Below are 72,089 nucleotides of genomic sequence, written 5' to 3'. Positions count from 1 at the left end.
TCGAACAATGATGCTGCTCAGTAGCCACAAGCGGATGTATGTAACATTACTGACCCCATCGTGCCATCGCATACATAGAGTTTTTATCTGGCAGAAAGGCAAGATACATTACAGACTTCCGTACTCTGTTTAGAATTATCACTAACAGCTCTTGATATTTTAGTAACGGTTCTGACGTACTAATATAACTTTTTCTTAAATTCCGCAGCATAATAATTAAATCAAACGTAATTCTTTACAAAGAATATGACGATTGGCTTTCTCGCCGGTTGGAGCTCTAGTGTCGTTCCAACTTACAAACGGTAACAATTTTCATACCACTGAATGTCTCGAATGTGTATACTAGAAGATAGTTAAGATAATTCTCATTTATTGTTCTGTCTCAGTCGTACACTTTTTCAGTTCGATTACATCTACTCCGATATGCTGTACTGAGTAGACAAGACGGGTTGCAGATGTAATTACTTAGATCTGAAGATGATCTACATCTACAAAAAAATGCCTCTGAGCACTATGGGACTTAACATCTCAGGTCATTAGTCCCCTAGAACTTAGAACTACTTAAACCTAACTAACCTAATGACATCACACACATCCATGCCCGAGGCAGGATTCGAACCTGCGACCGCAGCGGTCACACAGTTCCAGACTGAAGCGCCTAGAACCGCTCGGCCACCACACATCTACATCTACATTTATACTCCGCAAGCCACCCAACGGTGTGTGGCGGAGGGCACTTTACGTGCCACTGTCATTACCTCCCTTTGTTGTTCCACTCGCGTAAGGTTCGCGGGAAGAACGACTGCCGGAAAGCCTCCGTGCGCCCTTGAATCTCTCTAATTTTACATTCGTGATCTCCTCTGGAGGTATAAGTAGGGGGAAGCAATATATTCGATACCTCATCCAGAAACGCACCCTCTCGAAACCTGGACAGCAAGCTACACCGCGATGCAGAGCGCCTCTCTTGAAGAGTCTGTCACTTGAGTTTGCTTAACATCTCCGTAACGCTATCACGTTTACAAAATAACCCTGTGACGAAACGCGCCGCTCTTCTTTGGATATTCTCTATCTCCTCTGTCAACGCGGCCTGGTACGGATCCCACACTGATGAGCAATACTCAAGTACAGGCCGAACGAGTGTTTTGTGAGCCACCTCCTTTGTTGATGGACTACATTTTCTAAGGACTCTCCCAATGAATCTCAACCTGGCACCCGCCTTACCAACAATTACTTTCATATGATCATTCCACTTCAAATCGTTCCGTACGCATACTCCCCGATGTTTTACAGAAGTAACTGCTACCAGTGTTTGTTCCGCTATGGAACAAACACTTGGCTTTGGCGGAGGTGAATCATTTGGGAAGGTTTCTGACGTGATTATGGCCAGAGTGATCGAAACATATATTCGAATTAAAATAGTGTGCAACTGAGATGGAACAATAAATGAGAATTATGTTAAATATCTACTCGTTTACAGTTGCTGAATTCTCTCAAGATATTATGCCGACTACAGTGTGCATGCCAAAGCTATAAAGTAATGGCCGCGAGTCTTCGCACATGGTTTTAGTCGTGTTTCAAGAGCATAAACATCAATAGAAGACTCATTCCCCCCCCCCCCTTTTTTTTTAACTATCTGCGCTAATTTTACAGTTAGCTGACTGTGAGACTAATGTCCAATTCGTGTGCAGGACACAAGTCGGTAGGCCTTTGATCTGCCATCCGCGGAAGCTGCTAAATAATCCACGGCACGAGGCGCGCTAATAGGTCCTCAAGCGTCGGCGCTGGCCGCTTTGAGGTGAGCCCGCCACTGCGGGGGAGGACAACTTTATGGTAATGGAACGAGCAACAAGTTAGGGGGAGCGCGGGCGCGCGGGGTAGGCGGTGACGTCAGACATCTGCCACGCACTGCGGCCGTCTGCTTGGGAAAAACACAAAGTTGGCTCTGCGTGCGTACGCCACACTTGACGCTGGGGAAGTAATCCGCTCCTGGTACCAATTACACGCCACGGGCACCTCGCAGGAGAACACGCAGGCCGGCGTACTTCTACTCGTACACTGTGATGAAAAAACTTATGGGATGGCGATATGCATGTGTACAGATGGCGGTAGTATCCTGTACACAAAGTATGAAGGGACAGTGTGTGAAGGGGCAGGGCTTTGGCGGAGCTGTCATTTGTAGGAGGTGAATCATATGGAAAGGTTTCTGACGTGATTATGGTCACACGACGGGAATTAGCAGACTCTGAATGTGAAATGATTGATGAAGCTAGACGCTTGGAAAATTTCGGAAGTCGTTGGGGGATTCAATATTCAGAAATCCACAGTGTCAATAGTGTGCCGGGAATACTAAATTTTACCTCTCATCAAGAACAATGCAGTGCCCGAAGGCGTTCACTTAACGACCGAGAGCAGCGGCGTTTGTGTAGACTTGTCAGCTGCATTTTATGTATATGGGCTACGGCAGTAGATTGGTGTTAATGGGATATGGCAGTAGACGACCGACGCGAGTGCCTCTGCTAATAGCACGACATAGCCTGCAGCGTCTCTCCTGGTCTCGTGACCATATATACGGTTGGACTCTAGACTGCTGGAAAACCGTGGCCTGGTCGAATGAGTCCCGATTTCAGTTGGCAAGAACTGATGGTAGGGTTCGAGTGTGGCGCACACCCCACGAAGCCATGGACCCTTGTTGTCAACAAGGCATTAAGCAAGTTGGTGGTGCCTCCATAATGGTGTGGGCTGTGTCCTGCGATCCCGCTGAACCGACCATTGACTGGAAAATTTGTTCAGCTATTTTGAGACCATTTGCAGCCAAACAACGACGGAAATTTTATGGCTGACAATGTGTCATGTCACTGGGCCACAACTGTTCGTGATTGGTTTGAAGAACATTCTGGACAATTCGAGCGAATGATTTGGCCACCCAGATCACCCGACATGGATCCCGACGTCCATTTCTGGGAGATAATGGGGAGGTCACTTCTTGCACAAAACTCTGCACCGGCAACACTTACGGAATTATGGACGGCTATAGAGGCAGCATGGCTCAGTATTTTTGCGGGGGTATTCCAACGACTCGCTGAGTCCATACCACGTGAAGCTGCCACACTACGCCGGGCAAAAGGAGGTCCGACACGATATTTGGAGGTATCTCATGAGTTTTGTCACCTTAGTGTAAAGGCCTTACAGAGGAACTAAAGAAAAGCAATCCCTTTTTTTCACAACACGCATGTATAGCGATTACATGTAACGTACGAGTATTACGATAATGTTTTTAACGGAGGCGTTGCAACACCTCTGCTATTTGAATGTTCCGATATTGCCGTTGAAATTGCGGAATGCAAAGTGTGCCGAGCGCTTCATTTTACTGTAAAATTATCTCAGGTTGTTATTCCAATAGGATGCTGCTTAATTTCTATCGTTTCAAATGCAGTAAATTATTTGCGTTGTACTGCTGCACCACTCACATCATTTACCTTGCCTTCATTTAACACGTTCCGACTCGTTTCGGAGCATGTTTTGTTTATTAGTTCAAAAAATGGTGCAAATGGCTCTGAGCACTATGGGACTTAGCATCTGTGGTCATCAGTCCCCTAGAACTTAGAACTACTTAAACCTAACTAACCTAAGGACAACACACAACACCCAGCCATCACGAGGCAGAGAAAATCCCTGACCCCGCCGGGAATCGAACCCGGGAACCCGGGCTTGGGAAGCGAGAACGCTACCGCACGACCACGAGATGCGGGCTGTTTATTAGTAGATATATTTTTGCCACTTTTGTGACATAAAAAGTTAATAAATTAATCTAAAGCTCACCACATAGTTAGTTTTGCTGAACTAAGTTCATTGCAATGTTGGTGTCACATTTTTGGGGAAAATGGGTTCAAAAATGGTTCAAATGGCGCTGAGCACTATGGGACTTAACATCTCAGGTCATCAGTCCCCTAGAACTTAGAACTACTTAAACCTAACTAACCTAAGGACATCACACACATCCATGCCCGGACTGAAGCGCCTAGAATCGTTCGGCCACAGCGGCCGGAGGGAAAATGGGGAGAGGTGTGGTGGTTGAGGAGGGGGAGAAAATGATGTCCACTGGCGTTTACTGCTGCTGTTGTTTTTGTTGGTGTTGTGACTTAGGGCTCAATTCCTGTAGAGTTACACAACAGCAGTGTTATATACACATGAGTATATTTTAAAGCAAATTACTATTTTAAAGTAAGTTAAGTAGTTGCGAATTAAGGATAGGTCCACATTGTTGCAGGTAATCGAATTATTGTTTTGTTTCATCGCCCAAACATGTTGCACCACAGTTGTGGCATCTTCAGTGGACTTGTTTTATCTTCCTGAAGTGCGTACATACAGACATAATTCGCCATACCTAAACTTAACAAAACCTTTACCGATATCCACAGTTTCAGCTGAACTACACAAATACGCATTTGGTACATATAATCAAACTTGTCAGAGCTAAGGACCAGCACCATACTGCAGTGGTAACGCCATAAACCGGCATATGCCACGAATTTTACCAGAACATGCATTTCAAAGCTTGGATGATGTACAAGAAATTCAATGTAGACGATCTTCTAATGCCTCTCATGTTTGCAGATGACATGGTGTCTTAATTTAGGCCTGTGGCTGATTTCCGTTGGCAGCCACAGGGCACGAACAATGTCACATAAAAGATAAATTGCCCACAGAATTTAAATGACGAAATAATCTGAGGTATCGTATTCGTTAACCTAAAAAGAACTCGTGTGTACGTACTTCAGGAGGATAATAAAAAACCACTGAGCATGCCACAACAGTGATAAAACATATATTGTATGAGTGATTAAAAAAAACAAATATCTGTAACTTACAAAGAGGTAGACCCGTCCTTAACTCACTATTATTTTCCTGTAAACACGGGAACTAAGCTCAAAACTCCAATATATGCGGTCTGAGGCGCCTTGTCATGGTGCATGCGGCTCCCCCCTTCGGAGGTTCGAGTTCTCCCTCGGGCATGGGTGTGTGTGTTGTCCATAGCGTAAGTTAGCGTAAATGGCTCAAATGGCTCTGAGCACTATGGGACTTAACTTCTGAGGTCATCAGCCCCCTAGAACTTAGAACTAACCTAAGGACATCACACACATCCATGTCCGAAGCGGGATTCGAACCTGCGACCGTAGCGGTCGCGCGGATCCAGACTGAAGCCCCTAGAACCCCTCGTCCACCACGGCCGGCTAAGTTCGCGTAAGTTAGTTTAAGTTATATTAAGTAGTGCGTAGGCTCAGCTGTTTGGTTCCATAAGACGTTGCCACAAATTTCCAGTTTTTTCCAATATATGTAATCAAATTATATTGCAGTACGTTCCCTTCCTTAATAAACATTTTACTGGTAGGTATCATGATGACAAAATGTCAAAAGTCACTCTTTCCAAAAAAATTTATTTATTTAGAGCATATCGGGTTCATTTGAAGTTGTCTGCATCTGGGAACAGAATATACTGGAATAGTGTGGTATAATATTACAAGCGTCGCTGCTTGACTCTTGTAATAACTAAAATGTCATGCACAAAAAAATAAATTTACGTTTCAATCACTTTAATTATGTGTAGTGAAACTATATAAAAAAATCTTATGGACCACACAGCTGGGGAATGTTCCTACCATTTGCATGACGTTAGAGACACAAATGTCGCTATCTGAGAATGAGCGCAGTTACCCGAAGATGTTTTATTTGATAATTTCTGTTGGAGCTTTACTTCATTGAGATTTACGAGGGACACAATGACTAAGAATGTATGCTAAAACTATTGCTGGAAGATGGAGTACAACATTGATCATTTAACTCCAAAATATTCTCTTTATCCGCAGTTGTCAGTATGACATTGTTTACACCTATTCAAACTACTGATCGCCTTGCGTCTTGTAACTTCCATTTATTTCGTAATGTCGGCCTAATGAACATCTGTGTCTATATATTCTCACCTTCCAGTCCCTTGCACTTGGGAAAAAAACCCTTAGCTGCCGGTCCTATGAGATGTACAGCAAATTCCACTATACTAGTAGAGGTCTCACATAGTAAGTCTGAATCCGAGTGCAGCAAACAATTTTCACGGGTGTTCGTGTGACGTACTCTCCTGAGGCATTGTGACAAATACACGTAAGATGTGGATGACTGACGACACATTGCGCAGTGCAGTATTGTATTTGTGCTGTTGTGGATGATTATGAAAATGAAAGGAAAATATGAAACCAGGGGTCATACACGACTCTCGAAGGAGAGAAGGGAGCGTCGACGTCATGGTAACATGGAGAACTACCAATCATCAAAATCAGGATAACTGAATTAGGATCTTAATTCCACTTCTGCCAAAAGCAAGTCAGTAGAAACTCGAAATTTTGTAAAGTTGTGCCGTCAGCATTGTCATGAGGTGTCTGAGTGCTATGCCAGAAGCCGCGTGTGCTGTAAACTGGACATCTTGCCAATCAGGTGCTCTGTGGGTATGCAGATTAGACTAATGCTGAACCTATCACCACAGATCAAACAAAATGTTAGATTACCCCCATGGAGCTAGTAGACTACTTTAAAAATCAACTAATGACCTGATTTTTATCAGTTGATTTTTCAAGTTATATTATTTTTAATATTTATTCAAACAGTCTGTAAAAATTATAAGAATTACTCATGACACATAAACTTCGTGGTTATAAAACAATTTTAGGATAAATTTACACAGTAAAAATATAACAATGATAAGAAAACGAATGGCTTTAACGGTTGCCACCAGCATGATGCTGGACAATTATGGTTGTGGTGATGCCAAGACACATAAAGGACCTGAATCATACTTTCGACTGTGGTTGTAAAACTGGGAAATTAAAAAAAAAAAGGTATGAAGTCTAATAGAGCATACAATAGTTGAATGAATAAATGAAGATCAGAAAGAAACATCTCTAGCCGGGGGAGCTCCAATGAGTTAACTCGATAGCGCAACAAACATGACTGGTTACGAGAAAATCTCCTTTGAAGCAAAAATTAGATTGCAGAAAAACTTCCATACCAGTACGTGTAGCGAGAGATTAAAAAATAGGAGCCAGGAACGAATTACTCTTCCCTCAATATATCGCGATTTCAGAAGTCAAGAGTGAGCGCGACAAATGTGACGTTACCGTGACGGCTATTGATGCAGTCGCCGACAAGTCGGGCTGCACCGAACTGCTATATGTTGCTGGGATGAGGCGATGTGATGTGATTGTGAATCGCAGATCTCATCGTCCTCGTGATTCCTTGTCGCGGATGCGCGGAAGTTCACAGTGAAACTTCGAAGACTTTACAGAGGGTCGAAGTCAAGAAAAATACGAGCGCAGAGTCCAGACTAGCATCACTGAGTAGAAGTTCGAACCCCATACGACTACGAATGCCTCTCCCAGCTTTTGGTAGCCTTCCTTCCGCACAATCTTTCCCAACCAATCCCAGAGAGGTCTGAAGTGCTCTTCCAACCAGGAATCTGGAGGTTTCTTTTCATAGCTCGCGCCGTAAAGTTAAATTTATCCTCCAATGAGATGCGTGTATATGGAAACGGGAGATGAGTGTCGCCCCATTCCAAAGTCCAGACTTGTTTACCGGAAATTCTAGAAATTTTGTTGCTATATATTTTGCTTCAGGAAACGTGGCTGCAGACCATACACAGCAGCGTAACGGCAAGTAGACAGCTAAGCACTCCACCCGAAGTTTGCTAACAAGGCAGAGTTCACACCCCTTCAGCCAGTGGTTTCCCGTTCCGCTCTTGGGGACGCCAGTATTCCGTTCGGCGTTCATTGTCTGCGAAAGCTGAGGCAGGAAGGTAATCCCTGCAAAGGTTCGTCCGACTGTCCATGCGGCCAACTAGTGTGAGATCCTGCACTCTAAATGCCTGGCAGCTCTTCTAGAACGTGTAAAAGTTCCTCCTGTCACCCCTTCCCCCCTTCCCCCCTTCCCCCCCCCCCCCCTCCACCTGCGAAATGGTTAAGACCAGATGCATTTAATGGGAAAAACTACAAGATTGAAATGTGGTATGGGTGCGTTACCTATAGTGCTACACGTTACCGCTAGCATTTAAACAACACGCAGTACAGGTGAGAAGTCGACAAATAAAACTGAATCGGGAAGTAATGAAGCAAAAGTGTTTCGTATGCAAGTTCAGTATGCAAATAGTTTAAAATGTGAGGAGAAAGGCCTGAAACAGGCTGCCGCCTCACGCTGGCATCGATGTGTGCCTCTTACATAGTGGTTATCATTCTTCTCCCGGTGATGATGATTTACGAAAGCTTGTGGCGCTGCTCAGATATGACGCATCTTGAACATCGAAAACATTTTTTTACAAGAATACCATCGGGAAAAACTTCAGTACTCTGAATCACTGTCCATGAAAACAGCATTTATCCGGTGCTCCTCGTATTATATCTGGCAGTACCACGTCCTGTTTTTAATTCTCTCTTTCGGTTTTCGCTGGTAACATTTTACGGCGTATCACACACGCAGCAGGCTCTAAAAAGCGGAGCATTGTTTAGCGGAAAACGGGCACGGGCGAATTTCGGAGGTGAGAGGGCCTAAACTTAGACGCTTGCGCTGCAATTATAATGAAACGAGAATAGCTCAAACGCAAACGGAGCAGGGATTTTGTTTGGATCGTTGCGCATAAGCTAATACTTGGGGAAGAGTGGCAAGTCTTTTATTTCTAGTAAACTTTCAGTTCCTGCTGTGATGTGTGTGGTGTGTTTATTATTTTTTTATTTAATTAATATTACCTGTGTTACATGCATTACGTAAATTTCTACGCGTGTAAGTGTCGCGCTTGCATGGGCGTCCGCAAAAATTTTACCAAGAGGAGCCGAGATTCTAAAATTGCCACTTTTGACGTAACTGATACGGTAAGTCTGCAGACGTGTCGTACCTCAGGAACTAAATATAATAAAAACTTTTTGTGTCTAAAACGACTCATATCCGTTTGGTATTTTAAGGTAAATTACTTTGATACATAAAATAACCATACATCAACTGTATATAAAACGTGTATCGTTTTACGTTATTAATATGAATATGGATGACATCCCTTTGATTTAACAATCTGAAATTACTCCCTCATGTGATTAAACACACGGTATCCAGCTAACTGCAGAATAAATCTAGAAAATATTGACAGAAACCGTTTAGCCATATTCCCATTTGTTAGGCTGAAACCGATCTTTAATAGTTTAAGAGAGAAAAACAAGTCACAACGATTGAGAAATAACCAACTGAAGATACTTCCCGAAGAGGTGACACAGAGAATAAACTTTAAAAAAGAGTTATCCAAATTCAATGCCTGTATAGCATTTTGTTCGCTTACAGAACTTCACATATGATCACTTAACTGCATTTATTGGCTTATTTTCGCTTCTCCTACTGCCATGTTTCAAAATGTCATTGGCAGGTTAGGCCCCTTTTTATAACTCGATATGGTCATTACGAGGATGTTCCAGACAAAATATGTATTGGGGTCGCTCATTCGGCAGTGTTCTGTATATATTCGCATCCTCCTTGACAGCAGCCAAAACTCCGCAGTACCAAGGAATCGATGTATGGCCAACATTGCTAGGAAGTCGTGAGTAATGGATAAAAGTCCTGCATCCAGATTCCAGTGCCCCTTCTTGCCACTCCTCGCAGACGCCTATGTGTACAAGTGTATTTTCTGTTGTTTGGACCCTATGCACAGAAATATTGATACCTGCGTAGAATCAGAGGAATGGACAGTTGAAGAACAGTGAGTAGAGAGAGAGAGAGAGAGGTGAATAGTTTCAGAATTTCTGGATATCAAATATGTGAAAATTAGGATCTGAACAACTGAAAAACTAACAGTTAGTGAAAAAGATGTGTAAATTGTAAGCAGTTTGGGTTATTGTGAGACTGCAATAAAGTGCCTTAATTAAATATTTTAATCTGGCCCTGTGCACCCGATACAAGCAAATCGTTACCCACCAAAACAACGATAAAAGAATTCATCTAACTGCGAAATTAGACAAGGGTCCCAATTAACTTAGTTTACTACAAGTAAAATCAAAAGAAGTGGTTTAGCAACAGTTGACCATAATAAGCTGATGCCTTTGCAAATGTGGAAAAGAGATCGGGAATATGGTTCACATGAACGCATATCTGCATAGAACCAGTGCTGTTTTTCTGGGGGAACGCTGGGGGATGCGTACCCCTAAACCTTTTCGTCGACAAAGTAATTTCTTTACGATGTTGAAAACTTGGAAGAGTGCCAAATATTTATTTCACGGACGTAAATTTTTTATTTCATTTTTTCGTGTTGGTAATTGCAATACGAACGATACCAGTGCAGTTTTTGTTGGGAAAAGCGATGTCACTGACTGTTTCAAGCAGTGCTGTTTTTCTAGGGGAACGCTGGGGGATGCGTACCCCTAAACTTTTTCGTCACTCGAGAGTTACAGCAACATGCAGAGCTACTTGAAATTGAAATTCTGAAAATAGGCAGAATCTTGGGCACCAGATGGGTAGCATCGAGCTTCAGAAGTGTGTCAGCAGTGTGGGAAAACCTTTAAGGCTTTGGTTGCTCACTTCACAGCTGCAAAAGATGATCAAAGCGGGGAATCAACTGACAGAGGTATGTACGGTGGTTTATAGAACTACATTACCAAGGTTGACTTCATTCTCGACTTGACTCTAGTGTGTGATGTCCTTCAAGAATTTTCAGAATTAAGTCTTGAGCTACAGTCAAGAGACATCACACTGTATTCTGCCCAACAGAAAGTCAGAAATCAGCTGTTGGTGTTTGAAGAAAGACAACTGAGCTGTGGTCCTCATTACTGTGAAGCTCTCAAAGCAGTCCAAGAGCTGAACTTCAGAGGAATTCCACTGGAAAAGGGGGCAACTATCAGACATCTTGAGCCCAGCATATTTTACGATTGTCTGAAACAGCGGATGGAGAATCGTCTTCTACAGACAGAGGATAGTGCTACCTCTGAATGTGCGAAAGTTTTGGACTCGTCAAATTGGCCTGAGAATCCTGGAATAACATATGGTGAAACAAATATCAAAACTTTATGTTGTCGTTTTGCTCTTCCAGAGAGAGAAATATGTAGAGGATTTCGGGAGTATTTGATGGAGAAGAAAATTCCAGCATCCCTCCTTCCTCTTCAGAATGCACTGAAATGTGTTCCTATATCAATGAATGAATGTGAACGTGGGTTTTCCCAAATGAATCTGATCGTCTCGCCAACGAGAGCTTCATTTCATCTTTCCACAGTCAGCAATCTGATGTTCATAAAGTTGGTTGGTCCTCCACTGATGTTGTTCCAGCCCATGGACTATGTACGCTCTTGGTTCATGAAAGGCAGACATCTTGCTACTGATAGCAAGATTAAAGTAAGAAGGCGTGAAGACTACAGCAGCCATGAACTAAAGTCAGTTTGGAAACTGTTGTAATGCTATTAATGTAAGTTACACCGTAGTTTTATAGTTAAATGCATTTTCAGCTGTATTAAAAATTGGGCCAGTTGAAGCATGGGATACACCCATCATCTATGCCATTTCGGGAGCCTAACAAGGATACAAAAGATTTTTGTAGTGTAGTTTCTATTGTTGTTGATGATAGGTGTGGATGGTTTTTGTTGTATTGTGTCTTTTAGTGGTGTTTTATAGGTTAAAATATGTGTTCGGTAATATTTCCTTGGGTTGTTTTGTATGTCGGAGGGTTGATTGGACTCACCTGATTCATTTGAGGTGTATTATAGGTCAATTGAAGTGTACGATACCATTTTCTTTTATTGTTCAGGGGTTGATGGGAATCGCATGCTTCATTTGAGGTGATGTAAACTGAAGTGTTGGATACCACATTCTCTTGTATGTTTGGGTGTTTCTCGGTATCACCGGCTTCATTTGAGCTTAAAGTCAACTGAAGACTCCGATACCGTTTTTTTTTCGACATGTTGATGACGTCATGGCTAAAAGCAGACGGGTGGTATCCTATGCTTCAGTTATAATTAATTTTCACTGCATGTCGGAGTACCCTCAAACTTTTCTTTTTTAGAAAAAAAACACTGTTTAGAACACTTACATTTGCAGAAGTCGTATTGTGATTGCCAAAGGCTAGCGCATAGACATAGAAAATGCTACGGGAGGATATGCATGTGTATCTGTTAACTGAGTTGGAAGCATGTTGAACATCTGACTGAGAACAAGTCTTCAGAATAAAGACTAATTACTAAACATCGTTACAGATGACTCGACTTTCCTTACAGTTCGCCTGGCTGTTGCGGCGGGACCTCACCATACTCACAATCTGCAGATGGCGTCTGAAGTGACTGCAAGATCAGTCATGGGGTCTGCGCCAGCTACTAGCGTTTAAGTTCAGCTCAGCCGGATAAGCCTGTTATCGCAGACGAGCCTGGAGAAGTCTTCCACAAGTGAAGTCCGCCCATGGAGAACCCTACCAGAGAACTAACTTTCCGCAATGCGCTTCCGACAAGGAAAACACTATTCTCTTCATTTTTCTGTGTCGCGTAGTTTTGATTGACTGAATGATAAAATGCGTGTCTGCGATAAGAAGTTGTTTTACAAAATACTGGCCTCCAAGATAGGGGCTGTACATAATATCAAGGACATTTTTCTAGTATTTGAATGTCATGAACGCTTAAGCTCTTTTCAAGTTACTTTCTCGCAGTCAGATTTTGCAACACATTTTGGCAGTCGAATTTTTATGGTGAAGGTACGAATTCGTACGTTGATAGCACTGTTCTAAACAGTACTGTATGGCAATAAATCATGGATTGTGGGAAAACGAGAAAGATATATTTGAGATGCGGTACTTCAGATATAAATGGCTCTGAGCACTATGGGACTCAACTTCAAAGGTCATTAGTCCCCTAGAACTTAGAACTACTTAAACCAGACTAACCTAAGGGCATCACACACATCCATGCCCGAGGCAGGATTCGAACCTGCGACCGTAGCGGTCGCGCGGTTCTAGACTGCAGCGCCTAGAACCGCTCGGCCACTTCGGCCGGCCACTTCAGATAAATGCTGAAAATTAGGTGGACTGATAGGCCAAGGAAAGACGAGCTTCTCCGTAGATTGGGCGAGAAAGGAGTAAATGGAAAATGCTAACGAAAAGAAGGGACAGGATCATGGGCGTACCCAGCGAGGGGCAGGGAAGATATTCGCAGTTTTTCACTAGTTCAATGTTTTATTTAATAAGAAATGCTGCATGTTTTTTCGGATTGTACAAGTGCATTCTTGTATTTCAAATGTTTATTAAATGCAGTTTTTCACTGGTGTACTGTTTTATTTAATAAGAAGTGGTGTATGTTGTCTCCAGTCCTTGTTTCCTGCCGGCCGAAGTGGCCGTGCGGTTAAAGGCGCTTCAGTCTGGAACCGCAAGACCGCTACGTTCGCAGGTTCGAATCCTGCCTCGGGCGTGGATGTTTTTGATGTCCTTAGGTTAGTTAGGTTTAACTAGTTCTAAGTTCTAGGGGACTAATGACCTCAGCAGTTGAGTCCCATAGTGCTCAGAGCCATTTGAACCATTTGCCTTGTTTCCTGAGACTAGTATGACCTGCCACCCCCCCCCCCCTTCCCCTAGTAGTCTTGGGTACGCCCTTGGACAGGATGGTAGGATATCTGTTGAAAAATTAGGGAACTGCAGACGGTAAAAACTGTAGAGGAAGACAACAGAGATTGGAGTACACCCAGCAAAGAATGGAGGACGTAGGTTGCAAATGCTACTCTATGATGAAAAGGCAGTCCGCCCCTGGTAGCTGAGTGGTCAGCTCGACGGAATGTCATACGTAACGCCCCGGGTTCGAGTCTTGGCTGGATGGGAGATTTTCTCCGCTCAGGTCTGGGTGTTGTGTTGCCCTTATCACCATCCTTTCATCCCCATCGACACGCAAGTCGCCGAAGTGGCGTCAGCTCGAAAGACGTGCACCAGACGAACGGTCTACTCGACGTGAGGCCTTAGCCACACGGCATTACATTATTTTTATGAGAAGGTTGGCACGGGAAAGGAATTTGTGGCAAGCCACATGAAACCAGCCAGAATACTGACGAAAATAAATGTTCTCTCGTCCACAGTCAAGTGCTAGTTCAAACTATTTTCGCAGTGGCTTCTTATTTAGGTGTACAAGCAATACAACATAGGAAGTTCTGACCTAAATACTAAAGTATTGGCAATCACTGGTGCTGAATCATTTTTCATTTATCGGCGAAGTTTAATTTATTCTAATTTGATTTGACCATTTCTTTCCGGTTTTGCGTAAGTTATGGGACAGTTTGGAAAAAATGGTCGTATAACAAAGTGTGGAGTATAGGATATGTGATTCCAAGTCATTAAAATTGTGGAGAATTCAAATGTTTCAAATGACTCTAAGCACTATGGTACTTAACATCAGAGGTCAACAGTCCCCTAGACTTAGAATTACTTAAATCTAACTAACCTAAGGACATCATACACATCCATGCCCGAGGCAGGATTCGAACCTGCGCCCGCATCTCGTGGTCGTGCGGTAGCGTTCTCGCTTCCCACGCCCGGGTTCCCGGGTTCGATTCCCGGCGGGGTCAGGGATTTTCTCTGCCTCGTGATGGCTGGGTGTTGTGTGCTGTCCTTAGGTTAGTTAGGTTTAAGTAGTTCTAAGTTCTAGGGGACTTATGACCACAGCAGTTGAGTCCCATAGTGCTCAGAGCCATTTGAACCATTTTTTTGATTCGAACCTGCGACCGTAGCAGCAGCGCGGTTCCGGACTGCAGCGCCTAGAACCGCTCGGCCACATCGGCCGGCTTGTAGAGAATCTTCAAGCAATTTATAAGGAGAGACGATATGATGTGTGAGCTATAAATGACGAAAGAACGTGATTTTTACTGAATTATGGAGAGGAGTGATGGAGTACTTGACAACATCTAATTGCTTTACGTGTATTTTCTGTCTAATGAAGGATGACAACCAAACCGTTATTTATCGGGCATTGCGATCATATATGAGTGAAAAGCGCCGATTATGAGTAAATTTAAAATGTTATTCGTATGTGGACATTACTTCGCACAATGCTTCTATTTTACGTGTGCTTCCCACAAAAGCGGTCTGACAGAAGCCAGTTCGTCGCCCAAGTGCGTCAACTTTCGTGCTTTGTATATTCGCTTAAATTCAGGAAAGGCGCCACACCATCTAATCAAAACGAAGGCAGAGGTACAATATCAACCAGAGTCATAGCTCACGGAGAGGGCAGACTTCTTTGGATGTATCTTTGGGCACTGAAAAACATTGACATAAAAAAATGAACAAAATAAACAGATTCACATGTACATAACAATAACGAGCAAAGAGATTGAAGATTTCCTCCTCATATTTAATAAAACAATTCAGTGCTGAATAATCCTGCGATGCGAAAGTTCTTGAACAGTTGTTATATTTGTATTGTGCATTGAAACCGGGGCCTAGAAACGACGGACAGGCATCGTTCCGCCGGAAGCCTCAGTGGTTCATAACCCTACAACAGGGCACAGCAGTCCACCCGCTGGTCCGCAGCTCGTGGTCGTGCGGTAGCGTTCTCGCTTCCGACGCCCGGGTTCCCGGGTTCGATTCCCGGGGGGTCAGGGATTTTCTCTGCCTCGTGATGACTGGGTGTTGTGTGATGTCCTTAGGTTAGTTAGGTTTAAGTAGTCCTAAGTTCTAGGGGACTGATGACTATAGATGTTAAGTCCCATAGTGCTCAGAGCCATTTGAACCATTTAGTCCACCCGCCCCACCGCCGCCCCACACCGAACCCAGGGTTATTGCGCGGTTCGGCCCTCAGTGGACTCCCCCTCCTTCCCCCCTGGAACGTCTCATACCAGACGAGTGGTATCCTAAATGTTTGCGTGGTAGAGTAATTATGATGTACGCGTACGTGGAGACAGTGTTTGCACAGAAATCGCCGACATAGTGTAACTGAGGTGGAATTTGGGGAACCAGCCCTCATTCGGCGAGGTGGATGGAAAGCCGCCTTAAAAACCATCCACAGCCTGGCTGGCGCACAGGACCTCGACATTAATCCGCCGGGCGGATTCATGCCGAGGACCGGCACCTTCCGGCTGGGAAAGCAGCTCGTTAGACCGCGCAGGCTGTTGTTATATTTACATAGTAGTGCTATTTTCTTTTTATAACAGTATACACTGCGGTGACAAAATTAATGGAATATCTCACAATATTCTGTTATCGTGTCACCCAAACACGTCAACTGGCCTGCTTTGTACATTCGCTTAAAATCAAGAAAGGCGCCACACCATCTAAGCAAAATCAGGGAAGGCAGATGTACCAGCATCATCCACTCTCTTTCAAATTCTGAAGGGAACGAAAGGCTATTTACAATTTGTACAGAAACCAGATGGCAGTTATAAGAGTCGAGGGTCATGAAAAGGAAGCAGTGGTTGGGAAGGGTTGTAGCGTACCCCAGATATTATTCAATCTGTATATTGAGCAAGCAGTATAGGAAACGAAAGAAAAATTCGGAGTAGGAATTAAAATCCATGGAGAAGAAATAAAAACTTTGAGGTTCGCCGATGACATTGTAATTCTGTCAGAGACAGCAAAGGACCTGCAAGAGCAGCTGAACGGAATGGACAGTATCTTGAAAGGAGGATATAAGATGAATAACAACAAAAGCAAAACGAGGATAATGGAATGTAGTCGAATTAAGTCGGGTGATGCTGAGGGAATTAGAATAGGAAATGAGACACTTAAAGTAGCAAAGGAGTTTTGCTATTTGGGTAGCAAAATAACTGATGATGGTTGAAGTAGAGAGTATATAAAATGTAGACTGGCAATGGCAAGGAAAGCGTTTCTGAAGAAGAGAAATTTGTTAACATCGAGTATAGATTTAAGTGTCAGGAAGTCGTTTCTGAAAGTGTTTGTATGGAGTGTAGCCATGTATGGAAGTGAAACATGGACGATAAATAGTTTGGACAAGAAGAGAATAGAAGCTTTCAAAATGTGGTGCTACAGAAGAATACTGAAGATTAGATGGGTAGATCACATAACTAATGAGGAGGTATTGAACAGAATTGAGGTGAAGAGAAATTTGTGGCACAACTTGACTAGATGAAGGGATCGTTTGGTAGGATATATTCTGAGGCATCAAAGGATCATCAATTTAGTATTGGAGGGCTTCGTGGAGGGTAAAAATCATAAAGGGAGACCAAGAGTTGAAAACACTAAACAGATTCACAATGATGTAGGTTGCAGTAGGTACTAGGACATGAAGCAGCTTGCACAGGATAGAGTAGCATGGAGAGCTGCATCAAACCAGTCTCTGGACTGAAGACCACTACAACAACAACACTGCGGTGACAAAAGTAGTAGAATGTCTCACAATATCATGTCGGACCTCCTTTTGCCTGGCGTAGTGCAACAACTGGACGTGGCATGGACTCAATAAGCCGGTGGCAGTCTCCTGCAGAAATACTGAGCCATGCTGCCTCTATAGCTGTCCATAACTTCGAAAGTGATGCCGCGGCAGGATCTTGTGGATGAACTGATGTCTCGATTGTGTCCCACAGATGTTCAATGGGATTCATGTCGGGCGATCTGGAGAGCAAATAATTCGCTCGTATTGTCCAGAATTTTCCTCAAACCAATTGCGAATAATTGTGGCCTGGTGACACGGCGCTTTGTCGTCCGTAAAAGTTCCATCGCTGTTTGGGGACATGAAGTCCATGAATGGCTGCAGATGGTTTCCATGTAGCCGAAATTAACCACTTCCAGTCAATGATCGGTTCAGTTTGACGAGAGGATCCCGTACATTCCGTGTATACACAGACCACATCAATATGGAGACACCACCAGATTGCACAGTGCCTTCTTGACAACTCGATTCCGTGGCTTCGTGGGGCCGGCACCACAGTGTAACCCTACCGTCAGCTCTTACCATCTGAAATCGGGACTCAACTGACCAGGCCACGGTTTTCCAGTCGTTTGTTGTCCAACCGAAATGATCACGACCTCAGGCGATGTGGTGGTGTTAGCAAAGGCTATCGCGTCATTCTTCTGCTGCCATAGCCCATTAACGCCAAATTTCAACGAACTGTCCTAACGGATACGTTAGTCGTACGACCCACGTTGATTTCTGCCGTTATTTCACGCAGCGCTGCTTGTCTGTCAGCACTGACAACTATAAGCAAACGCCGCTGCTGTCGGTCCTTAAGTGAAGGCCGTCGGCCACTGCGTTTTCATTGGTGAGAGTAAGGCCTGAAAATTCCGTATTTTCGGCACACTCTTGACACTTTGGATTTCGGAATATTGAATTACATAACGGTTTCCGAAACGGAATGTCCCATGCTTCTAGCTCCAAATACCATTCCGCGTTCAAAGTCTGACAAAAACTGCCTGTGTTCCTATTATAAATAGGTCGACGGAACGTGCCTGTATTCCTATCGTTAGCAGCACGCTAGTAACAAAATTTTGATGCTAGGAATAAATTCATTTATAGCGTGTAGAATACCAATTCTACTAACAGAACTGTTCAGAATTATGAAACAAAGGTATAAGTATCGATGTTGTGTACTGGAATGTTTGGATACGCGTTCTGAATGTAATTTTGCTACCGAAGTAAAGTTGAGTAGCGAACAACATTTGTTAGGAAATGAAAAGAAGGAAAGTAAAAAGAACATTTGAACATGTACTGCCTCTAGAGGTATGCAGGAATCAGGGAAATATTATTTTAATATTTGTGTGATTGCTGGCAGTTATATTCCCCTGCCTTCTCCGCATGCTCTCTGGGAGATAAAACAAAGATTTCCAGGAACGAGCTGGGCGCAGCTGCTCTAAGATAAACACATATTACTCTTTCGCGTGAATCTTAAGCCATGTGTTTTTCCACGCGTAACATGAATAAACGGTGAGTAGCGAATCTGTGATGCGGAAATAAATAGGACTAGAACTTGCGATTGTCCGACAGTGCGGATTCCTTGACAGTGTGAATTTGTCGGATCTGACACAAAGTACACAGAACGACATAGGATAAGGAAGGAAAAAAGTAATCTTTCCGTTGTAAATACTGTACCTTTCTGCTACTTCTGGTTCCAATTAATAGACTTGAGGACATTTTCGTTATCGATATTTGGTCTCAATGGGTGGTAAAGTCGTTTCTTACAGTTTTTGGTCACCTGAGTGTGCATTAAGTACCTCCGTAGATTCTCATGGGGTGAAAACAAGTTACCTGATCCGCTGGATGCATGCATATCCGAAGGAACATAGCGCTGTACTTCTTAATCACACAGGTACCGCTATTTCGTATTTATTCTTGAAATTCAGGCCGTCGATTCTCATTAAATGTGTTCTTCCTGGAAGAGGTGCAGGTTGTGACACAAGAACGACGACATTTGTTTCCGTATGGTTGTGATTCGTGCACGGATAGCCGAAGGGCTGAGGAAACCATTCGCGTAAAGCGCGAAATCAGAGTTCAAGTCTCGCTCCGGCACAAATTTTCACTGTCGTCTTTGTAATATGCAGCCGAAGGTGGTTCATATTCGCACCTGCGAATATATTTCCCGTAAACATAATTGCACGTTTTAACACATAGAGAACATTAACCCGCCCAAACACTCGTCACTCTCGCCCACTTGATTCGCTCACACATCTTACAAACCGCTATAGTTGGGAGGTAGATCATCCTAAACCACTTCCAGCAGAAAGCTACGAAGGGAACAATCAGAAACTTCCACATTATTACTTAGCGGAATGCTGAGCACAGTGATTCAAAGTTTTGTAAATTGTTAAGTCCATATTTTCGAAAAGCACCCGTTCCATAAACGTTGTGACAACACTCCTTGAGTTCCCAACAGCAGTATAGCTGTATTCCCGCGTCGTAGCACGGACGGAAATGTTTTTTAACGACTGAATGGACTGAATCGAATCAAGGAATTTATGGCTTACAATGATTATTATAAAAATGGATCACTGAAATACACTGATTATTTACGTGCACAATTTCGATTTCATCACGCTCTCGAATGGGCTGCTGCGTTGTCACGTATGAACTACTCTTCTCTTTGGAGTTGGAGCTTGCTCATTATAATAAATCACTATGAAATGGCTGAAGGCCCTGTCAAGATGTTTTCATATGAGTCTCATGGGCAAAGTAAATACTGAAACTTCCTGGCAGATTAAAACAGTGTGCCGGACCGAGACTCGAACTCGGGACCTTTGCCTTTCGCGGGCAAGTGCTCTATCAACTGAGCTACCCAAGCACGACCCACGCCCCGTCCTCACAGCCTTACTTCTGCCAGTATCTCGTCTCCTACCTTCCAAACTTTACAGAAGCTCTCCTGCGAACCTTGCAGAACTAGCACTCCTGAAAGAAAGGATATTGCGGAGACATGGCTTAGCCACGGCTAATCACTATGAATCACGGCTAAGTGATTTTGGGGACAACATGGACAGAAAAACGAAAAGAACACATATGGAGACGATGAAGAACTCTGGGAAAATAGGGAACAAGAAAGAAATTAGAGGAATTGAAGTTCTTACGTGACCCTAGTTGGTCAAAACGAGGACGATAATAATAATAATAAAAAGAAAAAGTGCTTAAGTTATTGTGAGAAATACTCTTTCAATTACTTTCAAGATTTAGTACAGTCAAATGCCGCAGAGGCAATGTTCAGTCTGATGAAATCTTCGGATTTCGGTCAAGTATCATCTTCATCTTGAAACGACGAGTTTCCTGCTCTTGCGAAGACGACGTGTGGGAAACTCGATGAAACATTCCTTCAGGACTATATTGCCGCTAGCCGATATCCCGACAAGACTTCTTCAGTGGAATTTACCAAGAAAGCCTGCACTCTGTTAATTTTTATTCTATGATCTCTTTGAATAGGCTATTACTGAATATTCGATCGAAATTGTCACATCTTGAGGAAACTGTTATTCAATAATAATAATAATAAAAATAAGAAGAAAAAGAAGAAGGAGAAGAAGAAGAGTAGTAACGTAAGAACAGCAGCCGTCGATAAATAGTGAAGCCATCCTGACATATTTTATTCTGAGGTAAAAGTTGTGAACCTATCATCAGCTGAAGGCGCATGTCCATGCCCATGATCGTGTTCGTGCTCTGTGAGTTTCAGGTCAGGGGTTCGATCAGGCTACGCATGGTCTGTAATGCCGTCCGCTCAAGGATTTCGCGCGTAGGGAGAGGCTATACTGTGGTGGTCTGCTTACGAAAAGAACACGGCAAGGCAAGTGCCATCCCCCGATCTCCCAGGAACTTATCTTTGCGGAAGAAGAGCCAAAAATCAGCGAACACGCGTCTCGACTTACCGGTAGATGCTCAATGTTTCTGCAAAAACGACGGTCAAATTTTTCGAGGTATTTTGCAAGTACTTTATGTGTCTCTTATTGCGTGATATTCTCAGACGAAATGGTGGCTTAGTGGATAGTGCTGCAGTTTCTCATTTTGTGCCCCGTGTTCCAACCACAATTACCCACCCATGTCCGTTGGAGGTTACTACACGAATGTTTCTTACCAAATTTATGGGATACAATGGTGTTATATTAATTGTAAAATTACCACTGAATTTCACAATAAGCGTCACACATTTATTATATAATATATGTGTATGGTACGTTGAGGGGGGCCACTGTCTTTTTAAAATCTCATATTCCGATGTTTCATTCCCATATCAATTCTTATATTAAGTCTTATATTTTATTCGGACCTTTATTCTTCAGGAAGAATTGGTGCGTTCTCTTGGATGGTACCGGTCATAGTAAGATTCGAAAGACAAATATTCCGAACATCGGCCGGCCTTTGTGGCCGAGCGGTTCTAGGCGCTTCAGTCTGGAACCGCGCGACCGCTACGGTCGCAGGTTCGAATCCTGCCTCGGGCACGGATGTGTGTGATGTCCTTAGGTTAGTTAGGTTTAAGTAATTCTAAGTTCTAGGGGACTGATGACCTCAGATGTTAAGTCCCATAGTGCTCAGAGCCATTTGAACATTCCGAACACCTCCAGCATCACGCGGAGGCAGGTTTGCCACAATGACATTTCTTCGCGTGAATCTCACTTTGGAAAGAAATTTCGTTAACATTGATGAAGATTTCGCGCGGTGGCAGTAATTTCGCGGCAAGCCATGCGTAACGGAGTACCTTTTTCCCGAAAACTGGCGCTTACATTTGATTATTAATCGGGATGCACTACAGGAATTTCTCCGAAAACAGATTCAAATAGTATGAGATTCTCACTCCGCAGTGGAATGTGCGCTGGTATCCTTTCTGTCAGGATTGAAGCTATGGGGAGAGGTGGGTGAGTCCTGCTTGGTTAGCTCAGTTGGTAGAGTACTTGGCCGCGAAAGGCAGAGGTTCGGAACGCGAGTCTCGATTCAGCACACGGTTTTAATCTGCCAAGAAGTTTCAGTTTCAATTAATTTTCACATCTTTTAAACAATTCACTCATATGTCAAAGTTAGTAGGCGAATAAGTACAACATTATATCAGTATACACAGGTGAACATTGGTGCAGTGATCTGCTACAGACAAGGGTACATGAACAAGAAAACAAAAATAGAAGTACTGATCGGGTCTGGAACACGGGGCGCAAATTTAAGAACCGCGACGCAAAACAAAGTACCATCATTTATTCTGAGGATATCGTGCGGCAAAAGACACATAAAGTGCCTGGAAAATACCTCTAAAACTTCGACCGTCTTTTTTTTTTCAGAAACACTCGAGTTTCTACGGATAAGCTGAGACACGTGTTTGCTTACTTTGATCTCTCTTCCACTGAGCAAAGTTTCTGGGAAATCCGTTTTTTCCACTTGCCATGTTCTCTTCATTACGTTCACCGTCGAGTAGTTCACAATATTTAGTTCATCTTAAAGATGGTCGTGAGCGTTAAGTTGAGATAATCCGTGATGGCACTAAATGATCTTTCCACAGCCTTCGTTAGGAAATTTTTATGCTCATTTTAAATACTGTACTCAAATATTTCTTGAATCATTTTACACTATTGCTAGACATTAGATATCAAACTGATACCGTGCAGCACGTTCAACTCCGCTCTATAGTTTTTTGTTGCTCAACTACACACAGAGAAGAACAGTTCGTGAATTTGTTCAAGACCGACCGTTCAATATATCACTAGTCTTCGCTCCAGTCGTAGTTGATCCACTGTTCCAGCACCGCGCATGCCGGCTATTGTGGTTTACGGAAAGCAGGCGATCGGTTGTGGTTTGCGGCGAACTCTGTAATTTTATCTACAAAAACGGTTTTGAACGAGAAGTACGTTAGCGAGCTATAGTGTGGCGTATAAATTGCTGCGTGCGCTGCAAAAGCAAGCGAGGCAGGTTAAGCACAGTAACTTCATGTTTGTGGAAGTGAATATCGTTTATTTCTGTTGCTGCAACAGTATTTTGCTGACTAGCTAATTCGCTTAGAGGAAACGAAGCCAGTGCGTCGAGGATAAACATCAAAACATCGTTAACTGTTTAATCAGCTGAATAACGCTGATTCATAAATATAGTTACCCAGCCGGCGTAACAAGAAAAGCCACGCGGAATAGCATTCTCGCGAGCGAAACGAGTTTTTGAGTTACGGCTTTTCGCCGGATTCTACTTCGCTCAGTAAAACAGTTTGTTTGCATTGTTGCGCTTATCCGGAATGTCACCACCATTCGCAGCTAGCTTTTCTTTCCAATGTTGGCCTCGTTATCTGAAATAAAAAAGGAGACATTCCGATAATGCTAGGCATGGGTGTGGGGGAAACATCCACAGGCGCAATAGCATTCAGCTCACACACACCGCATGGCTGGGGGCTTTGCAGTCGGACGCGTCGCAATGCGGCTGCGTATGCAGACGCGAAAAGAGCAACCACACGCATTTTCTCCCCAGGGTGTAATCTTCAAATTTCCCACAGCTGAGGACCGGGTCTGCAATTAGGGAGCACCTCACGTCCTGAATTTCGGCAGCAAAAAGCAAGCGCAATATAACTGTAAGAGGGGATACGCGAGAGAAAAATTTAAATTCCTTTATTGTTAAAATATTTCATTAACTTGCGTTATCCGACTCATGATTTATTCAAAATTTATACAGTAGTAATCATTCAGAAATAGGTTTCTAATTTTACTTACTTTCACAAGTATAGGACCTTTAGGACGTCCCTTGCGTCAACCACACAACTTCCATTTTACCAAATATTCCTACACAACTCATGGCGGTATATACATCTACGTGATTACTCTGCTATTCACAATTAAGTGCTTGACAGTGGGTTCAATGAACCACCAGCGATAGATCATTTCATGTTATAATATCCTCAGAAAAATAGAGTAATTAGGAATGAAAAGGAAGAAAAAGAAAGTAGGACAGTATGTGATTTAGGAGAGAGACAATGAGAAACAAACAGTGAACGACTGCAGTTAGTGGGGTATGAAGATCACCATAATGTAAAGATACCGCTGTCTTGCGAAGTAAACCACTAGACTAATTCTGACAGACCGGAAATGGGTACTTAGATTAGATTAGATTTACTTTCATTCCAATTGATCCGTAGTGAGGAGGTCCTCCAGGATGTGGAACATGTCAGAAAAACAACAATACATGACAAATATTTAAACTAAAACAAATAAGCTAATGTACCATTCCACAGGTCCCAAGTGGAATGATCGTCATTTTTTAATGAACACTAAGAGTCATTTTACAAATACTATTGCACTGAATTTAAAATAAAAAAGTTTTATATTTATTTATAAGGTAAGAAACATGTAATACAACTACTGTAATACTTATTTACAATGAACACATTACTGCACTGAAATGGTGCAGAAGTTAGATTATACTTACACACACACACACACACACACACACACACACACACACACACAAATTTTCAGTGAACACATTACTGCACTGAAATTGTGCAGAAGTTATGTTGTACTTATATACAAATCAGTTGGTTTTCCTCAGAAATTCATCAATGGAGTAGAAGGAGTTGGCCACCAATAAATCCTTTAGGCTTCTCTTAAACTGAATTTCATTGGTTGTTAAGCTTTTTATGGCTGCTGGCAAGTTATTGAAAATGTGTGTTCCTGAATAATGCACACCTTTTTGTACAAGACTAAGTGACTTTAAATCCTTGTGAAGATTATTCTTATTTCTAGTATTGATTCCATGAATTGAGCTGTTGGTTTGAAAAAGTGATATATTTTTAATGACAAATTTCATTAAGGAATAAATATATTGGGAAGCTGTAGTTAGTATCCCTAGTTCCCTAAACAGGCTTCTGCAGGATGTTCTTGAGTTCACACCACATATAATTCTTACTGCACGTTTTTGTGCCCGGAAAACTTTAGCTTGGCTTGATGAATTACCCCAGAAAATAATCCCATATGTCATTATGGTATCCGATGTTACAAGGTAAAATTTTCCAAAGTCGAGTTGTCAAAAAGCACAAGAGCATGGCATGCACATATGTGTTAGGGAGGATCGATAGCTAAACTAAGAACCATCACCTGGAAGCCATATCTGTTGGGACGCAATTCGTATGACTTTTGGACAATCTTTCTGAAAGTATCTGAGAAATTAAATTCCTTCCATACTAAAGAAAGCCAGTGGTTTATCCTCTGCCACCATAGGCATATCTCGGACGTTTTTCGCAGCTCACTCTCGTTAGTCCCCCTTACATATAACTTTTCCCTGCTGCTTGTCGGCAGACTTTACTCTCTTCATATTCTGTTCTTTCCTAATACCCACTGTCACTGTCATTTCCGTATTCTCCTCTTTCTTTATCCCTTCCGCTTTTGACAGTACTAAACATAGCTCAAAATGTGCTAAGCTATCGATATCATACTAAATGCCCCTTACTATTATCATATTGTGAATATCATTGTTTATTATAATATTATGAATGTTTTGTAATATCATTGATATGTGTTGTTCCTGGTCAGATGTAATAGAGGTCCCTAAGGCCCTGATCAAGTCAGGCTAAATAAGCAATAAATAATACCGGGTGGTTATAGTTAAACTTTCCCAATTTCACACTTTGTAACGTGAAAACTAACTACCGTACGAGGACCAAACTTGACACTACTAATGACAAGGACATGGGGAACGAAAACAATACAGAATCAATTCAATCGACTAGTAATGTGCTGCTACGGTATATCTGCACAGCAGAACGAAGCAAGTCCGTAGGTATTGCTGGTTCAAATGGCTCTGAGCACTATGGGACTTAACATCTGAGGTAATCAGTCCCCAAGAACTTAGAACTACTTAACCCTAACTAATCTAAAGACATCACACACATCCATGCCCGAGGCAGGATTCGAACCTGCGACCGGCCGGCTGTCCGTAGGTATGCTGACAATCTCTCTTGATATTCTGCGCTGCAGATCAGCACGTGTGTGAATGTTTCCCTGGTAAACCCTGTCCTTCACGTAGCCCCACAACCAGAAATCACAGGGAGTGAGATCAGGTGATCACGCCGGCCAAGCATTTGGAAACGATCGACTGATAACTCGATCACTTACAAATGATTTTCGAAGATGCAGGTGATGTGCAGTCGGAGCCCCATCTTGCGTGAAAACTACTGAGTTCAGTGCGTCTCTCTCCTGTAGGGCGGGTATAACATGCTGGCGAAGCACATCGCAGTAACGTTGGCCAGTCACACTGCACGTGTTTGGGCTTTGAGCCCCAACCTGTTCAAAAAAGAAAAGGCCAATGATGAACATAGCCGTGAAGCAACACCATACGGTGACACGTTCACCGTACATAGGACCTTTATGGACAGTGATTGGAGGTGAAGATCCACACATTCAGTAATTATTTGTGTTCACCGCACCCGTCAGAGAAAAATGAGCTTTGTCTGACCATAGAATGGTCCAGGGCCAGCCATCGTCAACTTAATCCTTGCGAGAAAGTGGAGAGCGAAGTCAACACGTCGTTGTGCGTCGTGTGGTGGAAACTGCTGTGCCATATGGATCTTGTACGGATACTATTTGAGAAGCACCTTCCGTACAGTGGACCACGGGATGTTCAACTGTCGTGACACAGCTCGCGCACTGCCTGACGATCGGGAGTTACGCGCAACGTTTTCTGCCATGGCAGCAGCAATTTCATCCACCACCTGTGGTGCAACTGGTCGTCGGCCTCTTCCCGGGGAGAGGCCCAGTTCTCCAGTTGATTTGAACTTCTTCATCATGCTCCATACAGCAGGTGGAGAAAGAGGGCCCTTCCGTAATCCTTTCAGCCGACAATATTCCCGAAGTGCAGCTGCAGCGTTACTGTTGTTTTGATAAAAGAACTTCACCAATAATCCCCTGTTCCTTTTGTCCAAGCTCATGTTGACACGTCAACAAGCGCACTGCGACTGGTGCAGTATGTGAAACTACGAATCACGATGACTGATCACGGCACCTGGTGGCCATAGTTGGAACTGGACAGTGGCGCTTTGACACTTGGAAATCATGCACCCCATACTTTGGACATTAAAGCTACCAAGTTAAACAGGGAAAGTTTCATTATAACCACCCGGTAAATAACTCGTGTGACGTAATTACTAATGAGACGATGGAGCAAACATCCTTCAGACTATTTAGAGAGAGGGCTTGTTATTGTCACCGACTCACTTTTCAGACTGTTTCAGCTGGCTTAGGATGACTCCTCGGTCTCGTGACGAGTCACTAACAGAGTCCAGTCGGCGCTCCACCTCACCGTACTCTACACCAGTACCACCTAATGTCCCAAACCTTTCCTCAGTATCAATAGGAAGGAAGAGAGGAAATCTGGCATAGAACGACGCATCGACGTGACTGGCGCGTGTGTAAAGCACCGCCTACGAGAGGGGGAGGTGTGCCAGTCGCGGATTACCGACGAGGGACGGTGCGCCGGCCAGCCTACATGTGGTTTTTAAGCGATTTCTCACATACTTCTGATACCTAAGTCCCGCCTCAGTTACACGATTCACAAATATTTAGAAAAGTTTCGCTCACTTTCCCGTGGATAACACTACACGCAGACAGTCGGTGTGCACATATTCCGAAACGGGGTGACGACACGAAGCGATCCAGCTTCCCCTTAAATTAACCGTGCCACATCCATTAATACCATGGCGACGCTCCGCCGATGTGGGATAAAGGCACGAGAAAAAGAAGAACTTCCCATCGACGTGAAGCTCTTCAGAGCCAAAGCAGTAGTATTGTACAACGACGGCGAAGAAATCGTGCACTGACCTATTTTAAGGAATCGTAGCTCCATTATTCTGAAGAGATTTAAAAACCCGCTGGAGACACAATCTGAAATGTTGGGCGAGGGTTTGAAACACGCTGCTCCGAATAACAGTTGAGTGACGTAACTACCGCAATACCTAGCTCGGTAGCGCCGTGATGAGTTGGGTTTCGACTTCTATTCTCTTTTAGTTTATGTAGCCATACACAAGAACACAGCCACATTACGACACACTGGAATTGATGAGATCCGCAAGACGTATTTGCATACTGCTCCGAAACACGAAGACAACTTACTTTAGCATTTCTAAACGTTCCACAGAAGTCCGGCTAAAATGGGCGACAAGGTTAAACCGAAATAAAAAATTTAAACCAGTTCAGAACACATTTTAAAAAGGGTATGACTAAGTTGGTGTAGAAGACATATTTCGATGTGTCGAGACGAATGGAATATTCGGTATTTCTATCGACTGAAATAATTCCCACTGGCATGTGCTGCGAACGATGGGATCAAATGTGCTTCATACCATACATAATGTTTCACATAAAGTGTTATTCTCTGTAACTAACAAACTAGTAAGTGAAAGGCATGTAAATTTAGAGAGAAATTAATAAAGTTTTCTCGGGCTCCCAGCCTTATCAAATGGTTCAAATACCACGAGATCTCGACCTAGTTTTCCTCGGCCATTGTCAAGTGGCAAATGAAAGCTGTTTCGCCATGGCCTCGCCATTACGTACTATATATAGCCGCGCTGCTGGCTGTGACGTTACTCATGCCATCTTTCCCGCCAAATATGGTAATTTTTTCGTCCCGCGTCTGTTAGGCCTGTTTCAACCTCGAGATGGGCGGGTCCCAGGCTGTAAAAATCGCCCACCTCACTGAAGGTGTTTTCAGAAATTTTTATAACACCTAGATCGTCCTTCACAGGCATCTTGAGCTGTCGAATTTTTGCTGGAGGCCTGAACATTAATGAAATGCTGTGTCTCTTTAGGGGTAGAAACGAAAAAAACGCAATGTCTCCACAGAAATAGCCTGTACTACCTGCGGGTGATACCTGGCCATTTTACCAGAAGACGTTCCGCAGGTGGGTTAGTTCTAACGGCAGATTTTCGACGTCTGAGACGACTTTGGCACGAGGAACGAGGGTGTTCAGAACGCCACGTTTTTGTGCCGGATGGTTGTGGCCGAGAGCGTGCAGATAACGATTCGTGTGTGAAGTTTTCCGGCAGGCACTGCCACTGAAGTTTCCACTGGTTTTCCGGAGAACGAGGCGTTAAGGAGGGACAATGCACCGTTTGTCTCTAATTCGATCGTAAACCAAATGTGGACGTGTATGCCGTTCAGCTGTTCTTAAGAATTCGCCCATCTTCTCAAGTCCATGGGTCCAGATGATAAAAGTGGCGTCGACGTGAAATACGAAGCCTATGAGCCGTGTGAAGAAAGATCCAGCGGTTAGAACGCATGGAGTGTTTAAAGCACCATGTCAGTGTGGCTGCTACCACGTCTGCCAAACACACGCACTGTGGAGCAACCCCGGACACTACGCGACACTGAAAACTCTGCCGTAGCAGAACACGCTTCAGAAAAACGACACCGTATTCTGTTAGACGAAACTTCGACGTTATGAGGACGAAGGGATTTGGGATAGCGTTACAAAAGAAGCCATAGAAATAAAAATATCTTAAAACGTCAATAACGACTGCGGTTTGCAACCAAGCATAGACCGGGTCCCGGCCATCGCGATGTCGAAGTGGGCGCGACGGACGCGGGGCGAAAACATTACCACATTTGGCGAGGAAGAGAGCACCAATGACGTCACAGCCAGCAGCGCGGTTATGTAATCGCGAGACCACGGCGACACAGCAGTCATTAACCACTTGACAGTCGCCGGTGGTCGAAAGCCCGTGGGATTTGAACCACCTGACGCGGATGAAAACCTGAGACTACTTTATTAATTCATATCGTCGCGAGACTGTGCATTCATACAAACTTAAGAAACATTACTTTTTTTGTGAGCAGCGAATGTAAATTACTTAGTGATTTTCAAGAGAGTCACGAAAAGTGTTATACTTTTTTGAACAGAACACTAAAAAATGTCAAATGTGTGTGAAATCTTCTGGGACTTAACTGTTAAGGTCATCAGTCCCTAAGCTTACACACTATTTAACCTAAATTTTCCTAAGGACAAACACACACACCCATGCCCGAGGGAGGACTCGAACTTCCGCCGGGACCAGCCACACGGTCCATGACTGCAGCGTCCCAGACCGCTCGGCTAATCCCGCGCGGCAACAGAACGCTATTTTTTAGTATGTAACTAATGTATTTAAAACAATTGTGTACAACTGAATTTAGATTCAACTTCCATCAATTTTAGTTAGAGAGCTAAAAAAACAAGTTCCGGGGGTGGATGCCACATGCTGTACATAGGGATAATTGACTGGTATCAGGTGGCGGGGCGGAGAGTGAGTTCAAACGAGTTCTCGTTTTACTGAATGTGCCTTCTAATCGACCTGAGCACGAGATGTGAATTATTGGTGTCAACGGAGCGACAAGCTTCCTTGAGGCGCTGTTCGAAGTCGTGAGTTCGGTGACATAGCCACGATTCTGTAGATATCCCCAAAAAGAGAGATGGGTCTGTACTAAGTGGTGCGGCCGTACGTGCAAGTCGTGAGGATCACGGCATCCTAAACATCTTTAAGAGAAACAGCGATCCGAGGAGCCTTATCGCTTCGTGACAGCAGCAAATAAATACCGCATCAGTCCAAAGAGTTTCGAAAAGCAGAGCTAAGTTAAGATGGAGGCGTCAGAGGTTCAGGTGTTCCACATTTTCCCCCCTCACTCAAGTACAACACACAGCACACAGCCATGTGGATCTGTCAGAAAAGATTCTCTTTGCGATGTTGTTCAAGTCACGCGTCAGACTGGCTTGAATGTCGCTTTTGCCGTCAAAACGTTGACCCTTCAGGCGAATTTCAGCACTTTGTCGTTTTTTGCTTGGTTCATATCGATTACACCGAGTCTCCAGGTTTTGCGTTTCAGTCCAGTCGCAGCAGGAGATCCACGCGTCGTTGTCTTTGTTAAGATATGCAGGACATACTTTATACACTTTTCTCTTCTTGAAAGCATTCTGGAGAAGGTCTTGAAGATGTGATAGAGAGATGTTCAGGTCGTTGCCCCATTGTTGTTTGTGACTTAACAACGCTGACATAAGTCCTCCTACTTAACAATACTTAACCTGTTCACAACTGACTGGTCGAGTGCACATCTTTTGTTTAGAATTGTTCAGGCTGCCACCGTAGTCACAGCGTTGACATCGGCTACGCGCCAGCGGTAAAGTATATCGCCCGCAAGTAGTTTAGAAGGGGGCACTGAATTGTGCATTGAGGACAATTGGCACTTGTCTGAACACTTCACTTAAATGAAGATTCCACCGCCAGAACATCCAAGTGAACGCAACCAGTTATGTGCAACTTGCTGGATCCACTCTTCAAACACTGAAAATTTCTAGCGTCGTAACTAACGATGAGATCTTCAGACGGAGCGAACTTGGATATGACTACGGTTGAAAGGAACTCGAACGCGCCCTTTCCAAAGGAATATTCCCCGCATACGTCTGTAGACTGGCAATGGCAAGGAAAGCGTTCCTGGAGAAGAGAAATTTGTTAACATCGAGTATAGATTTATGTGTCAGGAAGTCTTTTCTGAAAGTATTTGTATGGAGTGTAGCCATGTATGGAAGTGAAACGTGGACGATAAATAGTTTAGACAAGAAGAGAGTAGAAGCTTTTGAAATGTGGTGCTAGAGAAGGATGCTGAATATTAGATGAGTAGATCACATAACTAATGAGGAGGTACTGAATAGAATTGCGGAGAACTGACATTTGTGGCACAACTTGACTAGAAGAAGGGATAGATTGGTAGGACATATTCTGAGGCATCAAGGGATCATCAATTTAGTATTGGAGGGCAGCGCGGAGGGTAAAAATCGTAGAGGGAGACCAAGAGATGAATACACTAGACAGATTCAGAAGGATGTAGGTTGCAGTAGGTACTGGGAGATGAAGAAGGTTGCACAGGATAGAGTAGCATGGAGAGCTGCATCAAACCAGTCTCTGGACTGAAGACCACAACACACACAACGTCTTAATTGAATGGCTCTGAGCACTATGGGACTTAGCTGCTGTGGTCATCCGTCCCCTAGAACTTAGAACTTCTTAAAGCTAACTAACCTAAGGATACTACACAGATCCATGCCCGAGGCAGGATTGGAACCTGCGACCATAGCGGTCGCGCGGTTCCAGATTGTAGCGCCAGAACCGCTCGGCCACTCCGGCCGGCCCAACGTTTTAATTGACTTACCGGTACAGCAACAGAAATATTTATGGGAATAAATTTTATTTCTAAATCTGGATGGCCGGACGAGTATTTAAACCCAGCTTCCGTACAACGCGAATACAATTTGTTCGCTACTCTCACACCTCGCTGGGACTTAACCAAATGTAACTGCTTTTGAAACATCCCTGCAGATTAAAACTGTGTGGTGTATCGGGACCTGAAAGCTGGGACCTCAGCAAGCGCTGTACCGACTGAGCTACCCAAATGGCTCTGAGCACTATGGGACTTAACTTCTGAGATCATCAGTCCCCTAGACGTAGAACTACTTAAACCTAACTAACCTAAGGACATCACACACATCCAAGCCCGAGGCAGGATTCGAACCTGCGACCGTAGCAGCCACATGGTTCCGGACTGAAACTGAGCTACCCAAGCACAACTCATGACCCGCCCTCAAGTCTTTCTTCCACCAGTATCTCATTTCTTGGTTTGCACACTTCACAGAAGGTCTCTCGCATACCTTGCAGCACTAGCAGTCCGGGAAGAAAGGAATATGAGGAACTGGCGGAAGTGAAGCTGTGAGGGCGGCTCGTGAGTCGTGCCTGGGTAGACCAGTCAGTAGAACGCTCAGCCGTGTCAAGCAAGAGACCGAGTTAAGGGCGAAGGTTCCAGTCTCGAATCCCTGTCTGGCACAGTTTTAATCTGCGAGAAAGTTTCAAATCAACGCACACTCCGCTGCAGAGTGAAAGTTCATTGAGGTAATTGCTTTTATTGGCGAAATGAAGCATGTCAGGCATTCTTGGTAAGAAATACGATAAGCCCAGAAAAGAGTCGACTGGTATGCCATTGTTTACGGGAATACCAGAGTAAGCAGTGGGAAGACAGCAGGTGGGGCGCCGCCCTCTGCCTCCGGCGGCGGCGCGTCTGATGTCAGGCGCGCAGAGGGGCCCGCGCCGCCGCCGCCGCCCACACTGTGCAGCGCCGGCCGTGACCCACCGCCACCGCCACAAGGTCGCCGGGTCAGCCAGGCGGCTCCTGCGCCCGCCCGCCGGCCGGCAACTGGGTCAGCGCGCGCCGCGCTCACACCTCCTACTCTACTGGCCTTCCGTCGACCCGTCTCAGGCGACTTCAGTTCGAGTCTTAGCTCAAAAACGGGCTCTTCGTGCTGCTCGCGAAGTTTGTTCAATGCAGACAGCAGCAGCGGAGCTGATTTTAATGCCGTTGATGCCTCCCTCAGGTGCATCTAAATTGCTAAAAAAAAGTTTACAGTTCAAATCATCGACCAGCCATAAGTATGGTTTAAAAAAAAGTTTCTTTAAATGAAATCATTTTACGTTTCGGATTTCTTAAAAATAGATCTTGCTTTTTTGCTGGCACTTTGTTTTGCACTCGTTTTTTGTTTTGTGCACTATCATCATTTTATTGAGGCCTTACTCCCGCTGCAATGCGAGGTCGGCCTTGTTACTATTGATTTGGCAGTGTTAGTTGCAGAGGGTGGCCAGATGCCTTTCCTGCCGCCACCCCGAACTGTGCACTACGTGGACCTAGTTGCGGGCTACGCGCACCCCTTTCGTGCTTGATGGCTTTCTTGAGGGCGATGGCATATTCCAGCAGGATAACTGCCCTTATCACAAGGGCAGAATTGTGCCAGCGTGGTTTGAGGAGCATGCTAGTCAACTCGGATTTATATCTCGGCCACGAAATTCGCATGACCTGAAACTGATAGTACACAGCCGGGATGCTATCGAGCACCAGCTACACTCCAACAAACAATCCGTTATTAATTTAAGGGAACTGCGTGAGTTGTGCTCAGTCATCTGGTGCCATATACCTCCAGAAACGTACCAAAGACTTGCCGAATCTCTACTACGCAGAAACACCGCTGTATTGTGTTACAAATGTGGACCTACACGCTGTATTAAGTAGGAAGCTATAATGTTACGGCTGATGAGCTCCTCGCATGGTGAGTGTCTGTCTGCGTGACACTAAATCGTCCCACTCATACATGTGCCAACATCTTATGGCACACGGGTGAGCGGTTCTAGGCGCTTCAGTCTGGAACCACGCGACCGCTACGGTCGCAGGTTCGAATCCTGCCTCGGGCATGGATGTGTGTGATGTTCTTAGGTTAGTTAGGTTTAAGTTGTTCTAAGTTCTACGGGACTGATGACCTCAGATGTTAAGTCTCATAGTGCTCAGAGCCAATTGAACCATTCGAGCAATTTTGTATTTATCGGCCGATACCGGGTCTGCGACTTACAAATAGAACGTCTCCCCAGTACGGGAATAACATTAATCGGTTCTACGAGTAGAGGTAAGATACATGGATGAGGATATATGGAGGCTTGCGTCTGGCATTCAGTCGTGGTCGGATAGGCGAAGCCATTAAAGTGACCACTGGCGTAAATCTAATTTCGAGTCCTGGTCCAGCACAGATTTTCAATGTCGTCATTCCATAACATAACTGGAGGTGGTTCATATTCGCAACTGCGAATACTTTTCGTGTCTTCCGTACCAGCTGTAGTCGCCGCAGTACCTGTCCGAAGGAACATTGCATCGTAATTCTTCACAACACAGACACTGCAATTTCGTGTAGCCAGAACTGGTCATTAATGGTATTAAAATTACTATCTTGATGGAACATCACAACAAAGAAGTGGACCTTCATCTAAGTTTACAGTGGAATCCGTATTTCCTCGGACGGCTCCTGCGAAAAGGACAAGGCCTCTTTAGCTACCCATCTTTGCCCTATTCGTATTTGACTTCCTCCACTAGTAACCTCGTAGGTGACGCAACACGGAAACTTAATCATACTCTGGATTGCAGTGACAGATTGAAGTGCAATTCTTTATGAAACTATCATAGCGGGCTCTTTCACGGCTGAACCTCAACAAGGCCACATAATGGCGTCGGAATGCATCGTTTATTCATGATGTGCTCTGTAGAATATTCACAAAATGCTCTACCTAGTTTTAAAGACCGGACAACGTCATCTCCGAGTTCACCCAGATTTATAGTATAAGCAGGGCTTGGCCAGAAATGAAACTGACTGAAATGAGAGCTGCAGATGGCGAAATGTTAATAAAAAATGGCATTTCTGGTTCGGGTCGGGCGAGGCATGAGCTATTTATGTTGGCGTAGTTTTCAGGTAGCGCCTGGCGCAGTGGAAAGAGTAGAGAAGTCCTAGGGTCGAGTCCCGATGCGGTAACATATTGTTTATTTCTAAAGTTTACAAACCTTAACTGAAAATAATTGGAAATAATACTGCATATATTGTAAATTTCCAAGGAAGGGCGGCGTCCGCGCGGAGTCTGTAAATAATGTTACAAGAAGAGGTTTTAATTAAATCGTGCAGGATTTCATATTCCCTTAGTTCATTCTGACTTTCAGCAGCGTCAGGAGTGGTTTGCTGAGAGACTGTGTGATGAGAGAGAACCTTTTATGAATGTAACTAAACAAAGTTTATTTTTCTATAGAAACTTTAAAACAACAATGTATTTTAAAAATTCGGCTTTTATAACGTGTGCCAGATGCTGCTTGCTCTGTTTGTACGATGAAAAAAACCCGCAAGTGCTGTAAATCATCAACTGGAACAAAATAAAAGGATCTAATGTTATACAAGAAGTTCTCGTGTGGGCCTTACATCCCTTTCCTGGAAATTTATTTGCAGCGCCCTCGAGGATGCTGCGAGCAGAATCCGCTCTTGGAAAATTATTTTTTTTCCTAAATTTTCCTTTACCTTTTGTTTTTCAATCTTTTTGTGAAAATATTAATAAATACAATACAGCCAGAGTTATTTCGGCTTATTTGCTATGTAAATGGTGTTGAAATAGAGAATAAAAAAGTATCGACCCCACGACCCTCAGATAACCATTTTGTACTCTTTCCTTTGCGCCAGCCACTGTAAGCGAGCTACGCTATCATAAACGACACATGCCTCACCCGACCCCCGCCAAAAGTGCAATTTTTTTCTAAGCGCTTGGCATCTGGAGCTCTCATTGATGTCACTATTATCCGCAGCTCGTGGTCGTGTGGTAGCGTTCTCGCTTCCCACGCGCGGGTTCCCGGGTTCGATTCCCGGCGGGGTCAGGGATTTTCTCTGCCTCGTGATGACTGGGTGTTGTGTGCTGTCCTTAGGTTAGTTATGTTTAAGTAGTTCTAAGTTCTAGGGGACTGATGACCATAGATGTTAAGTCCCATAGTGCTCAGAGCCATTTGAACCATTTTTTATGTCACCATCATTTTTGACAAAGTTCTGCGTACACCAAACAATTTGGACCAGATCGGTGACGACGAGTAGACGCTGTCCCCTCGTAAGCCTTCGCCTTCACTGATTTCTCTCTGAGCTAGAATTCCGACTCTAATGGCCTCGAGGTCAACATGACGAACGACCTGTAACAGCCTCGTAGCTCCACGGTAAGTAGGGATAGGGTGTCCGCCTGCGACAGCAGTTGCAGCGTGAAGGGGAGGCGTGGCCGGGTTGTCCGAGCAGGCAGTGCGATCACCCGCTGCGGTGTCGCTACAAAGCAAGCGGCCGCCGCAAGAACCTACGGTCGCTGACCGCACGCCTCCGAGCGGCGCCACGACTTACCGGCCGAATGCCTCGCTAGCGCCTCTCAGCGGGCGGCGCCAGCCAGCACGGTGGTCGAGTCATCCAGATGCAGGTTTTCCGTTTTTATTTCCTACCCTACCCGAGCTTGTGCTCCGTTTCTAATGACGTCGCCGATGCGATACTTAGGCTCTATAATAAGCGGAGCGGAAACCTGGATTGACTTCCCAACAAGACCGTAAATAATATGTCATTTATTTCCCTCAGTTACGAAAGTAAAGCTAAATACACACATCAAAAATTTTTTTGCAACACCTCGGTTTCGAGAGTTCCGGATTAGGGATCAACATAAACATCATTTCCGCAAGTTTTGTGGGTCATGAAAATCACACATTGCATGTTGTACCACCGTACAGTGAGACCTTCAGAGATGGTGGTCCAGATTGCTGTACACATCAGTACCTCTAATATCCAGTAGCACGTCCTCTTGCATTGATGCATACCTGTATTCGTCGTGGCATCTATCCAGAAGTACATAAAGGCACTGTTGGTCCAGATTGCCCCACTCCTCAATGGCCATTCGGCGTAGATCCCTCAGAGTGGTTGGTGGGTCACGTCGTCCATAAACAGCCCTTTTCAATCTATCCCAGGCATTTTCGATAGGGTTCATGTCTGGAGAATATGCTGGCCATGGGAGTTATGTGACAGGCGTAAGATCGAAAAGACCCTTGCCCTAAAAAAGAAAAGAATAGACCTACAGTGTAAGTAACAGGAATATCTCGAGAGTAAGTGTGCTTTTATAAATAACGGAATCTATGACGCCCATTCGAAGTGAACATCATTCATCTTACAAAGAAGCGTGGGAAACATCTGTGAGGAATTCTGGGAATGGCAATACACCTCCAGAGCCTTTCTCTGGGGAAATTAAGATGAGAGATATGGCTGGCCACTTCGTGTTTCCTGTTAAAGATTATTCTCCACGAGTCGAGCTCTGCTCAGTCAAAGGTTTCCGATTTGTAGGATGAATTCACCTGTCTTTACGTCAGTATAAGGATGCCATCTGCCTGTTTGTGGGCACGTAGATGAACGTGGAGCTCAAATCCACAAGAAAATGTCTGAAGGCATTCCACCAAGAAGATTTCATGATAGGTTTCGGCTTTTCGTCAACGCAGATGATGCTTTCTGTCACCTTAGAAGCTAATCAGTGACTCAGCCAAGAAGATGGCGCTTTTCCATTGATGTTCAGAAAGAACACGACTCACGACCGGCCCTCGCGTCCCTTTATCCACAAGCAACTTTTCTTCTACTTTCCAAACTGAGTACAGGTCGTGAGTCGTGTTTGGAAAACATAGTCACTTCGTTCTTGTTTGTGGATTTGCTCATCACGGACCACACTACTTTTCGTAGCGCGGAATTGGACCTTCCATTGATATATCCTCTGAGGATGTTCTTGGAACTGTCTGTGCTAGTTATTTATGACTTCTGTGTTGTTATCGGACATGACAGGTGTTTCGTTACGTACAACACTTGACTCCAACTGAAATTTCTTTTTACTCCTATTTGCGTTTCCTGCACTAGGTTACTCTTCGTGGAAATCCTATTGTCATAATGTGTCATACCTCGCAGGAACTGTCCAGGGATCTGTCGCTCTATATAATGAAAGATTAGGCAGCTGCTTACTGCTACTGTGTGTTTCTGTAATCACTGATTACTGCAGTAGAGCTCATGTACTATGAACGACGTAATCGTGACCACCTCAGATGTCTCAGTGCCAACAGTAAATAGCCTGTACACTTGTGACACAACCAGTGAGGCTATTCAGCTGTTTATCCCGCTTGGTTACGAGGTCCTCTGATATGTACAAAGGTACGTTCGTGGGCTTCTACATACAAGCACGTCTTAGCTGATAAATATTACACTTTGAATCGTAAACAGCCTATACACTTGTGACATAACCATTGAGGCTATACACCTGTTTATCCTGCTTGCTTAGCAGGTTTCGGCAGATCCTCTTATAAGAACAATGACAAAATCGAGGGCTTCTACATACAACGGCATCAGATCCAGTTATTTGTATTACACTGATGAGCTCTTGTACCACCAGATGTGATCACTTATGGGCGATTTGTTAAGCACCAACTGAAGTTGTTATAATTGAGTCATTCAAAGCATTATTCCGTGGTACTAACTGCCGTTGACATGCAAACCTTAGCTAATTCATTCCTTCGAGTTCACAGCAGCAAACGGCGGTAATTGGAACTCTCCTTACAGACTTATGACGTTCTTAGCTGCAGCACCACGTGCTCAAGTGCGTTTCACCTTTTTCTGATAAATGAAGCCTTGACAATGTTCGACCAAGTTATTTTAGCTGTTTTCATACACTCTCAGACCACCAGTCGCCGTTTGCTGCCAGCTATATACAGTTAATTTAAGCAGATTGCAACACCAATTGCTTACTTGTAGCATTTGTGTTCTTCACTAGTTTACAGGGTGCAGATATTTTTATATATGGTACATTAGTATGTACGCACATCAGTGTGTTTTTTCTCTGCGTCGAGTAGTCTTATGATAAACACGTCACAAACTGTACGACCTGATGTTTTCTGCACGGCCATAACTGCACTACTAAGTAGACTACGCTTGTGAGTATCGACTAACCGTTCTGGGCCCACACTTCCACTATTCAGTACCTGGCCTGCTGCGGAGGGGAAAATAAGCATGAATGGCTTGCTCTTGCGACATGGACATTCTGACCAACCGAGAAACATACGACTTGTAACAGCTATAATTATTAGTCGGAAAATGACGTAGATACTGATTAATGTTATTCAGTACACCGTCCTCAGTTACCAACACGAAAAATCTGCAATTACACCCATTACACCCTGTACAATTACTTGGCTGTTGTATTAATTGCTTATGTTTTCCAGTCTCACTCCTGTTTCGCCTAATTCGTGAGATCCAAGGTATGAGATGTTCAGGACGAGCCACCTTGATTGCCAGCGAGATGGGACTCAGCTGCTGCCAAGGGCAGGCGGCATTCCTGCTGCGGCTGCTGCGTCCCTGAGCGCTGACCCAACTCCCAACTCTCAAGGTCTCCGGGTAGTCTGCCCCGCAGGCGCCAGGGGAAGCCCTGTGCGTTAGACCGCGCGGTGTTTCCTCTCCGTTCCCCTCCAGTAACAGGTACATCACAGGAACGATCGCGCCAAAGGAGCAGCAACTGGCGAAATTGTTGAACGGTTGTGCTAACGAAACGCTTCTCATACTACGCTCACCTCTGCCACAGCACTTTGAGTAACGAGGTACACTGCTGGCCATTCAACTGCAACAACATGGAGGACGCCAAGCTGACGTTAAGTGTACCGCTTTCTTGGATATGCGAATTATTAGGACTGCAACAAAGCGCACAAAGTATGTAAAGGAAAGATTACGTAGCTAGTATCTCATTCAGAAATCGCATATTTACGTGTGTGTGTGTGTGTGTGTGTGTAAGTGTAGAATGTGTTACGTCCACTAACACGTAGCAGAATGCGACAGCGACTAATACGGCCTATCGACCCTGTGGTTTATGGTCCCGCGATGTTGATGTCTCTTGAAGTTGTTTTCTTAAGGAGAGGAGTATTAGGTAACGCAGTCTGCTCGTTGAGAATGTGTTCAGGAAAGATACTTTCGGCACGCCACTATAAATAAAGTTCCTTGCCTTATATACAGATAAAGTTGTTAGTATTAAAATATTGTGTGTCTTTGCTTAATCAATAAATTTTATGCCACTAATACACTGAAGCGCCAACGAATCTAGTATAGGCATGCGTGTTCAAATACAGCGACGTTTTAACAGGCAGAATACGGCCTGCGGTCGGAAACGCCTAAAGAGTACAAAGGTGTTTAGTGAAGTTGTTAGATCGGCTACTGCTGTTACAATGGCAAGTTATCAAGATTTAACTGAGTTTGAACATGGTGTTATACACTGAAGAGCCGAAGAAACTGGTATGTCTGTCTAATATCGTGTAGGGCACCCGCGAGCACGCAGAAGTGCTCGACTGAAGTAGTGTTGGAGGGAACTGGCACCATGAATCCTGCAGGGCTGTCCGTAAATCAGAAAGAGTACGAGGAGGTCGAGGTCTCTTCTGAACAGCATATTGTAAGGCATCCCAGATATGCTCAATCATGTTCATGTCTCAGGAGTCTGGTGGCCAGCGGTAGTGTTTAAACTCAGAAGAGTGTTTCTAGAGTCATTCTGTAGCAATTCTGGACATGTGAGGTGTCACATTGTCCTGCTGGAATTGCCCAAGTCCGTCTGAACGCATAATGGACATGAATGGATGCGGGTGATCAGACAGGATGCTTAGGATGTGTGTCACCTATCAGAGTCGTATCTAGGCGTATCAGGAGTCCCATATCACTCCAAACGCTTACGCCCCACACGATTTCAGAGCCTCCAACAGCTTGAGCAGTCCCTTGCTGACATGCAGGTTCCATGGATTCATGAGGTTTTCTCCATACCTATATACGTCCCTCCGTTCGATACAATTTGAAACGAGACTCATCAGACAAGGCAACATGTTCCAGTCATCAACAGTGCAATGTCGGTGTTGACGGGCCCAGGTGTGGCGTAAAGCTTTGTGTCGTGCAATCATCAAGGGTACACGAGTGAGTCCTGGGTTCAAAAGCCAATACCGATGATGGTTTGCACGCTGACACTTGTTGATGACCCAGAATTAAAATCTGCAGCAATTTGCGGAAGGGTTACACTTTTGTGACGTTGAACGATTCTTTTCAGTCGTCGTTGGTCTCGTTCTTGCAGCATCTTTTTCCGGCCGCAGCGATGTGGAGATTTGATGTTTACCCGATTCCTGATATTCACGGTACACTCGTAAAATGGTCGTACGGCAAAATGCCAAGTTCATCGTTACCACGGAGATGCTGTGTCCCATCGCTATTGCGCCGACTATAACACCACGTTCAAACTCACTTAGATCTTGATAACCTGCCATTGCAGCAGCAGTAACCTATCAAACAATTGCGCCAGACACTTGTTTTCTTATATAGGCACTGTCGACGACAGCATCGTATTCTGCCTGTTTACATTTCTCTGTATTCAAATACGCATGTCCTTACCAGTTTCTTTTGCGCTTCAGTGTAGTCGGAACACGAGCGATGGGACACAACATCTCCGCGGATTTTCTCGTAGGACCATTTTACGAATCTACCTTGAATATCAGGAATCTGGTAAAACATCAAATCTCTGACATCGGAAAAAGATCCTGCAAGACTAGGAACAGCGACGACTGAACAGAATCGTTGAACGTGACAGAAGTGCAACACTTCCGCAAATTGCTGCAGATTCCAGTGCTGGGCCACCGACAAGTCCCAGCGTGCGAACCATTCAACGAAATATCGTCGATATGGGTTTTCGGAGCCGAAGGCCAACTCGTCTACCCTTGATGACTGAAACGACGTAAAGCATTACGCCCCGTCTTGGCCCGTCAACGCCGACATTGGACTGTTGATGTCGCCAGTCGGACGAGACTCATTGTATATTGTATCAAGCGGATGGGCGTGTACGGTATTGAGACAACCTCATGAATCCATGGTCCCTGCATGTTAGCAGGGGACTGTCCAAGCTGCTGGAGGCTGTGAAATTGTGTTGGGCGTGTGCAGTTGGAGTGATGTGGGACGCCTGATACGTCTAGATACGACTCTGACAGGTGATACATACATAAGCATCCGGTCTGTTCACCTGCATCCACTGATGTCCATTGTGCATTCCGACGGACTTGGGCAATTTCAGCAGGACAATGTGACACCTCACATGTCCAGAAATGCTACAGAGGTACTGCAGAAACAGTCTTCTGAGTTTAAACCACCAAACTCCCCAGACATGGACATTTTAAGCTTATCTGGGATGTTCATAACAGATCCCCACCCCCTCGTACTCTTACGGATTTATGGGTAGCCTTGCAGAATTCATGGTGTCAGTTCCCTCCAGCACTATTTCAGACATTACTCGAGTTCATGCCACGTCATGTTGCGGGACTTCTACGTGCTCGCGGGGGCCCTACACGATATTAGGCGGGTGTACCTGTTTCATTGGCTCTGCAGTGTATATATGGTACGGTAACATCAATACGACCACGGCCTGTGTTCGACGTCAGCGTACAATAGCGACTCACAGACGGCAGGTCTTAGCGCTAACATTGGAGGGTATAAGAAGCGTGTTGGGAGGGCCGCGTAAAACAGTGCAGGCGTCGTAATGCGCAGACGGAGTGATTTATCCGTCGTCCAGAAGGGAATGATTATTAGCTTCCGGGCCAAGGATAGAAGTATTTCCGAAACGGCTAAGTTTGTAAACTATTGGCGTGCTGCGGTGCATGGCAAATTGATGCTGTCCAAAACCAGCAACAATGGTGCACCACGGGGCCGTAGAAGACGAGAGTGAACGACTGCTGCGGAGATGTGTACGAACGAATAGAAAAATTTAACTATGCAATTGTTGAGTTACTGACATTCCATATAAACCAAGGGGCTACCAATAGTGTCTCCTCAACGACTGTTCTGCGAACTTTGCTGCATACTGGCCTCCGCAGTAAGCGCCTGGTTCATGCACCAATGCTGATTGCTGTTCTTCGGCGACAAACCCAACTGGACGTCCACTGAGTGGCAGCAAGTGGTCTTTACAGGTGAATAACGTTACATGCTCCATCGGACAGATGGCCGTTTGCGTGTACAGTGTGAAATGTCTGAAAGCAAATACCCTGCAACAATTATCGGAAGGGTATAAAGCGGACGAGATAGCGTTGTGATCTGGGGAAAGTTTTCGTGGCATTTCCTGGTTGTTCTCCTCATTCTGGAAGACACAACGGATCAACACAAGTACGCACCTATCCTTGGCGATCTTGTCTTCACCTACTGAAGTTTGTTTTTCCTCGGCTCGATGGTATCTACCAGCAGGACAATGCAACGTGCCACACAACTCGCAGTGTACGTGCGCGGTTCGAAGAGCACCAGGACGGAATTACCGTGCTCCAATGGCCACGTGGCTGCTCGGATTAAAACCCAATCGAGAATCTGTGTGACTCCCTCGACTGGGCTGGTTGTGCCCTGGATCCTCAACCGAGAGTCCTAGCGCAGCCGACCATGACACTGGAGTCGGAATGTCTCCATATCCATTTCGATGACTTCCAGAACCTCGTTGACTCTGTTCATACACGTCTCGCAGCGGTCCTCGCTGAAAAAGGTGATCATTCGGGCTCCTGATAGGTGGTCTCGTTAATGTGACAAGATAGCGTGTAGCGAGTTCGCACTGTACTGTTGACAGCACTATCCAAATGGGGCTTGTGGTTTTACGTGGTTTATTAATCACATTCACTATACTGCTGTTCTATAAAGTGAATTGGCAACATTGTTAAGTGTTAAATGCTATTTTATTTATTTCTGTCAAGCGTTCTCCGTTTAATCTGAAATACTCGTTTGAAATTCTTTTATCAGTAATAGGGCCTATACGTCTCCTTATCCTGAAGTGTCATATCATTGTGCTGTATCGTAGTATTGCAGCAACTCTGATGCTCGCGAATTTTTTCATCTCATATAAGTGAATGTTAAAAAAGCTGTACATGTACATAATCTGTGATGTTGCCCTACAAACTTGGATAGTAAGGAAGACCACGCAGGGTTTTTGTGAAAACATGACGAATAACATGAGTATTATTCATTGTAAGATGACGAGACGAAAACAAATGCTCCAGGTGGTTATTTCACGTAATTAGCACTCTACATCTGTGTCTATATACATACTCGGCAGGTCACCTTGCGTTGCTATTAGTCTATCCATTTCCTGTTCCAGTAGCAAATGGGGCGACGGGAAAACGATTATCTATATGCTTCCGTACTAGCTGATTTTACTTGCCTTTCTTCGCAGTCCTTATGCGAGATGTATGTTGCTGGCAGTCTGTATTAAGTGACAGCTCTCTAAACTTTCTCAATAGTATTTCGCGAAAAAGACGTCCTTGTCTCTCCAGACACTCCCATTTGAGTTCACGCAGCATTCGCTTTAAACCTCTTGTGTTGATCAAATCTGTCGGTAACAAATCTAGCAGCACGCCTCTGAACTGCTCCTTTAAACCAATGTGGTGTGATTCCAAACACACGAGTAATACTCAAGAATGGGACGTATAACTTTTCTAACACGTTTTTGTAGCGCAGTCACCATTGTCGCTCTTTTGCAACTATGAATGTTTATCTACCCTAAGACAGTTCTATAGTCCATATAATTAGATAAAAGGATGAAAGCCGTCTGGCGATGAATGTGTAAATTCGGAACCGGTAACTTTTTGGTTGCTGCTGCGCACTATCAACATACTGCATCACGTAACATCCACTGTTCTCTAATAACATCATTATTTGACAGATCTGTAGATACACCTGCAGACGTCCGCGTAGGCACAGCCTCTTACCTGCAAAGGCAATGCTACTGCGGTTATCAGTGCGTACTTCTACTTAGCACCCTGCAGTGCTCACGCGCACGCTGTTGTTGCCTCCACTGAACAATCTACTGAATCCATTCCCATGCTGACTAGCCAAGAGGCCGTCTCAACACCATCACCTTCATCGGCTACCCTAACCTGTAATGGTATCCGGAGGCCTGCGGGGCCAAAATCTACAAGGTGTCATTGCAATAACTTCAGTTAATTGACACTTCAGCGGATACTGAGGTTTCTTATGTGTTCTGGTTCTGAAAATGGCATTTCAACACTTGATGCCGATAAAATTTCTACTTGTCTGTTTGGACAGTTTCTATCCTTTTCAGAACGACACAATGTTCTTTTCCCTTCACTTGATTGAGCGAGACAGCCAGGCTGACGTCAGCGCTGGATCCTTCAACTTTGGAAGTCAGATAGCGAGATGAAAAGCGGCCTCGCGAACGCTTTGTGTCCTCACCAAATTACGCAAATTGCGTCGCCACTTTATTGCCGGTACACAGAAGCGACAAAGAGAACTTAACACGCCCTGGTGATTTATACTGGTGCCAGTCGGAGTGGAGCGACGAAAATTGAGAACTCCGGCCCGTAAATAAAGTGTTTGCGAGACTCGACGAAATTATAGCGCCTCCAGCGGACGTAATTTATTTCACCGCCGGTTTTCGTCTGTGGTCCTCTTATTAGCAAACGCCCATGCGCCCCGTACGCTCGCAGGCACACTCACATACATTCACGCGGATACATGCGTTACGTGCCCGCGGGGTGTCAAAGAGAGTTTTTAATGAAGACCGAACGGCTGAACCGAGATAGTCACCTGGGGAGCATTGGAACACATTCGCGATTAATGTGATGGACACTGAAGAGCCACAGAAACTGATACACCTCCCTAATATAGTGTAGGGCCCCCGCGAGCACGCGGAAGTGCCGCATCGTGGAATGGACCCAACTAACGTCTGAAGTTGTGCTGGAGGGAATTCATACCATGAATCCTGCGGGGCTGTCCATAAAGGCGTAAGAGTAAGAGGGGTGGGAGATCTCTTCTGAACAGTACGTTGCAAGGCATCCCAGATCTGATCAATGATGTTCATGTCTGGGAGTTTGGTGGCCAGTGGAAGTGTTTAAACTCAGCAGAGTGTTCCTGGAGCCACTCTGTTGCATTCCTGGACGTATGGGGTGTCGCATTGCCCTGCAGGAATCGCCCAAGTCCGTCTACATATTCACTTATTATAAATTATGTATTTAACTAAAGATTACGTAGCGAGTCTCCCATTAAGTAATCGTATTTGAATGTTGATTGTTTGTGAGAAAATCGTGTTACGTCTCATGTAAGATGAGGGAACGCCCAACACTACATGTCGCATTATGACAGGGACGCAAAAGCGACTGTGATTTTAACGTTCCACAATATTGTTCTCGTCACTCGGGATCATACGACTGTCATGCGAATACGAAACCGATTGGTTCAGAAGAGGCACACTCAACGCCATGTAGGATTTCAGTGGCCGCACGCGACTAACGCCTGAGAATAGAGACATACTGTCGTTCGCCTGTGCAATTCGCATAGTCTCATCACTTACCTTGTTTCAAGAAATGGTCTTGTACTTCATCAGCATCACGATGGCCGTATCCGTGTGTGAAGGCTCCGAGTAGAAAGAATGTTGCCAGACTGCATTCGTTATCGCCTACAGTTCCAACAGTTTGCGTGAATGTATGGCGTGCCGTTGCGTGCACAACACGATCATCTCTGTATCGCATAGCCGGTAATTTGGACAATAGCCGATGATATGATGAGACTGGTGGTTGTGCCCTCTCCTAGAGATCTCTTTGACGTTATATTTAAATAAGATAACTTTAAACGGCATGTTGTCCTTACAGTCCTGACGTACGTCGACACAAAAGACACAAAAGGCGATACTAGAGCAGTTATCGACTGGACCTCTTAGCACGTATAGGAGCACCGCATACTGATTCCGCACGTTACCAGTGGAATTGCATAACTGTCTGGAGATGATATTTCTATTCCTGAAACCGAATACCAGAAAAATAAGTAACTGTTCAACTACAGACATTTCTTCTTATGATTCGAGACATGTTACCACGGGATGGTTGGTCTATAACTGTTCAGTACTAAGAGAAATTGATAATTTCTTATTTAGTCCGTCTTAGTTGCATGAATATAGACCTTTTGCTGCTGGTACTCCGATTCTCAAACCACACACCTTTTACACTGAAGGGTCAAAGATACTGATACACCTGCCCCATAATGTGTAGGGCCCCGGCGAACACGCAGAAGTGTCGCAGCACGACGCGGCATGTACTCGACTATTGTCTGAATTAGTGCTGGAGGGAAATCATACCATGAATCCTGCAGGGCTGTCCATAAACCCGTAAGAGTACGAGGGGCGGGAGATCTCTTCTGAACAGTACGTAGCAAGGCATCCCAGATCTGCTCAATAATGTTCATGTCTGGGAGTTTGGTGGCAAGAGGAAGTGTTAAAACTCAGAAGAGTGTTCCTGGAGCCACTCTGTAGCAATCCTGGACGTGTGGGTTGCCGCACTGTCCTGCTTGAATTGCCCAAGTCCGTCGGAATGCACAATGGACGTGAATGGATGCAGATGATCAGACAGGAGGCTTAAGTACGTGTCACCTATCAGAGTCGTATCTAGACGTATCAGGAGTGCCATACCATTCCAGCAACACACGACGCACGCCATTACAGAGCCTCCACCAGCTTGAACAGTCCCCTAGAACAGTCCTCTACTCACTTGCAGGGACCATGGTGGATTCATGAGGTTGTCTCCATATGCGAACACGACTGTCCGCTCGATACAATTTGAAACGGGACTCGTCATCAACAGTCCAATATGGGGCCCAGTGTCGGTATTGACGCCCAGTCGAGGCGTAAAGCTTTGTTTCGTGCAGTCACCAAGAGTACATGAGTAAGCCTTCGGCTCCGAAAGCCCATATCGATGATGTTTCATTGAACGGTTCGCACGCAGACAGTTGTCGATGGTCCAGCACTGAAGTCTAGAGCAATTTGCGGAAGGGTAGCACTTCTGCCACGCTGAAAGACTGTCTTCAGTCGTCGTTCGTCCCGTTCTTGCAGGATCTTTTTCCGGTGGCAGCGATGTCGGAGATTTGATGTTTTACCGGATTCCTGATATTCACGGTATACTCGTGAAATGGTCGTACGGGAAAATCCCAAGTTCATCGCTTCGACGGAGATGCTGTCATACATCGCTCGTGCGCCGACTGTAATACCACGTTCAAATTCACTTAAATCGTGATAACCTGCCATTGTAGCAGCAGTAACCAATGTAACAACTGCGCCAGACACTTATTGTCTTATACAGACGTTGCAGACCGGAGCATCGTATTCTACCTATTTACATATCTCAGTATTTGAACACTCATGCCTATACCAGTTTCTTTGGTGCTTCAGTATAGTTGGCTGCTGAAAGTAATATTTGTCAAGTTGGTTCTGTCAATCAGGTGCAACAGTAGCCGCATAGGCTAATATTAGTGACAGTTTTTGTTGCACACAGTTTGACTTTCTGTACAGAAACTATTCGTCACTTTTGGGACCATATTTGTGATTAGTTACGGTTAATAATATCGTGTGTGGTTTGTGAATAGGCGTGTCAGCCCGAAACTGGTAACCACTGCAGCAAAAATTTTATTATTCATGAAACTGAGACGGACAAAATAAAAATAAATGCACAACTGTCCTTTAAAATTGCTACACCACGAAGATGACGTGCTACAGACGCGAAATTTATCCGACAGGAAGAAAATGCTGTGATATGCAAGTGGTTAACTTTTCAGAGCATTCACAAAAGGTTGGCGCCGGTGGCGACACCTACAACGTGCTGACATGAGGAAAGTTTCCAACCGATTTCTCATACACAAACAGCAGCTGACCGGCGTTGCCTGGTGAAACGTTGTTGTGATGCCTCGTGTAAGGAGGAGAAATGCGTACCATCACGTTTCCGACTTCGATAAAGGTCGGTTTGTAGCCTATCGCGATTGCCGTTTATCGCATCGCGACATTACTGCTCATGTTGGTCGTGATCCAATGACTGTTAGCAGAATATGGAATCAGTGGGTTCAGGAGGGTAATACGGAACGCCGTGCCGGATCCCACCGGCCTCGTATCACTAGCAGTCGAGATGACATGCATCTTATCTACATGGTTGTAACGGATCGTGCAGCCACGTCTCGATCTCTGAGTCAACAGATGGGGACGTTTGCAAGACAACAACAATCTGCACGAACAGTTCGATGACGTTTGCAGCAGCATGGACTATCAGCTCGGAGACCATGGCTGCGGTTACCCTTGACGCTGCATCACAGACAGAAGCGCCTGCGATGGTGTACTCAACGACGAACCTGGGTGCACGAATGGCAAAACGTCACTTTTTCGGATGAATTCAAGTTCCGTTTACAGCATCATGATGGTCGTATCCGTGTTTGGCGACATCGCGGTGAACGCACATTGGAAGCGTCTATTCGTCATCGGCAAACTGGCGTATGACCTGGCGTGATGGTATGGGTTGCCATTGGTTACACGTCTCGGTCACCTGTTGTTCGCATTGACGGCACTTTGAGCAGTGGACGTTATATTTCAGATGTGTTACGACCCGTGGCTCTACCCTTCATTCGATCCCTGCAAAACCCTACAGTTCAGCAGGATAATGCACGACCGCATGTTGCAGGTCCTGTACGGGTCTTTCTGGATGGAGAAAATGTCGTCTTCTGCCCTGGCCAGCACATTCTCCAGATCTCTCACCAACTGAAAACGTCTGGTCAATGGTGGCCGAGCAACTGGCTCGTCACAATACGCAAGTAACTACTCTTGATGAACTGTGGTATCGTGTTGAAGCTGCATGGGCAGCTGTACCTGTACACGCCATCCAAGCTCTGTGTGACTCAATGCCCAGGCGTATCAAGGCCGTTATTACGGCCATAGGTGGTTGTTCTGGGTACTGATTTCTCAGGATCCATGCACCCAAACTGCGTGAAAAAGTAATGATATGTCAGTTCTAGTAAAATATATTTGTCCAATGAATACCCGTTTATCATCTGCATTTCTTCTTGGTGTATCAATTTTAATGGCCAGTAGAGTAGATTTCCTCAGTGACTATTTTTTAGAAGATTACAAGGTCGTTATTATTCCAATTATAATTTCAAAAATTGTTATATACCAGTGTATGTTATCCAAAGTCAGTTCGGCTCTGTTGCCAGTCGGGTTAGCTCCATCGTTGCTGACTGAGATATTACCAAACGTCACGGCCTGTACATAGCCAGACAGAAATTTAATCACGTATTTTTCCTGCTATACTGTACATGTATAATAAGTAAAATTTCGTTACTTGCTATCGTTCCTGGCGTTGTACTTTTTTGGCCAGTGGCGTATGCGAGGAATTCGGTGGGACCGCTGCTGCGCCTGTTGTGTGGTGGGTGACGTGCTGCGGTAGGGGCGGCACCTGCTCGCAGCGGACTGCTGGCCGCCCTCTATAAGTCTGCAAGGCGTCAGGAAAAATGGAGCGCGGCGCTCGTTTCAGCGCGAGACCGGAGACGGGAGGAACAAAAAGAAGCGGTGGCTGGCAGCGGAGCGTGCTGGGCCTCAATATTGCAGCGGGCGGCGAGTAACTCGGTCATCAACCCAGCCTCGTAAAAACCCGCCGCCGTCCCTCTGGGCGGGGCCCGGCCGGGCCTCCAGGTGTGCCGCGGCGCCACCGCCGGCCTTAATCCGCCTCCTCGCCGCCCGGCCGGGAACGGCAGCTCCGCCGCAGCCGCGAGGCTAACCCGGAGAAAGAGCTCTCGTTCACCCCGATGTCAGCGCGCTATTTACGGGAGTAAATAAAATGTCGAAGAATAAACTCGCTAACTGCGATTATGGCTCCGCATCAGCTGGAGAATATTCCGCAACAAATGAAAATTTGTGTCCGACTGGGACTCGAACGTGGATGTCCCGCTTGTCGTGAGCGGTCGCCTTAACAGCTTCGGCTATCCGAGCCAGGAGAGGCCCAGATCTCTATTTGTCCTGGTGTCCACCCTCCCTTGTGCTCGCACTGTATTACCATGAGTCCTGCACAGAGTGAGGCACTGTTTTCACTAAATTATTTTAGACTCTGTAGGTCCATCTTTTCAGAGATTGCTGCTGTTTGATGCAGGATATCAACTGAGACACCTTTCAGTCCTCTAGTTTCCAAACGTATTTTATTTGGCTACCAGTTTCGGCAGTTTACTACGCCATCTTTCTACACACCGGTCAGGGGCCTGAGGATGACACAGTAAATCGCCGAAACCGGTAGCCAAATAAAATAAGTTTGGAAAGGAGACGGCTGAAAGGTGTTCCATTTACAAATTATTTTAGACTCTGTCGGTCGATTATGGCCAGGGGACGTCTCCTGGTACGTACTTTTCAATTCAATAAACTTTACCAACAGCCGTATACCTCATTTTATTTTATTTTATTTCGAACGCAATCAGTTTCGGCAATTCATTTTGCCATCATCAGGTCTCATACGCTTTTTTCGAGTCAACAAGCTTATCTTATAGCGCCATAAAACTGGATATCGTGAATCCCAGTCGTTGTGCAACTGATTCATACGAAAGCGTCAAACCAGCTCTTGGTGTCATTTGCTTGTAGCCCTTGGGAACGGAAAATTTAACACGCGTAACATAGTTCTTCAACGACGCTGTTTAGCCCTTAGCACTGACTATTGGTAATGCCCAAACGCTAGTACGATTCCCTATTATAACATGACTTTTGAGTGGAGTTTCAAAAAATTGGAATCAGTAGGAGAAACCTGGTGATTTTTTGTAATATTCAACCGTTTATCACTTTTCGAGAAAAGCAGCAAATTGTGGACGGACTAAGTTTTATTTCATTTGTCTGTTCATTTTCATATTTCGAGTCTACGTATTTTGAAACTGAAAGAGTCAAAAATTTTTCAATTTTTGTTCGATTTCTACGTTTGCTTGAGGAAATAATACGAATAAAAAAAGGATAATCGATTATTTCAGAAACTGGTTATTTTGAGGGGTTTTAACAGTCAGTTTAAACTGGCGTGAAAGAAAAAGACATTGCAACCGAAAACCGGTTGTTTTAGCGATAACCACCATTCCTGTGCCACTTCCGGCAATAATGCCTCTAAGGGGCCTGGCATCGAGACTAACTGAACTTAGATGAGAGATATGGGTACGCTGTGTCATGCTACTACCACACTGCGCCAAAGTTCATCAACCGTAGTGATGGCCGAGTGGTGGCATGTCAGTTACTTGGTAACCCATCTTTTCAAAGAGTGAAAGGACACCTTCTATATCGACGTAGGTCAGGACACCACGGGCGATGTACGGTCTTGCGTTATTTTGTTGAAACGTGGCAGAGACTCGAAGTTAGAGCCTTTGGCTTCAACACGACAGAAAAGTAATGGCCGCTATTCGTATAGTGGCTGTGCGAGCCACTCAGCTCGCTCTGTTCCTCCATGAGATCCATAGCGCAGCGGACAAAGGCGTTCATGTTGATGCCGTGTTCCTTGATTTCAGTAAGGCATTTGACATCGTCCTGCATTGTCGTTTAGTAAAAACGTACGAGCTTACGGAATACCGGAGCAGACCTGCGATTGGATTCAAGACTTTCTTGCAAACAGAACGCAACACGTCGCTATTAAAATGTTCAGATGTGTGTGAATTCCTAAGGGACCAAACTGCTGAGGTCATCGGTCCCTAGACTTACACACTACTTAAACTAACTTATGCTAAGAACGATACACACACCCATGCCCGAGGGAGGACTCGAACATCCGACGGGGGAAGCCGCGCGAACAGTGGCAAGGCGCCCCAGACCGCACGGCTACCCCGCGCGGCCAACACCAGAAGATAGAATTTGCAGAACAATCTGCAGAGAACTGATGAATGGTGGAGGTTCTGTCAGTCGACCCTGAACATAAATAAATGTAACATATTACGCATACAAAAGAAAAGAAATCCACTACTGTACAGCTACACTATTGATGACAAACAACAGGAGACGGCGTCTGCCGTAAAATATCTAGGCGTATCCAGAGCAACCTTAAGTGGAATGACCTTGGAATGACCTTATAAAACAGATAGTGGGAAAGCAGACCCCAGACTCAGATTCATCGGAAGAATCTTAAGGAAATGTAACTCACCCACGAAAGAAGTTATTTATAAGGCTCTTGTTCGCCCGATTCTTGAGTATTGTTCATCTATCTGCGATCCCTACCAGGTAGGGTTGATAGAGAAGATCCAACGAAGAGCGGCGCGTTTCGTAACGGGATCGTTTAGTTGGCGAGAGAGCGTTACGGAGATGCTAAACAAACTCCACTGGCAGATATTACAAGGGAGGCGTTATGCATCACGGAGAGATTTACTATTGAAATTTCGGGACAGCACTTTTCAAGAGGAGTTTAAATGGCTCTGAGCACTATGGGACTTAACTTCTGAGGTCATCAGTGCCCCAGAACTTAGAACTACTTAAACCTAACTAACCTAAGGACATCACACACATCCATGCCCGAGGCAGGATTCGAACCTGCGACCGTAGCGGTCGCGCGGTTCCATCCTGTAGTGCTTAGAACCGCTCGGCCACCCAGGCCGGCTTTCAAGAGGAGTCAGACAGCATATTACTTCCCCCGACATACAACTCGCATATTGGCTACGAGGAGAAAATTCGAGAAATTAGAGCCAATACAGAGGCTTACCGACAATCGTTCTTCCCACGCACTATTTACGAGTGGAACAGGGTTGGAGAAATCAGATAGTGGTACCGAAAGTACCTTCCGCTACACACCATTAGGTGGCTTGCGGAGTATGATAGATGTAGATGTTATTTACCCAGTCTTATTCCATACTATCACCCTAGACGCTGGTCCATATGATGATGTGGAATGCAGTCTGCCAACTTCTGTTGTCGGAGGCTCCACACACTTACGTCTAAGGCCACCTGTGTGCAGAACTGGGAACATTCTCTAAAGGAAGATGTGGCGGAATTCCTCTGTCCATCCGCTGCCTCCTGAAGGGAAATCTGCAGCAATTATCACCGTGCTGACAGCCTGTGATGCTCACATGGCGTCGTATTGTTTGTGTGGATACTAGTCTTGCTGCAAAGAATCCCGTTTCCTGAACCAAAGTATCTGACATGGCGGCACGATCGAATGAAGAATAATGACTGCCAACTCGGCGCTAGGCGCATGACGTCGTTGAGGTCCTATGCGGCACTGAGCGTAGCCCTCCTGAACACATCGGTCCCATATTTGCATGATAAAAGGATTCCGTCGAACGCGAGCAGCAATATCTTGGAACGATAAATCAGGGTCTCAGTAGGTCACGATCCTTTTGTTGTCGACTTCTATCATGTATTGGTAGCCGTCCTTTTCCTTACAGAAGCATAACACGATTTTCCCACAAAGCAACAAACATCCAACTGTGGTTTATGAAAGAGAAAAGTACCGTGTAATATTTCGTTATTTATACATGAATGTATGGTGTCTGTTCTTTCGGATATGTGCGAAAGTACGCACTCGTATAAGTGATTCGCCTCGATGGACAGTGAATCCGGAACCTTCGGTGCAGATGCACAGTTACGTTCGACCTCTAGGGGGAATCTAAAATTAGCGAGCATGGAGGGCTGTGGATAGGTGGCGCTAGATGGTAATGCGAGTTGGCTGGGGAACGTTCTGAGGTAGTCAACGCGTTTGCGATAAACACTGTTTTCAGCTAGCGCAGCTGTTAACACATTTTCGTACTAAGTCGGAGATCCCGGGTTTGAGTCCCAGTCCAACACATAGTATCACCCCGATGCATCTGATAGCATTAGTTCCTTTCCTTTCCTTTCTTCCTCCACACCCTTCACTTTACGCAATGTATTTCATTATATACCGAGTATGGATGCGTTATCCTACCTTCTTCATGCGGTTGCAGTGTGAAATGCTAATCATTTGGCGGATGCTTTAAATTAATTCTGAAACCAATCTTTCTGTAACTTTTTTTTTAAAGAAAAATGACAGTTTTTCACATTAACGAGCTTTCTAGACACTGAAGCCACAGATGGCTTTGTATTTAGAAGCATTTCGAACTTTGAACTAGGTGCAGCTTGTCGCTCGGGTGGTTGGGCTGGTGGAAATACACTGATCTGCAAAACTTAAGGACGAGACAGACTTAGTGGATAAGAATGAAAGTGCTGAAACATGTTGCCAGAGATCTCCGTCATTTACAGGTTGCCGGAGTGAGTCAGTGTGACATGAGACAGCTGAAGAAACGGGAAAAAAGAGAGTATGAGTTAACCAGCTTGCAGTTACGATGCAATGTGCTGATGCTCTCCATTAAAACGTGGCTCAGGAACAAAATTTGGTTGAATTCAAACGGGGGAGAATCATCGGGAAACTGGGAGAAGGGCGAAGTGTGACGAGTGTGGCCCAGGAATTTGGTACTGCTCACAGCACTGCTTCATGAGCGTGGATAAGGAGGGAGGGGGGGAGGGGGGGGGGGGGGTAAGACGTTCCGAATCACAGGCACTACTGTCCGAAGGCGAGGAGGCGGTCGACTACAGTCAACTACTGCAGACGATGACCGCTACATTGTGCAGTAGGCAAGAAGGGGTCCATCTTACCCTGCGGATGCAGTTACAACCACCTTTAGCAGGACTGCAGAACACGCAAATCATACTCCACAGTGGCATGTGTGGCATGTCGACGGCAGGGGGGGGGGGGGGAGTGTCTTTTTTGTACGACGTCGTGTTCCGTGGACACCCGCGGAACGGGGCACCGTTTGGGATGGTGCCAAGAGCGTAGGGAGTGGACCAACTAGGACGGGGGAGGGGAGGGTGGGGTGCCAGTCTCGGATGAGAGCAGATTCAGTTTAAGTAGCGATTCTGAACATATCGTCATATGACAAGAGATAGGAAAACGTAATGCTCGCGGCAGCTTTGTGAAGCATGATTGTTTTGGTTGTCCAATTGCTATGGTTTAGGCATAATGTTGCGTGGGCGCACTGACCTCCAAATCTTCGATCACGGTTCATTCATCGGTCAACGAAACTGTTACACCGTGCTCCTTCCACAAATTGCGTCTTTTCAAGAATGCATTCGGGGGCGAATTAATTTTTAAATACAACAATGCGCCGCAACATTGAAGAGTGCACGTGGAGGAGCCCTCTAAATGAGTGGACATTTGGCGAACGACTGGCCTACGCGATCCCTCCGTCCCGTCGACACGTGTCGGCTGCGTTGGGAAGATGTATTGCAGCACGTTCACATTCACCAAAGATCAAATGGTTCAAATAGCTCTAAGCACTATGGGACTTAACATCTTAGAACTACTTAAACCTAACTAACCCAAGGACATCACACACATCCACGCCCGAGGCGGGATTCGAACCTGCGACCGTAGCAGCAGTGCGGTTCCGGACTGAAGCGCCTAGAACCGCTCGGTCACATTGGCCGGCACCAACGATCAGCCAGCAGCTGTCAACCACGTTGGTAGAGGAGTAGAACCCTCTACCACAAGAACGCCTTACCAACTTTTTTGGCCAGAATGGAAGCATGCATTGCTATCCGTGGTGATCACACACCCTATTAAAAACTACGCCCCGCCTTTTCCGTTGTCCAGAGGACCATCGTGATTCGCGGTGACTTCGATGTAATTATTATCATTGAATAAAAATGCCATTTCTGTTCGTCTCATTAAGTATTGCTTTCGGCATTATAATGCGGCAGTTCTTTCTGTTTACGGTTCAAGTTTCATCGAGTTACGGTACTTGGCAAGGACATATCATGTGGATGTTACGATATCGTGCTGAAAAGTAATGCATTGGAATTGTTCATTCTGTTCTCAATATCGCTTGAGGTACACCTGTCATGCATATCACTCGGTCGACTTCCCGCTTCGCTGTTGCAAGTAGCAACCCTCTGTAGCTAGAGAGCACCGAATTGCACCGTGCAACATGGCGATGTGTAATGTAACTATGTCGGCGCGCGAGAAACTGCGTGCTGTAACCGAGTTCCTAGCTGAAGAGTTCGTCCACACATGGAGCACCCTATCCTTCAGCGTTACGAAGCAACACCACACACGAGCGTAGCAATATCTGCAACAACCAGATGCCTTGGGTTCATAGTCATCAATCTTCCTCCATACCGTCCCGTCTTGGCTCCACTCGATTTTCATCTGTTTCCAAAACTTAAAGAACACCATCGAGGACTTCACTTTGATAGTGATGATGTGGTGCAGGCAGAGGTGAGATTGTTGCTCCGTCGACAAAGTCAGACATTTTACAGCATCAAGATATTGATCTCTTGTTCGGAAAAATGTGTTCGTCGCCAGGATAACTATGTTGGGAAATAAATATGGAGACTTGAAGAATAAAGATGCAGAATGTCAATAAAGTTTGTTTTATTTAAAAAGCCTTAAGAGTTCTCACACGAAAGATTCTAGCACGCCCTCGTACTTTCGTTCTTAAGTTTCGCACACCAGTGTAGCTGCACGTTGGTCTTTCATGAAGATGCAGTGATAACAATATAAACTCTTATATACTGGCGTGAAAACACACGAAGGAAAGCAAGTAAGGAAATTACAATTATTGTGCGTGCACAGTATAGTAGGAAGAACACATGACTTAATTTTTTGACAGTCTATGTACATCAATCTGTATACTGAGCAAGCAGTAAACAAAAGAAAAGTTCGGAGTAGGCATTAAAATCCATGGAGAAGAAATAAAAACTTTGAGGTTTGCCGATGACATTGTAATTCTGTCAGAGACAGCAAAGGACTTGGAAGAGCAGTTGAGCGGAATGGACAGTGTCTTGAAAGGAGGGTATGAGCATGAACAAAAGCAAAACGAGGATAATGGAATGTAGTCGAATTAAGTTGGGTGATGCTGAGGGAATTAGATTAGGAAATGAGACACTTAAAGTAGTAAAGGAGTTTTGCTATTTGGGGAGCAAAATGACTGATGATGTTCGAAGTAGAGAGGATATAAAATGTAGACTGGCAATGGCAAGGAAAACATTTCTGAAGAAGAGAATTTTGTTGACATCGAGTATAGATTTAAGTGTCAGGAAGTCGTTTCTGAAAGTATTTGTACGCAGTGTAGCCATGTATGGAAATGAAACATGGACGATAAATAGTTTAGACAAGAAAAGAATAGAAGCTTTCGAAATGTGGTGCTACAGAAGAATGTTGAAGATTAGATGGGTAGATCACGTAACTAATGAGGAGGTATTGAATAGAATTGGGGAGAAGAGGAGTTTGTGGCACAACTTGACTAGAAGAAGGGATCGGTTGGTAGGACATGTTCAGAGGCATCAAGGGATCACCAATTTAATACTGGAGGGCAGCGTGGAAGGTAAAAATCGTAGAGGGAGACCGAGAGATGAATACACTAAGCAGATCCAGAAGGATGTAGGCTGCAGGATAGAGTAGCATGGAGAGCTGCATCAAACCAGTCTCAGGACTGAAGACCACAACAACAACATCAACTATGTACAGAGTGCAAAATTTAGTACACAGAACTGTCTTCTCCGGCAGCAATAGTGGTTCAATTTCGACAGGGCACTGAGTTGAACTAAGCTTCGATGACAGGTGTGGGTACATTTTTTCGTGAGAGTCTCTGAAGTCCATGAACAGATTTTTGCAATGGGTGTGAAATCAAATACTCATAGGTGATTGCAGAATATCTACGGAGACCTGGCGGTGAACAAAAGCATGGTGAGTCGTTGGGCAAGGCGTCTGTCATCATCGCAACAAGGTAGCGCAAAGCTGTCAGATCTCTCGCTTGCTGCCAGTCGTACACAGCTGTGACTCCTGCAATGTTGGGACACGTGGGCACTCTCATTCGAGGGGATCGACGGATCACAATCAGACACCTCGGTGCACAACTGGGCGTCTCTGTTGGTAATGCTGACGCACTTGTCCACCAGTTGGCGTACTCAAAGGGGTATGCCCACTGGGGTCTTCGTCTCCTAACAGGAGGCCAGGAGACTACAAAGAGCAACGAAGAACCATCTTTTTGGCCCAGTGAAGGATTCATTGAGCGGTAAGCACTACGTGGATGATGGGGAGGTTTCTGATGTAGCAAGACATTGGCTCAGACGTCGACCAATAGAGCGGTACGACGCGTGCGTACTGGAACTCCCAGTTAGGTGGCGTGAGGCCATAACCTTGATTATTTTAAAAAATAGGGCTTTAGCCGAAAGGGTGGGGAATGAAGTGCTATATTGGAATACTGAATAAAGCAAACCTGCGTTCAGAAAAAACATGTGTTGTATTACTTACTGAACGTCCCACGTACATGAAAGTCTATTTACTGCATTTCGCATTGTCAGCTAGGAGAGCAATGTATGGAGAAAATCACTATTATTCCATGTCCCAGCATTTTTACACTTTAGTTATGTTCATTGCCTTTGAGCATATAAATAGAGCAGCTGACATGATAATCTATATTCCTGTTTTACACTTGCGCAGTAGCCACGAAATTTTTCTACATGCCAGAATTACTCTGCAGAGAATTCGAAGAATATTTTTCATTTTCATGCTTAATACCGAGTGGTAATTCCCATTGATTTTTCTCGCTCTTCGCAACGCTGCCATCCGCTTTCATTATTATTTGGCTACCTCCCAATCGCAGTATTAGCCTTCTGGGAGAGAACACATCGAGTAGGACAAGCGTGCTGCGGTTTAAAGTTGCCTTTGTACTGCACACGGTGGCACTACTGCAGGCAACAGTTTATTCGAGTCCGGTGGCAGCGCCATTTTATGCCCATTATGCCCTTTATAACGGGGGACTGAGCGAATAAAATATTTGTCTCGCTTTCAGAAGCTTTTGTCATTACCATCGGTCGCATATTGACAGCCTGAATAAAATATGGACCGCAAGAGCCGAATGAAAAGTAATGTAAATGAAAACAGGGTGTTTACTCACCCCACTCGAATTTGGCAAACAGTCGGTGGCTGGGGCGAATAAACGAACGAGACAGTCACGCGAACAACGTAACTTACCGTGCCTGCTGTGTACGTCAAACAGCGCCTTCGACAAACAATGCACTCCGACCAGATAGAACTGCACTTGCTTATGCACTTGCAAAAGGAATACCTAATTATTTGTGCCGTACTGGCTTTCCAGAAACGATAAACATCAGCTTCATGTCGCTTCCACAGCTGAGATTGTTTTTGAACGGCAATGGAAAGAAATCACGCATGCAGAGTAAAATCTTTTCAGTGGCAAGGTGATTTGATAAAATGATCCGATCTCTGCATTCCAACTGCTTGCTGAGTAATATTCCTAACTGCAACGCAATAAAACAAAGTGAAATTTGCTTTTTTCCCTCGAGAGAACTCTTGCTTGTGCCTCAGTGCAGTACTGATGTGATGTGGTCTCTCAGGTCATCTTGGCGCGCCGGATCAATAGTGTGTCATCGGGAGTTGAGGAGATTTTTACTTCTATTACGCGCGCAATATTCTTCAGATGCTACGGGCTACGTTATGACGCGTACTCGCTGCCTGGTCTCCAACCAGACTGTGAAGTTTTGTTGCTGTCTCGCCGCCATTTATAGTAGAGTTACGAAACCCGGCGCCCTATACTCTCTTCGACGCTCAGTTATTTTTCGGAGTCTGTGTTGTTATTTCGCAAAATGCATAATCTCTAGGTAACACTCATTTCACAAGACTTCCTGCAAACGTGACGTCCTTTTGACGTCACGCGCAATATTGACGACCGCAGGAACTGCTATCGACTTTGATTAGCTTACGATACGGACCTTTCACAGGACTTCACGCACGCGTGTCGGAAATTTATAAAAGCACTTGGTTCTTGATAAGTTTATTACACTTATTGTTACAATTAAACATCACATAATGATTTGTAGACGGGTACCGCTTTTATATAAAAATGCTCTCTCAGGAGTGAGTTGATATCGTCAATTATTTACGAATTAAGCATAAAACATATTTGTGTTAAAACTTGCAGTATGCTATTTGAAGGTAACGGCACACTGAAAATTATCACAAACACGTCACTATTATCACTAAATGTCAGTTACTAACGTATCAACGATACAATACTTCAAGAGATGCTGTGATAATCAGGACACGAGACTAGTATCACATGTCCAGATTCTAGCGCAACGGGCCGGCCAGAGTGGCAGAGCGGTTCTAGGAGCTTCAGTCTGGAGCCGCGCGACCGCTACGGTCGCAGGTTCGAATCCTGCCTCGGGCATGGATGTGTGTGATATCCTTAGGTTAGTTAGGTTTAAGTAGTTCTAAGTTCTAGGGGACTGATGACCTCAGCTGTTAAGTCCCATAGTGCTCAGAGCCATTTGAACCATTTTTTTCTAGCGTCATGGACAACACCGTGGTTTGTAGTATCGAAGGGTATAGTTTCGCATCCCGTCAAATGTTTTTTTTTTTTTTTTGTTTTTCACCCCAGCGCTGTTACACATTCTCATGAATGGAATACAAGTACGTTCTGCAATATTAGATGTTATTTACAGTTCTGTGTGATCAGAGCACGAAGGATGAAATAAATATTTGGAGATATCCGAGTGTGTGCTTAGGCCGAATTCTAAGAGGACAGCTTTAACCGTTGCGACTCAAACGAGTAGCAATAAAATTCATAGTCTTCCTTTTCTCAAATATTTTGCTCTTTAGTTCGAATATGTGCCGATTTCCTAGTGTATGTTTACTGAGGAACCTAAGAGGACAGCTTAAATTGCTGCGACTGAAATTAGCAGCAATAACATTCATATTCTTCCTTGTCACAAAGTCGATAGAAATTCCTGTGACTGTTGACACTGTGTGTGACGTCAAAGTGACGTCATGTTTGCAGAACGTCTTGTGAAATGAATGTTACTCACGTTCTCTGAGTCTTTTCGAGCTTTGGTGGATGAGGTGGTCGACGGCATTAATAAATTAAGTGTCTAATCCCAAGCATTCCTTGAATTGAAGCCTGTATCTCGATAGACTCTTTAATTACGCTGTTCTAGAAACTTGACGTTTGCATTGCGAGTCTGGAGTTGCCGTAAATCATTTTGTGGTTATTTGAGGCAGATGCTGTGTTTTTTAAAGAATTTTCGGAAGATGATAATCCTTTCATCTCTATTCGACTACTCTAACGGTCTGCCCAACGTAATACAAGCCATATTCGCGTGGAATGCAGTACACATCCGGCATTCCGAGACATTTGTCGTATTTAACATTACAAAGAAGACTTCTTATCTTTGTTGTGAAGCAAATTGAATGCAATGCGGAGACTGAGAAAACGAAAAATCAACAATCGCTTATCTGCCTTATGCTGGCCCAGTCTCAAGAAAGATAAATAAACTCCTACGGAAGCAAGGTCATATCTTCCACCAAAGCTGGAAAACGCTATGAGAACGTGCGTTTCATGGAATAAAAATGCGAGCTTCGAAAAGCAAATAAGCATAAATGAGAGTAGTGGCGCCGGGTGTAGAACTTGGCTGTAGAAAGCGGCGCAGATACCAACAGTCTTTCACATCCTGGTTGGGTTCCAGACAGCGAAAGTGCATAAAAGATCCAAGTCCCAGCACCCGCAAGTAAATCGAGTCAACAACTCGGCTTAACACCCGGAGACACACCATTAAGTTTACTATGGTTTTTCAATGGCTTTCCCACATTATTCCAGGCGAGTTGATTTTTATTTCATTGTTCAACATCTTTATATTTAAAGGTTTTTCTTTAAAAATATCTGGGTATGATCGTTTACAAACTGCAATCAGTGAAATAATAGTACATTTGATATAAAACATGTGCATACTCTCACGTGGTAGAAGATTATTTAGTAAATAATTTTAATAATTTATTTAGAAAATAATTTTTACATCTGTGATGTCATCTAAAAATTGTAATAAATCATTCAGTAAGTATGTCAAGTTATGCAATAGCTTTGATAATTGTTTTTTCAAACGCTAATTAATATACATTAGCCAGAGTAGAGAAACTTGGAAAATTGATGAATGTTCGCTTAGAATGTGTTCTTCAAGGCTATATTTTTTTATAGGGTTGAAATGGAACGTAAATTGTAAAACAACTCAAAAGCCAGTATTGCATGTGGAGAGTATGCTTTCAGAGTTTTATAAAGTAGTGGATCAGTTGCAACTCAAATGGTTCAAATGGCTCTGAGCAGTATGGAACTTAACATCTGAGGTCATCAGTCCCCTAGACTTAGAACTATTTAAACCTAACTAACCTAAGGACATCACACATATCCATACCCGATGCAGGATTCGAACCTGCGACCGTAGCGGGCGCACGGTTCCAGACTGAAGCGCCTAGAACCGCTCGGCCACAGTAGCCCGCGGTTCGGCAACTCACTCCACCACTTAAAGCGAGACGATTCCTTAAAATGCTACGGTCACTTCCTTTAGGCCTTCTCCATTTGTGCTATTCTCCATCCTCGATAACAGTTACGTCGACGAAGTGTTAAAATCTAATCATCCTGGCTCTCTCACTTTCTGATGGCAAAGGGAAATGGTGATTCCGTTCCAGGTATGTGGTAGAATCATGAGATTCTGACATGTTCTCCAAGTTATCAGGTAAAGGAATGGCTATCTCTAATTGTTCAGTTGTAATGATGAAATGATATGATCTTGTGGCAGTGTTGGCCGGGAGGCCCCGTTCGGGGCAAATCGGCCGCCGGGTGCAAGTCTTATTTCATTTGACGTCGCATTGGGTGAGGTGCGCCTCGGTGATGATGAGTGATTGATGAGAACAACACAGCCGCGCAGGATTAACCGAGCGGTCTTAGGCGCTGCAGTCATGGACTGTGCGGCAGGTCCCGGCGGAGGTTCGAGTCCTCCCTCGGGCATGGGTGTGTGTGTTTGTCCTTAGGATAATTTAGGTTAAGTAGTGTGTAAGCTTAGGGACTGATGACCTTAGCAGTTAAGTCCCATAAGATTTCACACACATTTGAACATTTTGAAGAACAACACAACATCCAGTCCATGGGCAGAGAAAATCGCCAACCCGGACGGGAATCGAACCCGAATCCGCTACATGGTAGGCAAGCCAACGGAAGATCTTAAAAAAATTTAGAACTCTGTGCGCACAGAAAAGAAGAAAAAATCTCATAGCGTAGCTTATGGTGTCACTAGCTAAGATAAATGCAAGACAATGTTCTCAAAATGTGTTGTTTGTAAATGATATTTAATCCAAAACTGTTAAAACGATGACAGACAGTCTGTTTTGAGGAACGTTGGGAGAAGATGACAATTTCTGCAAGTGAAATTACTTGTAGCACGAGAGCAGTGTCTCTAGTATGCCCGTCAATTGCGTCACGTCGCTCTTTTCAGTTTTGAGTGCACAGTGAGCACTGAAGAGGCATAGAAAATAGCGTGCGGCTCTAAATACGAGAGCCTGGTGACAGATTTCGCCTGATGTCATGCAGCCCACATAACATGACTGCCATTCGTTTCCTCCTTCCGTGCTCTGCAGGGGCTATGAAGAAGCTCCTGCAGCGTTTTCGATGGGAAGTGTCCACAATACAGCCCAAATTGGCTCCCCCTTTTTCATATCTGCCCACACGAGTCGCTGGCTATGAAGACAACATTTTGGCACAGACAATGGGCTATAGACTAGCGTAGAGAATTGGCGGAAAGCATAGACTTTCCTTCTATGACGAAGGCATTAGAAAGTTGGTATAATGCTATGACAAATGTCTAAGTCGAAGCGGTGACTAAGTAGTCAAGTACCACGAAGGTGTAGGTAACTGTTGTACATAAAAAATTTTTGATTTTTGCAGCGGTTTCCAATTCGCAAGAGATAAGAACTTACTTTCTGAATAGCCCTCATATTTTTATATTCAGCTTCCGAAACTGGCTCTATAATGGCATCACTGCCATCACTACTTCTTCATAAATACTGTAAGGATAAGAAGACGTTATGGAGTGAAAAGGTGTTTCTACGTTGCTCCGTTTGTGAATTTAAAAAAAAGGAAAGTACTAAAAACTGATACCCACGTACTGATCAACGGTTTGAAAGTTAAAGATGTGTCTACCCACTTAATAAATTGGGTTTGTGTTCTCTACTGGAAAAGTGTACATAAAGTAGCTGGAAGTTCTTGTTCTGAACATCATGTGGTGTGAGTACAACTTGACCGTTCCGTTAGACGCCTGTTTAGAGCACTCTAGATGATGCGAATTCGTGAGAAAACTGTCGCATACCGTCGTTAGTGAACTAACTGGCATCTCTGTCGATGCGGGACGATGTTTTTCACGTGCCAGCGGCACTCCAGACGGAGAACGTACGCAGGAAGCGGAAATCATTAGCGTCATAAAACAGCGGTGAACGTACTAGCGACGGAAGAACCTTGAAGCAACACAGTGGATTAGATCTGTGATGATCAGATGCATCAAGACCATGACACTGAATCCTCACCGATGAAAGCCATAATTCATTACTTGGGTCAACAAGCGCGCTTTAGACTTCGTTATTTTTTTATTTATCCCCTCTTTGTCAGCTACCAACATTCTTAGCAAAGAATGTTGATAGTAGCTTCTGCTATTGCTCCGTCCTTGCAGTCATCTTCGTACTTCCCCTTTACAGCTGTATTGTAAAACTATCTACTGTGTGTCTATGTAAGATTCACAACTAACTGTGGATCTTTAAGTTCAATGTTTCATTTCTGATTTTTTACGTCTGAGTTACAGTTTTAGTAAATACTATTTAATTCTAGGGTGATATTTGATAAAAGCACTCCGTCTTCAGGCCACGAGTGGCCTACCGGGACCATCCGACCTCCGTGTCATCCTCGGTGGAGGATGCGGATAGGAGGGCCGTGGGGTCAGCACACCGCTCTCCCAGTCGTTATGATGGTATTCTTGACCGAAGCCGCTACTATTCGGTCAAGTAGCTCCTCAATTGGCATCACGAGGCTGAGTGCATCCCGAAAAATGGCAACAGCGCATGGCGGCCTGGATGGTCACCCATCCAAGCGCCGACCACGCCCGACAGCGCTTAACTTCGGTGATCTCACGGGAACCGGTTTAGCCACTGCGGCAAGGCCGTTGCCAGGGTGAAATTTGATATCAGTAAATATCTTTGTTGATGACACTTTGTTTGTCAGCAGCTTGCATAGCCTAGCCTGCCAGACAGTAAAAATTTCTTATTATATGTTCTGTTGTTCTTAAGTTGATTCTTGTTGTTGTTGTGGTCTTCAGTCAGAAGGCTGTATTGTTGCAGCCCTCCATACTAGTCTATCCTTTACAAGCATCTTCATCTCTGCACAACTGATGCAACCCTTATATGCATAGTTATGTAACAATGAGTGGTCCTCAACAAGGCTACACAACGATGTTGTATATTGAATGAGAGATGACTGGTAATGTAAAAATTAAACGTGGTCTCGTCAGCAAGTGAATATAGTAACCACAGTCGTTTCTATACATTTATAAAGTCATACTTCATAATTATTTTTCTTTATTTATTATGATTTTGCGTGCACAGGTTATTTTAACATGTAAATCATTCCCACTTGTAGTCTGAAGAGCAGTGTCATTGGTAAACCTGAATTATCTGTTCATATTTCTCTCTGGATATTCTATCGGACATTCCTTTAACTCCTGCTGAAAAGAATATAGGACCAATATTGAGTTTTTAAGTCACATAAAACGAAGTTTGACGGCTATCTTTAGCAAGCGAAGCCAGTTTGTCCACGTGCAGACAGACTGTATTCAGAATGTGCAACATCGATGTAACTATGTAGAACAGGTACCTACACTATGTGATCAAAAGTATCGGGACACCCCCAAAAATACACGTTTTTCATATTAGGTGCATTGTGCTGCCACCTACTGCCAGATACTCCACATCAGCGACCTCAGTAAGCGTTAGGGGTCGTGAGAGAGCAGAATGGGGCGCTCCGTGGAACTCACTTCGAACGTGGTCAGGTGGTTGGGTGTCACTTTTGTCTTACGTCTGTACGCGAGATTTCCACACTCCTAAACATCCTTAGGTCCACTGTTTCCGATGTGATAGTGAAGTGGAAACGTAAAGGGACGCGTACAGCACAAAAGCGTAGAGGCTGACCTCGTCTGTTGACTGACAGAGACCGCCGACAGTTGAAGAGGGTCGTAATGTGTAATAGGCAGACATTTATCCAGACCATCGTACAGGAATTCCAAACTGCATCAGGATCCACTGCAAGTAGTATGACAATTAGGCGGGAGTTGAGAAAACATGGATTTCATGGTCGAGCGGCTTCCCATAAGCCACACATCACGCGGGTAAATGCCAAAAGACGCATCGTTTGGTGTAAGGAGCGTATACATTGGACGATTTAACAGTGGAAAAACGTTGTTTTGACTGACGAATCACGGTATACAATGTGGCGATCTGATGGTAGTGTGTGGGTATAGCGAATTCCCGGGGAACGCCATCTGCCAGCGTGTGTAGTGGAACCGGTGGTGTTATGGTGTGGTCGTGATTTTCATGGAGGAGGCTTTCACCCCTTGTTGTTTTACGTGGCACTATCACAGCACAGGCCTACATAGATGTTTTAAGCACCGCCTTGCTTCCTTCTGTTGAAAAGCAGTTCGGGGATGGCGACTGCATCTTTCAACAGGATCGAGCACCTGTTCATAATGCACAGCCTTTGGCGGAGTGGTTACACGACAATAACATCCCTGTAATGGACTGGCCTGCACAGAGTCTTGACCGGAATCCTATACAACATCCTTGGGATGTTTCGAAACGCTGACTTCGTGTCAAGTCTCTCCGCCCGAAATCTATACCTCTCCTCAGTGGAGCACTCCGTGAAGAATGGGCTACCATTCCCGAAAAAGCCTTCCAGCACCTGGCTAAATGTACGCCAGCGATAATGGAAGCTATCATCAAGGATAAGGGTGGGCCAACACCATACTGAATTCCGGCATTACCGATAGAGGGCGCCACGAACTTGTAAGTCATTTTCAGCCAGGTGTCCGGATACTTTTGATCAGATAGTGTAAATGCCTACGGTTACTTGATTATGTCCATAAACGAAAGATACCAGATTATTCCTTGGAAGTTACGGCATTTTTATTTCAGCTGTTATGTGGGTCATTTAATCGTCTGTACTCTGTGGTATTTGTATTTCTCCCCATATTTCTTGCATATTATAGCGTAGATAGGTTTTGGGTGATCAGTTTTTTTAACTAAGTAATAAAAGTTTGATAATGTGTAAAGGCAGGACTATGTTATGCAGACTAGGCGTCTGCAGTCCTGCTACACATTAAAATCGCCGCGCCACCGTACCGTATCGCAAAAACCGGCTCGGGAGAAAAGTGGCGCAGCCCGTTAAAAAAGTGGATTATCGTGCTCTAATTCGTTCTCGGCAGCATCTGAAATATTGCGGCAGTGAAAGGCCGATCCATGCGACTTCTTTACCCGCCTGAACTGACCTGACAAATTACATATGCAGTTCTGTACACCAAAAGGCATCATTACATAATATCGAGTTTGAGAGCAAATCTGTAGCTTAGACAGAATTTTGCAAGTTTTTGGGTGTGCGAGTTGATGAGAGACTGAATTGAAAGAAACACATTGATGATCTACTGAAGCGTTTGAATTCAGATACTTATGCTACAAGGGTTATTGGCCGGCCGGTGTGGCCGTGCGGTTCTGGCGCTTCAGTCTGGAACCGCGTGACCGCTACGGTCGCAGGTTCGAATCCTGCCTCGGGCATGGATGTGTGTGATGTCCTTAGGTTAGTTAGGTTTAAGTAGTTCTAAGTTCTAGGGGACTGATGACCACAGATGTTAAGTCCCATAGTGCTCAGAGCCATTACAAGGGCTATTCCAAATAACAATAACAATGTGCATAACTACAACACTAGGAGAAAGCTGATCCTTGCTCTACATATGCAATTAAGACGAGGACGGCCAATGATCACTTCCATGCGGAGCAAAAACTCTTACGGGAATCGTCGAAATGCCGCGAGTAATGAAGATAATGGGCACGAGCACTACACCACTAGTGTGTGGATAAGTTGAAAATTTGGGTGTGAAAGAAGGTGTGCAAGGGTAGTCCGTGCAGTTGTGATGACAACTTTGTCTGTGGTCAATCTATCTGGCTAGTAAGCAGGGGTATCGTGTTCGAATCCCAGTCCGTCACAAATTTGCATCTTTCTCCCTAGATTAAAATCAGGGCCCACTGCCAGCTAATGTCATTAATTCCTTTGTGTCTTGAATCTAACTTTGGCATTGAAAGGGTGATTTATACGGCCATAAAAGTATTTGATCACTGACAAAATAACAGCTGTCTGACACACAGCCTAACAGCATTTAAAAACAAATAAAAATAATTTATGATTGATAACTCCTTCTGCTAAACAGATGAATTTTTAGATATGAAATAGTAATCATACAACTATTAAAAAAACTTGAATTACAACATGTAAAGAAACTTTATTTAAACTGACACGTTCCAAATCATTGCGAAGTGTCATATGCATGATCTACAGTGCAATTACTAGTCTAATCTGACCCTGCTATGCTCCTTCATCAGTGACATCATCGTCGGCCAGACGTGACAGTTCAGTTCCCTAATTTCCTCATACGATCTTCCCACTTTATTGAAACACCAGTCAAACACGTAACATGTCAGTTAGTGACGTACCGATAACGCCTCAAACGGCGTAGACGCGTATGATTGCTTTATCTTTGCCTCTACTATTGTTGGCAACTTAGAAGTGGCAAGTGTTGCAAGACCGTGTTGTATTAGGCCAGATAGTTCAACGTTATATAAAGATCAGTGTTGCAAAAGGTACTGATATTGTCCATTTGATATTTTAAATAAAGTGTTATGATGACATCTCTATCTACTCGGTAGTTCACAAAAGTAAAGGAATTCGTTTCCTCGCATCTTTCATAACTGTATGTCACATATGATGTTAAACTAAAGCGCCAACAACATTTTCTTCTTAATGGAAGCCATTTTTGGGACTTACATTATCTTCAAATTATAGTGTTCATGTCGATTCCATGGTTTGTGGAATTGGAAACATATAGTCTGCAGCTGTGTTTGTGAGGAATACCATCTCCGATAATGTCGCATTTTATGAATATGAAAGAATTAAAATAGGTAGGAGGCATGTTTATGGTATATATAGGCAGGCAAGCAATGTGAATGAGATGTGCAAACTTATATTTACCCGGTTTTCGAATCTACAGTTCTACTTGCATGAATTTTCATGGAAACAGCCTATAGGTCACTTACGTTCAGATTAATCTCATTCATTCTCGTTAAACAAAAGTGGCGCTAATCCATATATATTCCTCACTCAACACATCAGTAGATTACATGGCGCTAACGCAGTGTGCTACAATGAATGTAGCTTTCTGCAGGTAAGATTCTTCGACTGGTACCATTATTGTTTTGAAAAATATAGTGACAATTGGCGCTACTACGTATCCAACAGACACGGAAATTCTATCCTTGAAAGAGACAGTGTACATCGGTTCTCTACGTAATTGTAAGTATTATTCTTTTGATTACTCTCTGCTGTATCATAGTATACGACGGCTAGTCCGTATCTGTTAGCTGTGGCTATAGCGAGCTGCATCGTATTACAAAAAAATTATTATTTTTTTGACGTCATCTTCACTGAACATCGAGCATTCAGAGACCTGAGCTGAAAAGACGGCTTTAATTACGACTTTGCCACGTGTATGGCGAGAGATATATTCCCAGGTGCCAGTAAATACATTTAACGTCATGCCTGTCGCAAGTCATTAAATGAAACAGCATTTCACGCAACGACTTTCTGCAAGTCAGGTTTGACAACAAAAGAAATTCTCCACCGAATCAAAACTCGAAGCATTCTTTTTCGGAGAATGAAAAAAGGATTAGGAAAAGTGTTACGAAAGGACATTACGTCAAAAGAAGACACATATAACCGTGCATAATTATTGGTGCAACGTAAACTGATAGCTCTCTTTTTTTCGTAGATCAGAAGAGGTACCAAACTGATTATGTTTGATTGCCTGAAACGTCCAACAAGCCTTCTCAATTTGAAGCAGCCAAGTACTGCAACCGGGAATAGCTTTCCGTTGATGAGAGGCGTGCAAACCAAACGACGTAGGCGGTCTTTTGAGTGCCGGTGTTGACGCCTTGGAAAGGTTTGTTTAGCGCCTCTTGCAGTTACAACAATATTTACACAGTTAAAATGTCACTTACTTCAGCACTTTGTGAGAATGTGGCGTATTTGCTTCTGCAGTTGACGCCAATCTCTCTTCACTGAACAGACTATTTCTCACGTGTAGAGAGGAATGTAAAGGTAATTCAGAAAATCGCGTTGTTTCATTAAGACACAATTAGCGTTTAGTATAGAGAGAATTAGTGGATATATAGTGCTTGCACTTTTGACACAGTCTGTGTGGAAATGTGTCATTTTTTAATGGTCATCGGTCTTCAGCTGATTTCATCTCATCCTCCAAATCTTCGTGCCTTGTACTGATGTTTCCAACTCAACATTCCTACTACACCCAACATGCTACATCA

The sequence above is a fragment of the Schistocerca americana genome, chromosome 4 (genome assembly GCF_021461395.2).
Source record: "Schistocerca americana isolate TAMUIC-IGC-003095 chromosome 4, iqSchAmer2.1, whole genome shotgun sequence".
NCBI classification, from domain to species: domain Eukaryota; kingdom Metazoa; phylum Arthropoda; class Insecta; order Orthoptera; family Acrididae; genus Schistocerca; species Schistocerca americana.
The sequence above is the reverse complement of the archived record's forward strand: the minus strand, read 5'-3'. Positions refer to the sequence as shown.